Source organism: Cnephaeus nilssonii (assembly GCF_951640355.1).
Source record: "Cnephaeus nilssonii genome assembly, chromosome: 13".
In the NCBI taxonomy this organism is placed as follows: Eukaryota; Metazoa; Chordata; class Mammalia; order Chiroptera; family Vespertilionidae; genus Cnephaeus; species Cnephaeus nilssonii.
This window is the reverse complement of record NC_137084.1, coordinates 8878311-8950046: the sequence shown is the minus strand read 5'-3', so window position 1 is coordinate 8950046 and position 71736 is coordinate 8878311. Positions and strand designations below refer to the sequence as shown.

Here is a 71736-nt window from a genome sequence, read left to right as displayed (position 1 = left end):
TGCACTGAGTACTTTCAGCTGAGTCCTGTCCCTTGCTGGCTCTTTTATTTTATTTTGTTTGTTTTTTTAATCCTCACCTGAGGATATCTTTCCATTGATTTTTAGAGAGAGGGTGGAGAGACACACAGAGAGAAACAACGATGTGAGAAAGACGCATGGATTGGTTGCCTCCCATTGGTTGCTTTTAGCCAGGTCTGGGAGCCTGCAACCAACGGAGGTACATGCCCTAGACCGGAATCCAACCTGGGACCCTTCAATCTGTGGGCCAACTCTCTATCCACTGAGCCAAACCGGGTAGGGCCCTAGCTGGCTCTTACCTGGCCTTAGTCAAGGAAACCTTTCTGAGCCTCAGTTTTCTGTCTATTAAACAGGAAGCATTCAGTGACTCTCATTCGGTATTGTGATGCTAATGAGATTGCCCGCAGGGAGGGCCTTGGTGAATGGAAAAGCTCGGCACAAATACAAGGGCTGGTTGTCGATGGCTTTCCCACCTGGCAGTCACAGTGGGCTGGTTTCAAACACTAAGTGAATCAGTTCCCCGAGGAAAACTCTTCTAGTGCTTCCCTACTGCACATGGAACCCAAGCCTCTTACCCTGGCCCCTGGGACCGGGCCACCCACCCACCTTTGTTTACCACCTTCCAGCACAGGGGCTTCTAACCCACCAACGGCAAAGCCATTCCTACTACCTCAGTGCCTTTGTACTCTAGTATGTGTGGACGAAAGGGGCCACATGCTGACCTGACAAGCTCAGGGGAGGCCTGCATGGCGGTCTTGCCAACTCAGAGACCTAAAGTAACCACAAGGGATGGTCTGAAATGAAATGAAACTTTCACTAAAAGCAGTTATGGTGGGTAGTCACCTCCTAGGCCGGTATCTTCACTGACAAGGTCAACCTTTACCTTAACTGAGCCTATCTGTCTTTTTGCATCTATAACAACATACCCTTGAAATGTCTGGGTAATTTGTAACTTCCCCTTTTCTGGACCCCTTGGGGCACAATCTAATGTGCCTGGGCACCAGGACCGATACCACAAATTCCTTCATTGTTATCATGTTAATTGTTCCTGCTCCCATCTAAGTATGTGTCTATCATTTTACTTTTTATCCAATCCCAGGGGTTCCCCCCTCCCAACCCACTTTGCTTTCTCCCACCTTTCTAGTCTATCACCAATGGATTTTATGTAACCCACCTTCATCCCTCCTTTGATTGCAATGTATAAATATAGATGTAACCCGCCATCCTCAATTCGAATTATCTCAATTCGTTGAGGTTCTGCTTCCCGGTAACTGTCGACAGATTGGCTCAAATAAACTCACAAAAATTCTTTACAGGTTTGAATGTTTGTTTGTTTTTACGTTAACATTACGTGGCAGAAACTCCCGGCTGGCTCCCTGCTTTCATTCAGGTCTTGTCTCTGAAGCCATCTTCTCAAAGAGGCTGCTCTAGGCCACTCAATCTAAGGTATTTTCCTAGGCCCGTGGTTGGCAAACTGCAGCTCTCGAGCCACATGCGGCTCTGTGGCCCCTTGAGTGTGGCTCTTCCACAAAATACCACGGCCTGGGCGAGTCTGTTTTGAAGAAGTGGCATTAGAAGAACTTTAAGTTTAAAAAATTTGGCTCTCAAAAGAAATTTGAATCGTTGTACTGTTGATATTTGGCTCTGTTGACTAAGGAGTTTGCAGTGTCCTAGGCCACTCAATCTAAGGTATTTTCTACTCCCACCGCACTCCCCACTCTCCAGCTACTCCCTCTCACCTTGTTTTATTTTCCCTGTGTTGTTTCTCACTATCCAAATGTACCATGATCATTTATTATTTACTTGTTTGTCGGCTGTTCTCCACCCTCCCCCATGTAAGTTCCTTCCAGAAAGAACAGCTCTACCAGTGCCTCGAGTAGAGCCTGACACGGAGAAGTGCTCAGCAAAAATTTATTGGCCAAGTTGAACTATAGTCCCCCACCCCCAACACTTTTCAATAAACAAGTCCCATTCATGGGGGGAATATTTACAATTCACCACAGACTTCTAAACCGGGAGAGTTCTGAATCATGTGGCACTCACTTAACTCTTGCTACATGTAAGACTCGTGAGCACTGAGTCAGAATATTACCAAAAAGAAGGCAAAACAAGAAGTTCGGTCTGTCTACTTCAACACCAATCAAGGGAAAGTGCATCAAACTCACAGTTGTGTGGTTAGACAAAGACAGGGGCAACGGGCACTTAAAAGGAAACGGGTGGGCGGCCAGTGGGACTGGGCAGCAAAGCCAAGGGGGACCAAGAAGGCCTTTGCTGGAATGGGCAGGCAGTGGCTGCTTGGTGAGGTAGTTTGTGCCTGGCTAGCCCTGCCCACAGAGATGTCTGTCCGAGGGAGGTGTTGACAGATCTGTGATGCCCCATGGTGTTCTGCAAACTGCTGCTGCTGCTTAATGAGCCAGCCAGCCATTGAGTGCCTCCCACACAACGGCAGCGTTGGCAAACGGAGCAGCTGAAGGAACATACTGAGCTGAGTCTTGACCAAAGACCTCCATATCCTGTCCACTCCACATATCTCTTTGACCTTAACTCCTAACGCTCTCCCTTTGTTCACTTTGCTGCACCTACACTGGCCTTCTAGCCTTTCCTCCAACTCACCAAGTCCATGCCTTCCTCGGGGGCCTGATTTTGTTCACCATTTTAGCCCAATGCCTACCACAGTGCCTGCCTCACAATTGGAACTCAGAAACAAGTTGTTGAATGAATGCATGATGGATGGATGGATGGATGGATGGATGGATGGATGGATGAATGGTTTCTAAGTGGCCAGATGCATGTGAAATAATAGAAAACATGTATCGGTCTCTGTTGCTGGTTTCTGACACACACAGAGGTCCTAAAATTTATGTAATTTCTTAAGTGATAAGAGCAGTAGGCGCATCTTTTGTTCTAATATTTTTTTTCTTTGACCCCAGCTGCTGACACAGAGCTCCTAAATTCCTTGGACTGTCTGGGGTGATAGGAGTGTCTTTTGTTCTAATCAGGTGATTCTTGATGGGCTCCAGGATGGGGGCTGGTCACCAGAAAGACCTAGCCATGATTAGAAGCTTGAAACTTCCATCCCTATCTCCCATCCTCCAGGAAGAGGAGAGGGACTGGAGATTGAGCTACTAATCGATTATGCCTAGGGGATGAAGCTTCCATAAAAGCCCCCAAAGTACAAGGCTCAAAGAAAGAGCTTCCAGGGTAGTGAGCACATCCATATATGGGGGGAGGGGAGATGTGTTTGTGGAGCACCCCAATTCCACAGGGACAGAAGCTCCTGTGCTCAGGACCCTTCCAGACCTCACCTTATGTATCTCTTCATCCGGCTGTTCATCTCTATCCTTTATCATGTTCCTTATTATATAACAAACGGGTAAATGTGTTACCCTGTGAGCTGTTCTGACAAAGTATCAAACCTGAGGAAGGGATTGTGGGAACCCCATTTTATAGCCAGTTAGTCAGAAGCAACAGCAACAACCTAGAACTTGCGATTGGCATCTGAAGTGGGGACAGTCTTATGGAACCAAGCCCTTAACTTGTGGGATTTGACCCTAACTCCAAGTAGATATTGTCAGAACTGAAGTGAATTGTAGGACACTGGCTGGTACCGGAGAACTGGTTAGTGTGGGAATAAACCCATCCATCTGCTGTCAGAAGTGCTGTGAGCGTGGCATTAGGGTGAGAGTAAAGGAAAACAGTGTTTTTCCTGGGCAAGGCAAAACACCAGACAAAGTAATTTAGGGCTCACATGTATGAGATAGTAACAATTGTTCAATATGACATTAAACCAAAGGATTTGGGTGGAAATCCTCATTAGGTAGCAACTAAAAGTCAAAGTCGGCCATCCCTTTTGAAGTAGCTGTGAGACTGAATATTATCTTCCGAAGCAGCCAACTGTTGTAGCAGAGGAAGGAGAGGGAGGGCCCCTGAGCCCAAATCAAGTGCATCAAAGACTGTAGTGTCCCTTCCCTAGATCCCAGATGCTCACACAACATGGCCCGAGAGATTAGGGCTGACCTTTCTGTGGTTCCCCGATGCCACTATCTAGTTATCTGGCCCAACCTGCTGCCTGGCCTTCAGGAGGCTGAGCCACAGCCTGACTTCCCAGGGGCCCTGTCCCTTTTGCATTAAAGCTACTGCCAGTACTTCAGGAAATGTCCCACCAGCCACAGGACATTGGAGTGTGCTTGGTATCCAGAACCAGCACCCATCAGAACCAGCACCCATCCATCAGCAGCCTCCAACTGTTTTGGTGCCATAACAAAAGATTGCAATCTGTTTCCAGTGACAGAATGAGTCTTCTGGCTCCTTTGGTCTCCCCCTCCCACTAGAGAGAAAGTGAGGATCGGAGGATAGGTCCCAAAGAGAGTGGTCAGCCACATACGAGACTCTCAAGCTCTTTGAACACAGAGATCTCAAAAGGGGTTTGCCAACTCTCTTCAGTGTCTGAACCTTCCACATGGAACGAAGAGCACACTTAAATTCCCCGTGATTCTGGAGAGCACAGCAAGAACCACGTGGTGGTCCCACAGAGACAGCCTTTGAATCAGTGAAAGGAAGAAATGTCCATCAACTGGAACTTTCTAAAAATGAAATGGGCCACCTCGTCAGGGAGGGAGTCTTCAGTCCCTGGAGGAGTTGAAGACTGCCCTGGGAATGGGTCATAGAGTCCATTCTACCATACATGTAAGGAAGAACATTTCCTGGGCCCGATGTTCCTGAGATAGGTCTGGATGCTGGGAGTGAAGGAGAGGGATAATCTAATATGACAAGAAAACGAAAAGCCATCAGTAGCTCAACATGTAGGTTTTGAGCACTTATACCCTCCAAGCACTGTATTAACTGCTTTGTATGCATGATACCATTTAATCCTCACAACAATCTTGAGCATTGAATCCTATAATTATCATTAGAGACAGACTGAGAGACATTAAGTAACTTGCTCAAGGTTGCACAGCTAGGAAGTGCATAGCTGGGACTCAAATCCTAAGAGTCAAACTATGACCCATTCTGCTCTAGTAGCCTCCTCACCACTGCCTTCTCTCTCTCTACCTCCTGCCTCCCTCCTATCGGAGCATAAAGACTATTAGAGCATAAAGAAGAGATTTCTCCCAAGAAAGTTCATAAGAATGGGCCCCAACACAGAATAGCAACTCTAATAACACAAAATGCCTAAATCGGGGAAATGACTACATTTGAGTACCACTTGCAAATCACCCCCAGAGAGAGGCTTCCCACAAAGTGATAACCAGTTTGAAAACACCCACATCCTCTGGCTTTGCGCCCTCCTCCCCAAAGGTTCTTCTGCCCTGGCTCAGGCAAAAATCCCTTTGCCTTCATTTGCATTGTTCTTGGGAGAAGGAAAGTAAGCAAGCTGTGAAGTCATTCCCCTGAGAAGAGTCAGACTCACACCTTCAACTCGACCAGCTGACCAGCCCAGCGTGACTTCGTGGGAATTTGGCTTACAGGTCCAAAACGAGTCAGACTATTTCGTCAACTTTCCCCCCAGGGAATGTAGATGCTTGATCCTTTGCAAGAAAATGACTGTGCCTCACCCAGTGACAGAAAACTGGGAAGGGCGCTGGGTTTTTTGTGGGGTTTTTTTTTTGAAGGTATAGTTGACATAAAATATTATATTAGTTTCAGGTATAAAACATAATGATTTGATATTTGTATATATTGCAAAATGATCACCACAACTCATCTATAATAATAAAAGCGTACTATGCTAATTAGACCAGACAGCCGAACAACCTTCTGTACGTCATTCCGGACATTCTTCCTGATAAAGCTGTGGCGGCAGGGGCCAAGGTAGAAGCAGTTAGGGGCGATCAGGCAGGCAGGCAGAGGGGTTAGGAGCCCGTAGTCCCAGATTGTGAGAGGGATGTCCGACTGCCGGTTTAGGCCCGATCCTGCAGGTATCGCCCCTAACTGCTCACCTGCCTGCCTGATCGCCCCTAACCACTCTGCCTGCCTGCCTGCCCAAGGGTTTCCGGTTGGGAGAGGGTGCAAGCTGGGCTGAGGGAACCCTATCCCTGTGCATAAATTTCGTGCACCGGGCCTCTAGTCACTATAAAAGTCTAGTTAACCTCCATCACCATGTATAGTTACAAATTTTTTTCTTGTGATGAGAACTTTGAAGATCTACTTTCTTAGCCACTTTCAAACATACAATAGGGTATTGTTAACTATAGTCCCCAAGCTGAATATGATGTCCCTAGGACTTGTTTATTTGATAACTGGAAGTTTGTACCTTTTGACCACCTTCAACCATTTTGCCCCTCCCCATCCCTGCCTCTGGCAACCATCAATCCTTTCTACAAGCTGTTCCATGAGTTTGAGTGGCTTTCCTCCCCCACATAAAAGTGAGATCACGCAGTATTTGTCTTTCTCTGACTTATTTCACTTAGCATAAAGCCCTCAAGGTCCATCCACATCGTTGTAAATGGCAATATTTCTATTTTATGGGTGAATGATATTCATTGTATATATGTACCACATTTTAAAAACCATTCATTCATCAATAGACAGCTTGCTTCCATGTCTTGGCCTATCGTAAATAAGGCTGCAATGAACCTGGGGGTGCACGTATCTTTTCGAGTTAGTGTTTTCATTTCCTTTGGATACATACCCAGAAGGGGAATTGCTGGAGTGTATGGTCGTGCTATTTTTAATTTTTGAGGAACCTCCATAGTGGCTGTATCAATTTACATTCCTGATGTGTGTGTTGCTGTTTTTTTTATAATATGTTTTTATTGATTTCAGAGAGAGGAAGGGAGAGGGAGAGAGAGATAGAAACACCAATTATGAGAATCCTTGATCAGCTGCCTCCTGCACTCCCCACACTGGGGGGGGGGTGGGGGGGTGGAGCCCACAACACGGGAATGTAGCCCAGCTGCATTCCTGGTGTTTTAATGTGCTTCCACCCCATTTGACCCCAAGCTCTGGGTAGCAGTCATGAGGACCTCTGGGCCGCCATCATTTGTCAAATCAATTTCATCCCAAGATTCAAGGAGACCCTGGAACTATGAAATGTTGCCTCCCAACTGCACCCAGAGAACCACAGAGGACTGACATGGGGCTAGGCCATTTCCTCACGCATTTCTGTATGCCCTGCAAAGGAGTTCATCATACGGATCTGAGGCTCGTCAACTCCCAGAGGCCCAATATGACTCAGAGATCACACCGTATCATTTGTTTCTCCCTGTGTCTTCCCTTTAACCACCTCCCGAGGTGCCGACCTGTCTGTGGGTCCTGGTTCTAGTCTACAGGGCTCCTGCTCAATCCCAGGTCATCATTCTCCACCAGGGCCCTGGGGTGGCCTGAATAGTCATGACTTTCGTTTAGCGGGCGGATGATAATCGTTTTCTTCTTGATGAAAGATGGAGACCAAGCAGAATGTGTGTGGCTCTTCCCAGGGACCCCAGGCTGCTGTGGCTCTGAGCTGCCAGGGAGGAGAGAGAATGACTTGCAGCATGAGGGCTGTCCGTCATTAGAACAACAAGGCCAGCAGCAGTGCTGCCCGGCCCTTATCGGAGCGGGAGGCCTAGCTGGCTTCTATTAATTGCTGAATGCTGTTGGGTTTGGCAGATACAGGAAGCAGTTTACATGGCTACACAGTGCCCTGGCTCACAGTCTCTCTGAAATGGTATTGTTGTAGCGGGATAATTGTGATTAGGGACAGTTCCCCGAGGAAGACCAGGCCTTTGATGATTGAGTCATTTCCTCCCCACTCAGCTTCAGTGCGATAGTGCGGCTCACCCCACAGACACACACCCTTTGCTGGCCAGAGAGTCCTGTGCCCCAGAGTGAAGTTCCCAAGCAGGGGCAACCCTCCCCCCCCCCACACACATACTCTCCCTGTCAGAACTGGGACGCTGGGAGAAATGGGAGCAGGTGGAGACCACCCCGCCCCCCATCCTTTTGTAGGTAATGGTGACAGGCAACCTTGCTGATGATCCCAGTTGTAAGGGTGTCTCCAATTCCTGCAACCGCATGTGCTTTGGAATTGGGGGGACCAGGGTGCATGTTTACGGGCTTGCGTGACTTTGGGAAGTCCCCTCTGTGGGCCTCAGTTTCCACATTTGTAAAGTAGTGGTAAGAGAATCTACCCCCAATGACTGTTGTGAGGATTGAATGTGATTACTTGGATGTTTAATAAATGTTTAGTGTTTGATGAGTAGTAGCTGTTATTATTATTGTGGTTGTTTCTGTTGTTGAGGATGCTGCCTCCTCTCCCTCCAACCCGCAGCAGCAACGGTGTACTGAGGGCCGGGTGACATTGCCCTCACTTGGCGAAGGCAGCCCCCTCAGCGGGGGAGGCTGCAGAGGCTGAGCCTGGCTGGATGTGGAGGCCTGGAGCGGGTAGATGAGTCTCCACTTCCTCCTGGGTCCAGAGCTCCCCAGGACACAGAGCCCATCTCTCTCACCCTGCCCTGGGCCCGCCACTCTGCCAAGGATTTTTAACAGCCTCTCACAAACTGCCCTGAATCATGCTTATCTCAGCCTCCGTGCACATGGGCGGGAACAGCATTGGCCCTAACAGGGGACTCCGCCCTATTACTGGAACCCATGAGTGGGCCCTGCAACTGCCTTCAGATGTGAGTGGGGGTGGGAGAGGTGTGCTGGGGGCGGCCCAGCTTTGCACAGGGGAACAAAAGCTGAGAGCCGACAGCATGGGTGGGTTTCAGGGTCAGACGCCTTGGGTTCCCATGCACCACTTACTAATTGTGTGCTCTCAGGAAAGTCACTTTTCCTCTCAGAGCCTCAGTTTGTTCATCTGGTAAATGGGGATAAAAATATCTCTCTTAGAGTGCTGTGGTCAGGATGAAATTAGATCTGTATGCAAAACACTTAGTATCATCCCTAACACGAAGAACATGCTTAATACATGGTAGCCAAAGGAAGTCAGCCAGATAGGCCAAGGAGAGCACCAAGCGCCACCGACAGGCTCTAGGCTCCACAAAGGGCAGAAATGCTCCCACTGCCCCAGCAATGCTTCCGGGACCTAGTGTGCTTCAGGGACTGCTGGCCGGACAGTGTCCCCACACATTGGCAAGACCCAGCAAGTTCCTAAGGGCAGACACCATGTTTGTTTGTTTCCCACTATCTATTCAGTACCAGTGTGTTTGTTCCCTGTGGCTGCTGTAACAAATGACCACAAATTGGATGGCTTAAAACAATGCCACCTTATTATCTTACCATTCTGGAGGTCAGCAGCCCGAACTGGGTCTCGTGGGGCCAACGTGAAGGTGTTAGAGGGCTGTATTCCTTCTGGAAAGCTCCGCGAGGGAATCTAGAGGCGACCCACATCCCTTAGCTGGAGGCCCCTTCCTCCGTCCTCAAAGCCAGCATCGTAGCATCTTCCAACTTGACTCTGAGTCTCACTTGTAAAGACCTTGTGAGCACATTGGGCCCACCTGGATAAACCAGGATGCTCTCCCCATCTGCTTAGCAACCTTAAATCACCTATAAACTGGTGATATAAACTGGTGGATTTAACTTAATCCGCCCTTGCTATCTAACATAACAAACCCACAGGTTCTGGGGATTGGAATATAGGCATTTTGAGGGAGCCATGGCTTTGCCTACCACACCTGGTCGGAAGCAAAGTGGATAGAAGTCCAATAATAACACCAACTAGGCACCTGTTTTGGATTGAACTTCCTGTTAAGGAAGTCCAGAGGATCTTGCAATCCACCCCAGGATACAAAATACTCACTTGTGAGAACAGTCATGAGCACATTACAAGTGATTACAACCTGGGGAGTGGTAATGGGGTATAAAGCCCGTAGGAGATGAAGAGCCTCTGGTCAATGCTCAATAAATCGTAATATTTATTTAGCAAATATTTTGAACACGAAATAGGTGCTAAGTGCCAGGGAGGCAATGCTATTCCTGTCCTCTAGGAACCTGAAGGCTCAGGAGAACCTGTTGAAAGAGGTAAGAATGGAGCGGGGTTGGATATAGGAGAAGGCCAAGGCCCTGGGGAGAGGAGGGTGGTTTTGAGAGGGAGTTCCCATAGTGGTCACAAGCACAGAATCTGCAGCCAGGGCGGCCTAGATCCCAAGCCTGGCCCTTCCATGTACTAGCTGTGTGACCTTTGGAAAGTTTTAACTCTTCTGTGTCTCAATTGTCTCATTTTAAAATGGGAATAATAATAGTACCTATGTCATAGGGTCATTGGGAGAATTATATGACTAAATATATTTAAAGTGCTTAGAGCAGTATCTGGCACATTGCAAGTGTTAACTAATATTATTGTCCACTTCGCCCTAACTAGTTTGGCTCAGTGGATAGAGCATCAGCCTGTGGACTGAAGGGTCCCGGGTTTGATTCTGGTCAGGGGCACATGCCTGGGTTGTGGGCTTGATCCCCAGTAGGGGACATGCAGGAGGCAGCCAATCAATGATTCTCTCTCATCATTGATGTTTCAATATCTCTCTTTCCCTCTCTCTTCCTCTCTGAAATCAATAAAGATATATTAAAACAAATATACAAAATATATATATATCGTATTATTGTCCACTTCTTACCTTTCTCTCAGCCTTAAAATAGCAAGCAAGGAATGAGATATATTCCAGCAGATATTAGACAGTTAAGACAACCTATGGTCTCTGGTATGAATGTTCACTTAGGGGTGGAATTCTCAGTTTTCAAAAAATTTTCAAAATATATTTTTATTGTTTTCAGAGAGGCAGGGCAAGGGAAAAAGAGACAGAAACATCAATGATGAGAAAGAATCATTGATCAGTTGTTTCCCGCATGCTCCCTACTGGGGATCGAGCCTGTAACCCAGGCATGTATCCTTGACTGGAATTGAATCCGGGACCTTTCAGTCTGCAGGCCTATGCTCTATCCACTGATCCAAACCAGCCGGGGCTTAGTTTTCAAATTCTCTCAAGCTGGAAGGAAAAGGGAGGGTTTTTTTGGGGTGCTTTATTTATTTATTTTTTAAAATATATATATATACTAGAGGCCCGATGCATGAAATTCATGCAAGAGTAGGCCTTCCTTCCCCCGGCTGCCGGCACCAGCTTCCCTCTGGCACCCAGGACCCAGGTTTCCCTCGCAGCCCCAGATTCATTTGGAAGGTCATCTGGAAGGACGTCCAGAAGGACAGCCAGTCTAATTAGGATATTACACTTTTATTATTATAGATATTTTTATTTATTTCAGAGAGGAAGGGAGAGGGAGAGAGAGAGATAGAAACATCAGTGATGAGAGAGAATCATTGATTGGCTGCCTCCCGCACACCCCTACTGGGGATTGAGCCCAACAACTGGGCATGTACCCTTGACCAGAATCGAACCCAGGACCCTTCCATCCACTGAGCCAAACCAGCTAGGGTGGAAAAGGTAGTTTTTACTGATGGCTGATAGGTGATCATTTGTCTTCAAGTGGATTTCCGCATGACCCCCAATAAAAACAGACCAGGGCACCCAGTTTGATCTGAGCAGCTTGGACTTGGCCTGAGGTGACCCAACCTTGGCATTGCTCTTCATCAGCCCCTGACCGCTGGCTCCAGATACTGGAGAGTGGGGAGCCAGCAAGCCAGCAGTCCCAGGTCCAGGCTGGAATAGGTATGGGGGCCCAGAGTCACTGAAGAAAGGTCCCCTTTGGCCACTGGAATCTTCTATCAAATAGATCTAAACATATTTTGGTGACTGGGCATCCTAAGTGCCCACTCTTCCTAAAACTCAGGGCTAATGGTTGATTAGTGAGCAAACATCTCCATTATCATGGAGGGCTAAAACTAGATTTGTTTAAAGCGTCTTCTCTTTGGAGGTGCAGTAATTGCTCTTCGATCCGACAGGAAGTCCTATTGCTCGAAAGGAGCCAGTGTTATCAAGAGAAAACACATCAGCGCCTGTCCTCTCGGGAAGGGAATTGTGAGTAATCAACAAGGCTCCTCTCCAGCTGGCCGCGGGGCCTTTGTGCAGAGCATACAGGTCAGGGAAAGTTTGAGCAAGCAGTGCTCTAAGGGGAGGTGCAACGCCAACTCTTTTTTTCCATATTTTCCTCTCCGGAGGACAGGCATTCCCCAGGGAAGGAGGCTAACCTGGGTAAATTGTTCTGAAGCCATCAGACAGATCTGATTACACCACTCTCCTATGTGGAACCCATCATGGGCACCCCCGTTGCCTTCAGGATCAAATCCAATTCCTCAGTGTGGGGTACGAGGCCCTTCAGCAGCTGGCCTTGCCCCATCCTGCTTGGTCTGTCATCACTCCCACCCAGCACCCTTCTTCCCAGGTCTTTCAGAGCCTGGGAGGTACACTCATCAGGCCAGGAGCACCATCTCTGCACATCATTATGAGTTGGGTATAAGGCATTGTCCGTGAGCCCAGCCAGTATGGCTCAGTGGTTGGGCGTCAATGATGAACCAGGAGGTCATGGTTCGATTCCAGGTCAGGGCATATGCCTGGGTTGCAGGCTCGATCCCCAGTAGGGAGCATGCAGGAGGCAGCCAATCAATGATACTCTCTTACCATTGATGTTTCTATTTCTCTCTTCCTCTCTCTTCTTCTCTGAAAATAAATAAAAAAATAAAAAAGACATTGCCCAGGAGACCAGATATACAGACAGGAGAGGGAAATCCTATAAAATTAATGAAATGAATGAGACAGCCCTGAATGTGACAAACTTCCCCAAACCAGTCCCACATTCAAGCAGCTGATCTCATGTGGCTTTCTGTGTTCTTGTCCTCTATAAGCTTCTTGAGGACAGGAGAAATTTCCAGGACCCGAGAGTCTCTCACCAGAAGATAATATTGAGGCAATACTGACCGTGGGTATTTAGTAAGTGTCAGCACTCATAGGCCTCATTTACTGAGCACATACACGTGCCAAGCTGTGCTATGTGCATTATCTTATTAATCCTCACAAGGACTCTAAGAGGTAGGCATTATTATTCCCCCTTTACAGATGAGAATGTCAAGGCTCATCGAGGTGGCCATTTGCCCAGGGTTACACAGCAGGAAGTGGTGGAACAACCTCAAATCCAGGTTTTTCTGAGCCCAGATCCCCCCAGAAGTCAAAGGCATACAGCTCCCTATGTGTGGACGTGCGGGCATGTGCACAGAGGGTCCAGGCCGCAGAGCTGCTCCAGGGCCGGGGGTGAGGGGAGGGTCCAGCAAAGGCAGGACAGACGTGATCAGGATAGGGCCTCTTTTGTTTGGCTTCACTTCAAACAAAGAGAACAGCAGGGAAACTGAAGCCCCCCACTTCCCTTCCCTGAAGACCAAAGCAAGGCTAAAAATAGGAGTCAGGAAGCATTTGATCCCGATGTGTCAAATGAACATAAACATCCTGCCTGCTTTGCCATCAGGGAGTGCCTGAGAACAGCTGCGACAGGGGCCAGTCAGGAGGTCAGCCCGCTGGCAGTGCCCAGCAGACCCCTCAGGCTGGCATGGGCCTGGGTCTGCCGGCACATCTCCAGGGTTCTTAGAACATTGGACATCAGCGCCTACAGGGTGCTTAGAGATTATTGTGGCCAAAAAAAAAAAATGCACCTTGCAGACCTCCAACTACAGGAGGCCCCAGCGGCTAGCTCTGACATCCATCCCTCGCTGCGTTTACTCCCAGGCCACACTTCCCACGGCTGCTTCCAGATGACAGTGCACAGCAAAGATGCGAAGGCAGGCCTGGGGGACAGCGGGCTCCTCCGACAGCCGTCTTTCGCTCAAGGCCTCCCAGATGGCCTTGCTGACCTTTCCTTAGACTTAGGGCAGCCTCAGATGCTTCGACTGAACCTTCTTCCCCTCTCTTCTTGGCTCAGAGTCAGACTTGCATCGTGGTCTGGGGGCTCCCCCAGCCCTTCTCAGCTTCTTCCTCACTTGCGCTCTCAGACATTTCTCCTCATAACATCTTTGCACGATCAGCCCCCTCTTGGCATCTGCTTCTTGGAGGACCTGGACTAACTCAGAGGTTATCTACTAATTGCCTCATCTTAGAGTGTTATGGTTGAGAAAACTCAAAACTCAGAGAGGCAAAGGGATTTTTCTGAGCTTACACAGTAAACGCATGTGGAGGAGAAAATGGTTCCCCCAGCTTTCAGGCTATATCCACTTCCTTTATATCAGATGTGTTTGGAATTGGAGGGGAGAGAAGTGATGAGACTTGTATGAGTTTCTTCAAAATAAGTTCCCTCACTCATAGTTCCCTCTAGCTCCAGAGCACGGAGGGAAAGACAGTATCTATCTTATTCACGTATTTGTCCCAGACACTGCAGTCTCCAAATCTGGGCCCTTAACCACACTGCCTGCCCGACAGAATCAATGTGAGAGCGCCATTCAAATGAGAGGCGTCATTACTGCTTTGGCATTTGGGGCAGGGAGAGTGGATGAATGCCCACCAGCAAACATGTGTGCAGAGAGCAGATTGGAAGATAACTAGAAGGGGTGTGTGTGTGTGGGGGGATCTTCCCAAGCAGAGAAAGGGGAGCATCGGCCTTTGCCCAGGGCCCTCTCCCTGTTGGGGCCTATGCTGACCTGTCGGGAGGCTCCCTATTAATTTCTTCTGCACCTGGTCAGGAGCTGGGCTGCCTCATGGCTTCCGTCAGGCTAATTGCCACCGTCTTTCCAGTGACACTGAGCTCAGCTCCTGATAAGGTGCTTCCTTAATCGTCTCCCATTTCCCTGCTGACACCGGAAAATAGACCCAACTTGGCAGTATATTACTGCCCTGAGTGAGGCAGAGCTGTCACACCCAGCCTCCCAGCCTGAACCATTAGTGGACCTAGGATCAATAGTGTTCAGGCAACCCTTGTTCCCCTGAAAGCATTCATTTGGCACGTTTGCTGTTTGCCAGGCAGTTCCTTTCTCTAACGTCCCGTGGTCCGTGGCCCTGGCGCCTGAGTCTCTCCTCCTCCTCCAGAGTCTGCAAGTTCCAGACAGCATCAGCTTGCTCTCTTCGGAAGGAAAGAATGATAAGACTGCACCAGGTTGTAATTAACGACAATTTTTGTTACAATCCTTTGGTTGCAAGCAACAGAAATCAAACTGTGGTGAATGTAGGCAAAGGAGGACCTAGCAGGAAGTCATTGCAGAACTTAGCAGTAGTAAGGCTAGACAAGCACCAGCCAAGATGCTTTAGATTCAAATTCAAGGGAGAAAAATGTCAGTTTGGTCTAGTTTGAGTCACTTGCTTACCCTTTGACCCAAGGAGGGTGGCGCAACTCGATGGTCTGGGTCTAACAAAGGTGAGTGATGTTATCAGAAGAGGAGAGGATGGATGTGGGTTGAGGCAAAAATACAGGAAGTTCACTAGGCAGACAGACATCTGGGGATGTGGGCCCAAAGGCGGTGCTAATAATGATCCAGGGTATAATCCAGACCCCTGTTAGCCTTCGCATCTCTCTATCAGGCCCGTGAAAAGTGCCTTGCACTGGGTACATGTTCAGTAAGTGGTAGTGCTTGAATTGTTGTTTTTGTAGCATAATCTAAACTCTAGGCAAAGTTTAAGCACTTTATAGAATGCTGGAGGCATGACCTAATTAATATCTTGACGTATATGAAGAATCCGGCTGAGTGTTCCGACCAGCTCTTTTTAAAAGATTGTTGCTAAGTCTAATAGTAATGGGAACAACCTGAGACTTGGAAAGACTTGGGTGAACCGTAAAGGAAGAACTTGCAGCCTCTGGAAAGGGCTATAAAAGAGCATGAGGGGCCCTGCTTCTCAATAGATGTTGCTAAACAGAACAGAATTTTATCCACATGGGATACCTTAGTGCCTCCCAGCACCATCACACAGAGTTTGTATTGTAATTACTTATCTGCTTGCCTAGATCACCTTCTAGATGGCCAGCTGCTTGAAGATGGAGGGCGGGGACTCGGATCTGTTCATTGCTGTATCCTTGGGACTCAGCATGGGGTGTTGGCGCACAGTATGCGCTCAGAAAATAGTTGTTGAATGAATGAATGAATGAATGAACAAATGACAGGGGGCTGACGACTTTTAAAGGTCACTGGTTGGCTAATTGCAAAAGGTTACAGCCACGATGCTATACACTGAATGGCCAGATTATTATGATCTCTGAACACGTAATAATCTGGCCACTCAGTGTATAGTATATACATATAGAACCAGAATAAAGTCTCCTGGAGCCACTTTTGGGGCTGTGGAACTCATCTCATAAGGTGTCCGTTATCGGAAGCCCTGTAATGCTTGCTGAATGTAGGGGAAAGAGGGGATGGAAGAGCTAACAGGGGAATTCATGATTCAGAGATGAGGCCTGGAGGAGAGGAAATGGAAGGCAGAGAGCAGGGGTGTTGACAGGAAATTTCTGTGGCGATTCAGGGATAGGTCCATTGCCAGGAACTTCATTTAGTTCTGACCTAGAAACTGCTGACCAGCGGTCTCCTCCTGACTCAACTTCCCATAGGTTGGAGGCAGGGAGGCTGACCCGAGGCTATACTTTCTCTCCAAATAGAGAATGTCCCATAGCAATACAGGACATGTCAAAGGCAGTTCTCGACTGAAGGCCACATGCAAGTTGCGGGGACAAATGCTACAGGAGTTCAGAGGCATAGGAGACCACAGTAACCAGAAGGGGTCAGACATGGCTTCATGGGCAAGAAGAAGGGTTCAGGTTGGTGTCACATGATGGGAAAGATTTGGATACATGGAGACAAAGGAGCACAGTGCAGGGGACAGAGTCTCAACAAAGCACAGGGTGTGCTTCTGAGGCAGAGATCCTGGCAAACAGGAAAATGACTAGTCAGAGAAAAGGTGAGACAGGGATGCTGACATTCAGCCAAGGAGGGCTGTTCATTTCAAGCTAACTTACTATTTTGGGGTCATAGTATTTGTAAGTATTACCCGCATATGAACGAATGAACACTTGAGTGAATGAACAAACGAATGAATGAGTGTTAACAGGAAGGAAGGAGATGGCTCTTCTGCTGTTTGAACGGCCCTGTCCAACCCAGGAATGACTGAAGGCCTTTAACAGCCTCCCAGGTGAGTGGTGCACCTGGATGCCTGAGGGCTGGGAGGCTGCCCCTGACCTGCCATCCAGAACTCTGGCAGAGGAGGTGGCCAGACTAAGACAGACTGTGCTGGAGCTTCTGGGGCAATGCCTACAAGTGGAATGAAGGTCCCCAAAGATCTTCTCTCTCCTGTCAGCCAACCGAGGGGGTCAGCCAAGTAGGTTAACCTGGTAAGTGAAGTAAAATAGGCTGTTTCTCATGGGGTGGAATTTTAAGGACACTGGGAAGGCTCCTTGCCTTCAAACTGCTCACCCCATCCCTTAACTCAGTTGGAGAAGGCCTGAAATTCCACTCTCAAAGTCCCATTTAAAGCTGTTGCTATCAGTCCATTACACCTTCCTGCAAATGAAGGATCTGAAAGCCGGCTTTGACAGGGAGGCTGGAGAGGGGAAGGAAGGTGTAACCTGAAGACTAGAGGTGGAAGGTCACCAGGGACACAGGTGCCAAGTGCTGGCGGGAGCGCGGAGAGGAGGAATCCTGACCACCTTCCCCAAGGGCAGTTTTTGCAGAGTTCGAGCAACGAATCCCGACACCAGGTAGACTGTCCAGTTACTAACAGAAACAATTCGTGCACTCCGTCGGATGACGGCATCAGCCAGATGATTTAAATGACTACATCAGGCAGCCTCTAACACATAGGGGAGCTGGTCTAATCTTAACATTAGCAGGTTGCAGTGCCTGGTGACAGCTGCCTGCTACACAGCGTGAGCGATGCTGTTCTCAAGATCCCGAGGAGGCCCAGGGAGTGCAGGAGGATGGAAGTGTTCATTCTTAATATAAAACCCCCTGGGAACCACAGGCTGTTTAAAGGATCAGCGTGTGGGCCATTTTTCTTCGGAGGAACTTGCCTTACAGTCTCATGCTACATATTTCCTGGTCATAATAGTTTGGAGAAAAATATTGCTAAATGGCTGCATAAACAATTTTAATTGGCCTGAGCTCCCAAAATGTGCTATTTTTGTTCTGCTGCCAAGCTTGCTTTTTTTTTTTTTTTACTAGCTAATTATGCCCAGCATTTAACTTTAGGCTAAAAAACAGGAAACAGGGCATTCATTACTCGAGTGACAACTTTTCAACAAGCCCACATTTCAACATCCATTGTGTAATTTCCTCTCCCCAGCTTACAGTTAGTTGTTCCATCGGACCTTGGGAAACAAACAGCTCCTTCAGCGAGGGCTGGGAGGGCCTTTGTTCAGTGTAAATGCTTTTCCTATCTCCAACACAGGCAGGAGGGCTCCCATGAGTCACCCATGTCCAGGAGGTGGGTCTCCCACTCTGTCTGGGCTCCTCGCAGAAATCCCTGCACTGTGGTTTCTGCTGGTCTGAGTTTGCTGCCACATCGGGCTCTCCCATCAGGAGCTGAGCTGTGTCTGTTGTTGATGCATCATCCCAAGGCTCCTGGGGGGTTCAGGCCACTCTCCGAAAGACCCTTTCTTATTCCCGGAGGAATCAGTAAAGACATGACTTTCGCAATTTGCCTTTGCAGCTCCTCCCTGCGAGATGTGAAGATGTTTCTCTAACCCCTTGGACATGAGCTGATCTTGTGACTTGCCTTGGCCAATCAAGAAGATGATAGATGTGATGATACGCTAGTCCAAGCCTAGGCCGCAAGAGTCCTTACTTGGTTTTGTTTTTCCTCTTATTCCTCTGCCCTTCATCATGGGAACAAGTCTGGCTAGCTTGATGGAGGTTGAGACATGGGGAGCAAAGCCAGGTCAAGGCTCTAGATACGTGAGAGAGGTCGGCCCAGCCAAGTGCAGCCAAGCCTCCTGAGCCAACCTACTGTTGAGGGTAGGTGCATGACGGATCTTTACGAAGCCCAGTGAAATCACCCAGCTGACCCACAAACTCATCAACAGAAGGTTGATTGCTGTGTGCCACTGAAATTTTGTGGTTTGTTTTGCACATGATTGTGGTGATAGATAGTACATGCCATGGGGCTATGTCTAATGGATGGATCACTAGCTAGTAAGTCAGGAAATGCTGGATATCCTCAGGCACAACTTGGCCTTAGCACAGCAAAATGCCAAGCTGCCACCTAAGAAAGGTATCTGTTCCCTGAGGCACGTGAAAACCGTGCTACAGGAGAATGTGAGAAGGTGTCAGGATGGCACACCATTCATTCCAACAGCAGCCTTGTACCGCTGGGCCACTCTGGGATGGCGTGATGCCAAAACTCTCTACTGTATAAAGTTTAAAGGGACTGAGAGAAGTTGAGTTGCATTTCTGATCATAAGTTACATGTCAGATTGTTCATGTGCTAGTTGTACTCGCTGACTTGGATTTCTGTCCCTTGCACCCCAGAGTCCAGGTTCCACAGATTGGAGCATTTGAAAGGCTACAATGCCTTCGTGGTCCTTCCGCAATGACACGTGGCCGAGAGGGTAAACTACAGCCTCTGAAACACATGCAAAGGGCCACTGGGCTGGCCCCTATGTCAGGCTCCTCATCTGACAGGAGGGCCTCCTCCCAGCGCTGGCACAGGCCTCGACCAAAGGAGGCAGTGCTTCTCTGAAATGACCCTCCTTTGCCAACACCTGTCCCTTCCCTAAAGCCCCCAACCTCCAGTCTCTTCAGATTGATACGGCATTCTGTGGGGTGCGGCTACAGTGTTTGGATAGGTTCAAGCCTTGGACTGACGAGAGGGCACTGTCCTCTCGTGGCCACGTGCAAGTCCCAGCTTGGAGGGCAGAGTCCTCCCCACACAATGATAGCCAACAGCTGTAGTTGTCAGCGTGAACCTATGGTCCGAACACATGGCCCCACGTGCCTCAGTGATACAGGCTGCAAGTAAACAAAGCTTGACCAGGTGCATGTAATTGAGTCGGATCTCAACCCATGAGAAGGTTGTAAACATCTCGACCACGCCCTTACTTTGCCTCATGGCATCTGGCTATAAAATAAAGACATGGCTTGTAGTCTGTGGCGCTGTCTCTCCATGAGGGAGCAGCGTCCCACCGAGACCCAGCTTTCTTCTCTTGTCTGTCTTTTCTAAGCCTTTCAGCCGCCCCAACTAAGGGCCACTGAACCTGGCGGAGCTGGCTTGGCACATAAGGCGCCCTGGGGCTGAGTATGCCATGGCCGTGCCAGCCCGCCACAGCATTCCATGGTCCCACTCTGTACACACCAGCTAAAAGATGCTCCATATTCTTGGCTTTTTTTCTTATTCCTTTACATACTTCTGTTTCAGTTATATATTGCCATGTAACAAACTACCCCGAATGTAATGACATAAAATAACCACCAGTTTTTCTCTCTTCATGTATTCTGCAGGTCAGGAACTGACAGAAGACATGGGGAGATGGCTTGGCATTGCTCCCGCATATCTGGGCCTTCAAACGGGAAGACTTGAGTGGCAAAGGTTGGAGTCATCTGGAAGCTTCTTGGGTCACATACGGCTGGTGCCTGTGCAGGGTTGGGCTCAGCTCTGACTGTCAACATCAACATGTGGCCTGTCCACAGTATGATGGCTTCATAGCAATCAGACTTTTAATGTGGTGGCTCATAATGGGATGAAAGTTGCATGGCCTGCCCTAGCCGGTTTTGCTCAGTGGATAGAGCGTCCGCCTGTGGACTCAGGGGTCCCAGGTTCGATTCCGGTCAGGGGCATGTGCCTTGGTTGCGGGCACATCCCCAGTGGGGGGTGTGCAGGAGGCAGGTGATTGATGTTTCTCTCTCATCCATGTTTCTAACTCTCTCTCCCTCTCTCTTCCTCTCTGTAAAAAATCAATAAAATATATATTAAAAAAAAGAAAGTCGCATGGCCTTTTATGATTTACCATTGGAACACATGTTTACCTTCACATCTCTCATCTTTCATTCTCTATTGATTACAACAGTCACAATCCTGCCCAGGTTCAAGAAGTGGGGACATAAACCTCATTTCTTGATGGGACAATTGTCAAAGAATTTGTGGCCATATTTTAAGACGGCCATACCTTAAATTTATCTATCCATTATCCCTGTTACTAATATTCTTTACTTTGTATAAGAATTTTTTGGTTACAAGGAACACAAGGTAATTGATGCTAACTTAGAAAAAAAAAAGGGACATGGATAATCCTATATAATAAAGATGTAATATGCAAATGGTCTTTACGCCATGAATCGTAACAACCAGATCACAGATCAGCAGGAGGGTGGGGCAGCGAGCTACAAGTGGGTGGCAGAGAGCTACAGGAGGGGGCAGGGCAGCAAGCTATGATGGAGGAACAGAGGGAGGGGGACGGGGGGAGCTACAGGAGGGCGGGGCAGCAGGCGGAGAGCTACTGGAGGGTGGCAGTGAGCTACTGGCGAGCTACTGGCGCATGGATTCGTGCGCAGGGCTACTAGTTTATTATAAGGATGCAATGCTATCTCACAGAATACCTGGGCAGTGATGTCTTAACCCTGAAGGTCTTCATGGAATGCCACTAAGGGAGAGCCTGCAGCACTGTGGCATGCCTGTCACACACAACAGAGAGGAGGTCTAAGTATGGGCCTAGTTATATCTCTCCCAGGTACGAGCTGGAAAACTGAGGGACTAGGAAGGGCTGCTTAAACACACAACTTATTCTAGGGTGTGATCTTCTTAGATCTTTCTTCACCACTCTAACCCTCAGGCTGACTCTGGCTAACCCTAGCTTAGCAGATTCAATCATTCATTAATTCAACCAATATTGGAGTCTCATAGTTGTGACTTGGCATAAGACATTCAGGAGCCCGATAAGATGAAAAAAACACTCTGACTTGGGCCTCAGGAGCCCTGATTCTGCCAGTTACTCTCTAAGTGACTTCGGACTTGTAGTCAATCCTCCCTGGTCAGCCTCAATTTCCCCATCAGTCTTATGAGAGCCTTGACCTTGAATATCACTAAGATCCCTTCCGAACCTCCAGAAGCAAGATGATTCTGGCACAGCAGGCACTCCTAAAATTTCAATCCTCAACCTCAAGTTTATTTTCTGTCTTTTGCCTTTATTGCTGGCTGGCTTACTCTCGGTGTAATTTATTTAACCGAGCTGTACTGAGCAGTTTGGAACTGAGTTTGCATGAATCACTGTCCATAAAATCAAGTTAAGTGGATTTCATTCCACTCAGCGCACCTGTGTATATACTGGGGGAAAAGAAGCTGGATTTTCTTGGCTCCCTCAGACCACTGTTAGAATTGCTTCTTTGCAGATATAGCATTCCTCCTATATTTATAGTCCATTGTTATAACAGCCTCCTTCAGAGACCTGAAAGTAAAGTGTTGGATGCAATTTTTCCTTCAGATCATTTTATATCGCTGTCCTGTTTCTCCATCCAGCAGGAAAAGCTGACATTGATTTCCTCTGTTTTATCAGAGTTGGCAAATAACAGATTCAACGTAATCCAATCATTCAACAAATATTTATTGAGTGTTATGTGAAGTCATCCTGAGCTAGGTATAGGGGTAGGGGGGGTCAAAGGCCCTGCAAGCTATGTGAAGTGCTAACTAATAACAATGCGAGAGAATGTTTTGTTTCCAGGCAGAACATGGGAAATCGGATGTGTTGTGTAGAAGAAGAAGCCAAGCAAGGTGAGTGATTTGGGGAGGATTATGGAGAGTCTGGGGTTGGGGGGCAGCGATATTGAGCTTGGGAGGGGGGTTTCTGTTAGGACCACCACCCACATTCGCCTCTTCCCCGTCCCCATCTGACATAACCAGCACCAGCATCATATCATTTCATTTCACCATTTTGTAAAAGGATGTGATCAGAAAAAAAAAGAAAAAAAAAGAAAAGAGGTTTTGAGTGGAGATGAGCATTCATAGAAAAAAAATGCCCAAAGGGTCTGCTCTGGTGCTTGTGAAAATACATCGTTGGAGCCAATGGGAGGGATTGCAAAGAGATTTATTTTGTTTTGTAACACAGCCAAAAAGCACAGGCAGACTGCAACTAAAATGGCGGTGGGAGGGACCGGCGATTTGGGTCTTTGTTCTTATTTCCTATCATAATAGAAAATGTGCAATTTTTACTCCGTCCCAGAATAAACATTTTACCATTTCCCCGGCCGATTTCAGGTGCTTTTGGAAAATTCCATTCCATTAGCCCTCCAGGACTCTGGAAGACAGATAGGGATGTTAGGGAAGGGCGGGGCCTCCCTACCCCTGACACTGTGTTTATGGCTGGACAGTTCTCTGGAGAAAAAGGAGTTGCTTTAAAGGACTTTAAGTTCTGGAGGCACCTGTGCTTGTATCCAGGCAGAAAGCAAAACTTGCTTAATGGTTCTGCTTCTTGTGATGTCTTGGGATAAGACATGCCCACATTTCCGCCAAGCCACCATCTGGGGAACTTGAATGTCCAGATGGTGCTCGAGGCTGGACAGCGCCACCTCTGTCCTGGAAGAGGACTACAGTGCTCTACGGAGCAGTGCTGTCCGAAGGAAACAGAATTCGAGCCATCTGTAATTTTAAAATCCCGAGTAGCCACATAAAAAAGCACAAAGAAACTGCCTCGCTTATTTTTAGTAATATACTTATTTGATCCAATATATTTAAAATATCATTTCGGCAAAGAATCACGATCTTTTCATGTTAATCATGAAAATGATTAATGAGACACTGTACTTCTTTTTTTTTTCATGCTAAGTCTTCAAAACCTGGTGTGTATTTTATACCTTAGCACATATCAATTGAGAATAGCTACATTTCAAGTACTCAGTAGCTACATGTGGCTAGTGACCACTATATTGAAGAGTATAGTCTAGAGTTCTCTACCGCCCCTTCCACAGACCCTTAGACTATGGGAGATCGTTTCTTTCGAACTTTGTAGGCAATAAAGAGACCAACCCTTTGACTACGAATAGCTCCCTACTTAGTGGAGCCCTCTTTTTCTGACTCCTGGTCCTATTCTTTTCCAACTATGCCACCCTGTCAATAAAGACAATGACCATGTATTAAATGATTACGCTGTGGCAGGTGCTGTGGTGAGCACTGTCAAGCAATCCTTTCATAATAACTCACGAGTTTTGTGCCATCAAAGGTACATCTTACACTTAGAAGCCTTCGTCATGAAGGCCCCTCTTCAACCTCATGCCTGCCCCTCTTCACTCCATCACTCGCCTCCAGCCGCACGATGTTCCTGCTATTCTGTGTGAAGGTCAGCATGTTCTAACCTCCAGGCCTGCAATCCTGCCCCCCTTAGCGATAAACTCTTACATTATATTGTTTTCATAGATCTTTCAATGGGTTTTCTCAAAAGCTCCTGTAATAGGCATTGATACCTCCTTTTGAAATTAAAAAACAGCTAAGTAAGTCTTAATGAATCAAAATCAATTGCTCAAGGTCACATACATTTCCATAGTCATATATATGCTCATTCATTTTTTTTCAGAAAAAAAAAGTTTTTAAATCTCTATTTTGTGCCCGACACTAGGATAGGTGTTATGTGAGATAAAAAGATAAAACAGGAAGGGGGGGGGGGAACAACACCTTGATTTCAAGAAACTTACAGATTAGTAGAAGATATGAGATAGGAACACAAATATCTATACTACAAGGTAAAAATTTGAAGTGTCATATGCAATAATCATACACATGTGCAAAAATTTCATTAGAACTAGTTTCATCTGTATATACAATGGAAAGTCCCCAAATAACAATGATTTAAATAAGATAGTCCTAGCTTGTCACATAAAGGAGGTCTGGACGTTAACAGGCCTCTAACCCTGGGGTCGTTAGAGATCCAGGCTCCTCGTATCCTGCTCTCCCACCTTAGAATGTGGCTTCCATTTTTTATGGTTCAAGTTGGTGCTGGACCACTAGGCACTCTACCAGGCAGTAGGAAGGGCAAGGGGAGGAGGGCAAAATAGAGCACTTCCTGGCTGAGTCAATGTCCTCCACGCAGCCTTCCCAGAGATTCCACTTTCATTTCTAGTTGTATCTCGCTGGCTGACATGTGTTCTCTTGGCCTCAGTGAATTGCAAGAAAAGGTTGGAAGTGACATTTTTTTTTTTAGGCTTATATTTTATCACACCAAGTAAAAATGGCGTTCTATTCTAAAGAATAAGGGGAGGCCCAGCTGGCGTGGCTCAGTGGTTGAGCGTTGACCTATGAACCAGGAGGTCACGGTTCAATTCTCGGTCAGGGCACATGCCCAGACTGCGGGCTCGATCCAAAGTGGGGTATGCAGGAGGCAGCTGATCAATGATTCTCTCTCATCATTGATGTTTCTATCTCTCCATCCCCTCTTTCTTCTTCTCTGAAATCAATTAAAAAAAAAAAAATAAGGGGAGAAGGGATATTTGGAGAGACCTAGAGTCAACCATATATGTTTATTGGAAATGTTTACTTCTCAATAGTAAAAATTTGGAAAGAATGTAAATATCTAAATACATGATTGGTTCAATAAATAAATTGATTCATTAATACTATACATGCTTATATATTATATTTTAGAAGAATATTTAATGATATGGTAAAATGTTTATGATACTATATTGAGTGGAAAAAAAAAAAAAGGTAACTTAAACCCACCAGAAAAGTTCCATAATGGAAACATGTTTTTGCCAGCGCAGCTTTGCCATTTCCTTCTTCAGTTACTCCATCTTGGTATTCCTTTGGGAACTAGCCCTCCCTCCCCACTTCCTGTCTTGGTGGGACTGCCCATCAGGGTGCCCCATCCTCCCAGGCCAAGGGAGGGCCATGTGACCCAGGGAGGCTGCTCAGATGCTCTCTTGGAATGTGATTCCTGAATCAGAAGACATGAAGACAGAAAGCAGCACAGGCACATCCCCAAACAGCACCTTCAAGAGATCGACCCCGGCTTCTAGTATTTCAGAGACCCAGTTATTTAGCCTTTTCCTTCAATTCTACCTCATAGTGTGCTAATACTTTTATTTCCTGAACTTTCTCAAGTCTGTTTTTGTTGCCTGCAACCAAGAAAACCCTTCCTTACACAGGGTTCAATAGTGACTGAGAGTGCTTTATTCTTAACAGCTTTTAATCCTAAAAGACAGACTCATTTTTTTTCCTGGCCCAGCTCCCCCCAACCCCAGAACCTAAGTCCTTTCTCTTCCATTTCCTTCCAGAGCTTCCTGGGCCTTTGTCAATGTGCTAAGCTTTACCTTGAGGGATGAGTGAGGACACCCTTTAAATTACCTATAAAACCCTTTGATTCACTCAGCAGAGGTTGCCATGGGCAATTTGCTAAGCTTATTGATTATTTTCTGTTTAAATTAAAGTTTGATGTCCTGGAACAGGCTGTGCAGTGCATGGAGCTAATGGAAAAGTTGAGATCCAGGGGAGAGACACTCGCTGGGGAAATGGAGGGTATTCAAGGGGAAAACAGGGAGTCTATGAAGAGGAGATTGTCAGCGCCAAGTTGTAGTAAATATGATGGCGATAAAAAAAAAAGATAGAGAATGGAATTCTTTGATAGAGAAGGGCAGCTTCCTGGACAGTTAAAGCCTCAGGGAGACAGTAGGAGAAAATGTATTCATTCCACAGTTTTTTGTTGCGTGCCTGTTATATGCCAGGCATTGTGGGCAAGAGGGAGAAAGAGTGCAGAAGGGCATGATTCTGGCCTCTGTACTTTCAATCAGTGATTCTCCAAGTGTGGCCCCTGCCATAGCCACATCCCCATTGCCGGGTACTGTGTTAGACAGGCAGCTTCTCGGGCACCACCCTAGACCTGCTGAGTCAGAAACTGGGGCGGGGCGCAGTCCCTCCCAGTGCAATCCCATGCATGCTACAGCTTGAGAACCACTGCTCTACATTCTCAGGCCTCTGCCAACCATGGAACTTGGTGTGTGCCCGTGTTATTATTGCCAACATCTACTGAGCATTTATCACTGCCAGGTGCCGTACTAGGCATGACATGCGGGTCATTTCATTTCGTCTTCACATCAACCCTTTTCATAGAAGATGGAGTGGAGGCACACTGGAAGTAAGTGGGGTAGGTTAGAACGCAAATGCAAGGGCTTAACCCCTTTGCTCTGCTGTCTCCCGAACACCAAATTCCCACAAGAATGTGACTCATTCTGCCCGGGGTCAAAGTTGATCTTCAGATAGAGACAGAACCATGGTTTCCCCCAGATGAGCTCTATTGTGCAACTGGGTTTCAGTTGCTTGAGGAAGAAGAGGAGGTCAAAGAAGGGCAGCAAGCGTGCAATGGACTGGGAAGGAGGAAGAGGACATGTTGGGCTGCAAGGAAAAGCCAGGCCAACAGCCCCACATGCACAGTTATCCTCATCTTAGGGGGAGCTTAGAATTCAAAATCACCGTGCATCCATCAGGTATGAGAAAACCTTGTCAATCGGGTACAAATAAAACTTCACGTAATGATGCCTAAATTCAAGCCCTCTGACTCTTCCACTAGTAGTGTGTATTAGTTTCATATTGTTGCTGTAACAAATTACCATAAACTTAGTGGTTTACAACAGCGTGAATCTATCCTCTTACATTTCCGGAGGTCCGAAGTCTAAAACTCAAGGTGTTGTCAGGGCTGTGTTCATTCTGGAGGCTTCGGAGGAGAATCTGTTTCCAGTTTCTGGAGGCTGCTTGCATTCCTTGGCTTGTGGGCTCTTCCTCCGGCTTCTCTCCTGCCTGATCTCTGCTGCTGTTCTTACATTTTCTCTCTATGACTTCGAACCTCCCTCTTCTAAGGCCCCTTGTGATTATGTTGGGCCCACCCAGATTATCCAGGATAATCTTCTCATCTCCATATCCTAACTTAATGACACCAGCAAAGTCATTTTGTCATGTAAGTTAACATATTCACAGATGGTGGGAATTAGGATGTGAACATCTGTTTTGGGAGGAGGTGAGGGTCCTGCCTATCATACTTTGTAACCTTAGGAAATTTTATTTTTCTCTGAAAGCCTCCAATTCTCCAAAAAATGGGGATTATAAGAATTCTTGGTCCATTCTTATAGGGCTGTGAGAGAAACGAGTGTGTATGTCATTTCAATCACAGAAGCAAATATTACTATTGCCTCAGTTTCCTCACCTGACAAAGTATGTGTTGCGTCCTTACCCTGAGCCAAGCTGTGTTCCTGTTCATGTTGCCTTGGAAAGGGATTGCCACAGTGTCTGCCCTGAAAACAACCACACTCAGTGCAAGGTAGCTGCGGTCGTTGTGTAAGTTGGTTCAGTTTTAGAGCCTTCAACACGTGTCAGCAACAGACAGAGACGAGGCCAGTTCTCTCGAGGAGCCGACCATTTGATGACTCATATCATCACGCAATGTTTAGAAGAGAAGCAATAAGCTCGGCTCCCAAGATGCCCTGGTGATCAGGAACTTAAGAGTCTGTCCCTGCGCTAACTGAGGGTCCAAGGAGCCTCCACAGCCCCCTGGGTGGGTGGCGGGGTTAGGACTGCGTGTGCCCACCGGAGGCTGTTCCTGCCACTCCCCTGGACCTGCGTTTGTTGGTGATCGAGGGAACAAAAAGCAGCAGCGGGTCCATCAGAAGAGAGACATTAAAGTTGATTAAGTGAGTGGGCCAATTAGCGTCTGGCTTCATGCAGTGTGGAGTTAATTAGCCTCCACAAAACAACAACAGCTGCTTTCCTGGAGGAGCAGGAGGCCCAGCAGAGAGGGGCCCTGGGAGGAGAAGTGATAGGACTAGTGCTTAATAACTTGGCTGCAGTGCGCCCTGCCCCACTAAAAATGTAGCACAAAGCCCTGGGCCAACGTCCCCGCGCGCCTCCAGACAGTGCAGGGGCGGAGCAAAGACCCCTCCAGTGCCCTCCCCTCAGGGAGAGGCCGAACTCGGACCCCCAGCTGGAGTTTCTTTTTGAGACTGTTGAGCACAACTTAGTTTGCATCCTAACAAAAATCACCCCTCTTGCACATTTCGTCTTGGTCCTCAACTTCATAATCCACCTGGTTTCCTATTGGTGGTATTTTTTTCCTTATTACAAAAGTCATACATATTTTTTTTTTGAGGGGGGGGCATTGGCAAAGTATAACAACGTACAGAGGAGAAAATAGCCCCTTCACCCTAAAACAGATTCTTTCATTCATTAACCGATTATCGTTCGCCTCCTAAATGCCAAGGCTGTTCAGGGTGTTCAAAGCACACGTCAGTTTTGTCTTTTCTCCATGCAAACACATGTGCTGTTTTATAAATTGGACATGCTCTGCATGGTCTTTAATAACCTACTGTTTTTAGCAATATGTCGTGAGCATTTCTCCCATCTCATTAAATATATTTTTAAACCACTCGGCCTCCATGGTCCCACTAATTAAGCCATATTTTAGTTGTCCATTTATGTATGCCTCCTGCCTCCTCTTCTAACAAAGTTCTTAGGGCAGAGACTTTTTTTTTTTTTTTTTTAACCACTAGATCCCCCATGCCTAGATCAGAGGCAGGCATGTGGGAGGCACTCATTAAAAACGTGATGAAGCCGAAACCGGTTTGGCTCAGTGGATAGAGCGTCGGCCTGCGGACTCAAGGGTCCCAGGTTCGATTCCGGTCAAGGGCATGTACCTTGGTTGCGGGCACAACCCCAGTAGGGGGTGTGCAAGAGGCAGCTGATCGATGTTTCTCTCTCATCAATGTTTCTAACTCTCTATCCCTCTCTCTTCCTCTCTGTAAAAAATCAATAAAATATATTTAAAAACAAAAACAAAACGTGATGAAGAGTAAGCACATGAGGGAACCGTCCCTTCTATGGGCCACTGAGGTTGCTCCCACTTCGTTAGCATCATGAAAAAGGCTATCACTTAAGATCTGGGTTCAACTGCAAGGGACAGAAAATGCCCCAAAGCAGTGGCTTAAAGAAGATAGAGGTTTATGTCTCTTTTTGAAGTTACTCCAGGGCTGGTATGGCATTTCGCTCTCTAGCAACATGGACTCCATTTCCAAAGTCACCTCCTTGTGCAAAAGGGCTGCTAATGCTTCAGCCAGGTTCTAGCCAAAATCTGGAAAAGGAAGGAAAGAGGACTTGCACTCACTCTTTAAGGACCCTTCCGGGAAGTTCCTTATATTCCCTCTGTTTGGTTCTCATTATTCAGAATTTGGGCACACGATCATAAATGCGATCTTCATTATGCAGCTCATATGCAGGGGTGCTGTTCCTGAGGAAGAAGGGGAAGAAAACTGGGGGACCATTAGTTGGCATGGTGCTTGGGCTCCTGGATGGACCCCAGCCTCTCAAGCTAGCTCTTTCCTAGTGTGACCCTTAGTTTCTCCCCAATGGGGATGTGGTTATCTGTCAGGCCAGTCTGGTTTCTTGGACTCAGGCCTGGGACCAGTGCACTGGTGGGGTGGGGGTGGGGTTCTGAGCCTTCACCTCCTTGCCGCCAACCTTATCTTACCAGTTGATATAGTCATCACCAAAGATTCACTCAATGAGGATGCCCCCTTCCCCGGAGGATGTTTGTCCAATTAGTGCGAAGAGGAAGCTCCAGCTGTGAGGACAGGAATTGGGGTTTTTCTGAAAGGCAATGATTATTAGTAACAATCCATCAAACAGCCGTGTAGGACAAGGGAGAGAACGTCAGCTCTCAAAGATGCTGTATGGGATGAGGATGATGAGCTGCCGGGAACAGGAGGCAGGGTGGCTCAACCGCGATGCGGCCAAGCCCCGCAGACAGCGAGGGGCTTGGTCACAAGGTTTTACTGCCTGCAGTAAAAACCCTGCCAAAACGCACTCGGGAACGTGTGGGGAGACGTGTACTCATTATTATGCCCCTAGCAGCTATCACAGGAAACCATCTGGGCTCAGACGGCCTATAAATTTGCAACTTGCAGTTGGGTGGGCTACAGGGAATCGACCGAGCGGGAAGTCAAGGTGTGAAGTGGATCTGGCAGGTTCCACACACGGGGCTGGCTCAGGGAGGCGCCGTTCCTGGCAGTTCCTCTTCTTTGTCATTTTTTATTGTGAGGTATATCACACAGGAAAAGTGCACCAAACATAAATGTGCACGTGAACAAATTGTCATAAAGTGAATACATGTGTAACCAATACCCAAGTCGAGAAACAGGACGTTGCCAGCCCTCAGAAGCCTCCCAGGTACCCCTTTCTAAACACAAGGCCCTCTTTCCCCCCAAAGATCGTGATCCTGACTCTAATGAGTGCCGTTTCCCTGTCTCACTTTACCGTTTGTCACCTTAAGCATTTCCCCCCAAAGTGGTTTAATTTACTCTGTCAAGTGTTGAACTTTATATTGTTGTACAGAATCAGAGCGTCTATCGTCTTTCGTGTCTGGATTTGTTCTGTTGTGCTCAGTGTTATCTTTTTAACATTTATCCTTATTGAGTAAGATTCTAATATGTATTCCTGAATATTCTCCCACTTACCTGCTTGACGGCTGTTGGACATTCCTAGGCATTTGGGTTGTTTTCAGGGTGAGGTTATTATAGATAATGCTGTTATGGACATTCTCATACACAGATTCTTGCGCACATATCTACGAGTTTCTCCACAGCTGTGAGTCTCAAACTTTAGCGTGTGTGGAAATAGTCGGGAGCTTGTCAAAGTGCAGATTCCTGGCCCTCCTCCCTAAAGGTTCTGATTCAGTAAGTCTAGGGTGGTGCCCACATATTTTCATTTGCAACAAATTATTAGGTGATAACGAGGCTGGGACACCCCTTTTGTAGCACTGGAGAGCAGCAGTTGGCACCCTATGGCCCACAGGCCAAACCTGGCCTACCATCTGCTTTTCCATGGCCCGGGAGCCATTTTTAAATGGCTGAAAAACTGCAAAAAAAAAAAAAGAATATTTCATGCTACATAGAAAGTATATGAAGTTCAAATGTCCAGGAATAAAGTTTTATGGGCACACAGCCACGTCAATTTCCTTAAGTAGCGTCAGGCAATGCTTTACTGCTCAGGAGAGCTGAGTAGCTGTGACAGAGACCATTTTACTTTTTGGTCACAGAATAAGTTTGTTCAGACCTGATCTAGAATATATATGCTTTTGGGTGGAATTACTGTGTTGAAGAGTATGCACTATAACACTTTTACCAGAAAATGCCAGTGTCTAAGGTGGCTGTACCCCTTTATGTTCCTGTCAGCAGTGGATGGAAGTTCCTGTTGCTCCACATTCTTACCAACACTTCATTTTGTCAGATTTAAAATTTTAACCAGTCTATTGGTTGTGCCGTGGTATCACATTGTGGTTCCCGTCTGAATTTCCTGATTATTAATAGACAATAAGCACGTTTTCAAGTGTTTAGTGCCTGTTTGGATTTCCATTTTAGGAAATGCCTGTGCAAATGTTTTGCCCTATTGGGGTTGTCTGCCCTTTTCTCTACACATTCTGGACACAATTCCTTTGCCGTTGATGTGTCTTGTAAGTAAGTATCTTCCTCTCCTCTGGGGCTTGCCTTCTCACTGTAGGATGTTGTTATTAAATGAGCAGAAGTTTTTATTTTAACATCGTCAAACTCATCAAACTTTTTTTTGTATGTTAGGAAACCTTCCCCTACCTTGGGAGTATGAAGATATTGTCTTGTGTTCTCTTTTAAAAGCTTTATGATTTTACTTTTCACATTTATGTTTTAGTTTATCTGGAATTGACTTTCTGTGCCTGTTCTGAGGGAGGGGCCTTATTCCATTTAACGGATGCTTAATTTTTCCAATACCACTTATTGGAACACCACCATTTCCCCACTGTTCTTTGGGACTACTTTTGTCATCGAGCAAATATCCATATATATGTCTGTTTCTGTTCTCTTTTGCTGGCCTTTTTGTCTATCCTTGTGCTAATGCCACATACACTTCATTACTACAGCATTATAGTAAATCTGGAGAAGGGGGTTTTTCTACCTTGTTCTTCTCTTCACTAGTATTTCAGTTGTTTTTGGCTCTGGATATTTTCCCCCCTTTAATTTGTTCACAAAAAACATGAAGTTGATGGACAGTAAAAATTCACTACTGACTGGTAGCAGGGCCTATTAGGACAACCTTTTTGAAAAAACAATTTGGTAAAACTCTGATTATTGAACCCTTCTCTCCCCTCCTCCCTGAAAAAAAAAAGAAAGAAAGAAAGAAAAAAGGACATATAACGCACTAATTTCATTCCCAGAAATACATCCTAAAGAAATAAAAATTCAAATTGGGGAATGTTTTTGACCCAAAACTTCTGACTCAGTGTCAGATCTACAAGCTGAAGATACAATAATGAGGAAACTCCTGCCTTCCAGAACCTTCAAGTCTTCTTAAAGGAGGCAGCCGTGTAAGCGGATCATTGCCATCCAGTGTGGCAAATGTTCAGGTAGAGGTACAGTCTGTACAAACATTGTGTCCACCAAAATGTTTACCTCAGCATTACTGAAAACAAAGGTCAGGCAGCGGAGGAACAGATAAGCAAATTATGGCACATCTATATGATGGATTATCATAGTGATAGCCCGGGCCAGGTGGCCCCGTTGGTTGGAGAATAGTCCTGTACACCAAAAGGTTATGGGTTTGATCCCCAGTCAGGGTGCATATGAGAGGCAACTGATGGATATTTCTCTCTCACATAGATGTTTCTCTCTTTTTTTCCTCTCTCTAAAATCAATAAAGGAAACACACATCCTCGGGTGAGGATTTAAAAAAGTAAATAAATAAAATAAAGACTGTAGCAAGATGGATAAATGATTTTAATACATGCTAAGTGGAAAAAAAATCACATAATATTGCAAAGAAAATATAATCATATCTGAGGGAAAAATAAATGCATTGGAAAAATAATGAAAGGAATATGTTATAAGGATAACTAGAGGCCCGGTGCACAAATTCGTGCAGGTCCCTCAGCCTGGTCGGTGGTTGGGGCCATCGGGGCCGTCTTGCCCAGTCCTGATGGGGGCTGGCCAGCCGGATGGAGGGAGGGACCACAGGAGGTTGGCCAGCCACAGGAGGTTGGCTGTGGGAGTGCACTGACCACCAGGGGCAGCTCCTGCATTGAGTGTCTGCCCCCCTGGTCATCAGTGCGCATCATAGTGATCGGTCGACTGGTCGTTTGGTCGTTCAATCACTTAGGCTTTTATATATATAGATAGTAGTTACGAATAGGGGTGATTCCCTCCCTTTTTTTCTATTTTCCAAATCTTTGGCAATGTGGTTGTATAAACTTATAATAAAAATATAAGTAAAAAAAAGTTACTTCCTATTACCAACTGACTTCTTATTTTCAGTACTTGTCTCGTGCCAGGCAGTATGCTAAATGCTTTACACACGTGATCTCATGTAAGCCTCAGAGCCCTTACAGGATGAATAGTTTAGGTTATTACCTCCTCATGAATCAGGGGAGGAGAAGGAGGCTGAGACAGGTGGAGGAACTTGTCCCAAGTCACACAGAGAGGCGGGGCTGACTCATGGACATGTAGCTGCTGATCTGTAGTCCTAATCACTGCACCAGCCCACCTCCACTTGCTACAGAACGGTGGCATCTTTCAGAGAGAAATGGGTTCAAGGATAGTTCAAGTGCAGTCCTGCCTAAAAGAAAGTAGGTCATTAGCCTCTAGACCCCTCTGGCCCGGTGATTCTGGTTCTCACCTCCATGTCACAATAACTAGCTAGGTGACCTCAGATAGTGACTGAATCCTGCTGAGCCCCAGAATATTCTTCCATCAGATGCAATAAACGGAGCCCTCCTCATAGATTGTTGCATTGATTAATGAGATAATATACACTGAGTGGCCAGATTATTATGATCTCTGAACGCATAATCTGGACATTATATATATATATATATATATTTTAGAGGCCCGGTGCATGAATTCGTGCATGGGTGGGGTCCAGCCAGCCTGGCCAGGGGGAGGGGACATGGGCGGTTGGCCGGCATGCCTGCTGGTCGAACTCCTGGTCAAGGGGACAATTTGCATATTAGCCTTTTATTATATAGGATATACACCAAATGGCCAGATTATTATGCATTCAGAGATCATAATAATCTGGCCACTCAGCGTATACCCCATGTCCTACGAAAGGGAGGCACTTGTTAATTTCATTCCCTCCACCCAAGGACACAGGAAACTTTAAAACAGCCCCAGCCTTTTCCTGTCACTTGGCCTCTGGTTATTGTCCTGGGTGTAATGGAGTGGAAAACTCTAGACATGGCTCCCTCTGACAGTGAATTTCTAATCTCGGAAAACTTAATGGTTTTTGTCAACCTGATTGTCCAGCGAGAGCGGATTAGGGGAATGACTTCCCTGTCACTGGAAAGTGGGCTTGCTTCACCGCGGGTTTCCTGCTGCTGGTGGGAGGCATGATCGATCCAACACAGACCTAAAAACTTACCTGTGGTTTTGGAGCGGAGGACAAAGGTTGGGCGTTCCATTTAAGTGCTCCAGCCATTTCCAAGGAGACCCAGGCGTGATGCGCATTAAGCGGTTTAGCTGGTGACCCGGGGCTCCGCGGTCTGAGGGGCAAAGAAATGGAGCAGTTGCTCCCTCCTGACCGGTGATGCAGAGGCGCCTCTGGCGCAGGCTGACTTGGTCCTTTCTGCTCCAGTTTTCCTGTCTGGGGAAGGAGGGCCCATTAATTACTGTCTGCGCCCGGCAGGGAGGACGGCCTTGCTTTTTCTGTATCGGGACTTCCCAGACAGAATGCACTGACGCCCCAATGGACGGTGACTACTAATGGGAACTTGGTCCCAAACCCCCCTACCCACTGCCAGCCTGCGGCCGGCGGCATCTCGTGCCCAGGCTACACACGGCGGCAGACAGAACTGAGAGACAGAGCTCAGCAGGGAGCACCCGCCCGAATTGTCACCTAGCACACCTCCTGCCCTGTCCACCGAAGCTGCCTCAGGCCCGGAGGGCAGAACAAAGCCCTGTTTTATCTGAGGCTCTTAAACTATGTCACTTCCTCAGACGTCATCTCTGACCTTTCAGACTAGGCAGGCCCCCTCTACTTTTCCTTCATGGTATTCATTCTAATTAAAAATAAATCAATAGCTACAGCCGTGAGAATATGAGCTCCACGAAGGCAAGGACGTTTGCCTGCTGTGTTCCTTGCTGGTCCCCATTTCGTGCTTACGAACATTTTTGGCACACAGTAGGTGCTCAGTAAATATCTGTGGAACACATTAATGAATAGATCCATATAATTACGTGTTTCTGATCTGTCTCCTCTATTTGACTAGAAGCTCTATGAGAGAAGGAACTGTGTCTTACTCACCCTGTGTCCTCAGCACCCAGATGAGAATCTGGCACATAGTATGTGCTCAGTAAACACTGAAGGAATAATAAAGTACTTAAAATTTGTTGTTGTTGTTTTGTTAAGCCTCACCCGAGGATATTTTTCCATTGATTTTTAGGGAGAGTGGAAGAGAGAGGAAAAGACAGAGAGAAACGTCGATGTGAGAGAAAGACATTGATTGGTTGCCTCCTGCATGAGCCCTGACCAGGGCCCTGACTGGGGAGGAACCTGCAACCAAGGTACGTGTCCTTGACCGGAATTGAACCCGGGACCCTTTGGTCCGCAGGCCAACACTCTATCCACTGAGCCAAACTGGCTAGGGCAGTACTTAAAAATCATTATGTTAAATTAATGATATTGCTCTTTATTTTTGTAATTTATTAATTGTTAGAGAGAGGAGAGAGAGAGAGAGAGAGAGAGAGAGAGAAAGAGAGAGAGAAAGAGAGAGAGAGAGAGAGAGAGATTTGTTGTTCTACTCCTTTATGCATTCATCAGTTGCTTCTTATATGTGCCCTGACTGGGGATTGAACCCGCAACCTTGCTGTATCAGGATGATGCTCCAACCAACTGAGCTACAGGGCCAGGGTCTAATGAAATTACCCTTAATTATTTAAGTTAGAAATCGCAATCAATTATTTTAGAAAAAGAGTAAAGAAAAAGACACATCTTTTATTAATATCACCACACGTATACAGCTACTGTAATTATTGATGTTTTTCCTTTCAGAGTTTCTTACTTGTGTCTTTTACACATACATTCAATTGGGTTATTTTAAGCACACACACATCAACTGTCCAGGTGGCAGGGCGTTCTATGAATTTAACCTTTTGCACTCGGATGTCGAGTGTGACTCGACACGGTTAGCATTAAATCCCGAGTAGAATAAAGGAATCGAGAAAAAAGTAAGCGAGCGCAAAGGGTTAAGAGCAGGAAGGGAGGCCTGAGCAGACAATGTGTCTCTTATTGTTATAATTAATTGTTGGTCCTACAATGGGGCTGAGAGCATCTAGTGAGGAGCATTGCTCTCTGCAGGCCACCCCTGGGGTCAAGACAAATCTGGAAAAACTCTGCAGGTTAGGAATAATCCACAGGAAAATGGTTTATTTCTATGTTCACAAATCAGGGAAACATGCCGTGGCCACGGCTAAACGTACAGCGGTTAGGTATACATTGCAGTGGGCTGCGTGGCTCAGGGTTCACGTCTCAGCCTTTTTTTATTTGGACCGTTTCATGGAAATCAACCCAGTTTCTGTCTTTCAGCCCCTGGTGATGCAGTGCCAACAAGTGACTGCGACTGTAATCATAGCAATGAGAAAAACACTGTGTACGTTAAAAAACAAAACAAATCAAAACCCTGTTCTGTTATATTCAAAATACATTTCTCAACGTTTCTAGGGAAAATGTTCTAATCTCCATAAGAGGCAGCCTGTAGTAGCAGGAAGCTCTTCGTTTACAAGCAGGGAAACTCATGCAAACTTCTTATTGATAAACTAGAGGCTCAGTGCATGAAATTCATGCACCGTGGGCGGGGGGGGGGGGGGGGGGGCGGGGGCGGCGGGTGTCCCTCAGCCCAGCCTGCATCCTCTCCAATCTGGGACCCCTCGGGGGAATGTCCGACTGCTGGTTTAGGCAGTCAGACATCCCTCTCATAATCCAGGACTGCTGGCTCCTAACCACTCGCCTGCCTGCCTGCCTGACTGCCCTTAACCACTCAGCCTGCCAGCCTGATAGCCCCCTAACCACTCCCCTGCCGGCCTGATTGACACCTAACTGCTCCCTTCCGGCATGATCATCCCCAACTGCCCTCCCTTGCCAGCCCGATTGCCCCCAACTGCCTTCCCCTGCGGGGCTGAGGGGACTGGGGGACTGAGGCTGGATGAGGCAGCGCTGAGGGGACTGGGCACTGCCATCTGGTGGCTATAGGCAACTTCATCTTGTGAGGGTGTGGCAGTCAATTAGCATATTCCCTCTTTATTGGCTGTGGGTGCCGCCATCTTGTGAGGGCATTATGGTCAATTAGCATATTCCCTCTTTATTAGATAGGATAAAATAGGCAGGAAGTTGAATGAACAAATTACTCATCTGTTGTTGGGGGACCCCTTTTGGGGTTGATACAGAGCTGGGGGACAGTCCCAGGTGGAAAATGCCAAACCAAAGCTGAAGCAGCACCAGGAGTAAGTATAGGTTCTCGGGCTGGTCCCAGCCCGGAGATCAGGCTCAGCCAATGTCACAAACAGGGGGAAAGCCAGACCAGGAACACCAGTGCTCAGAATCAGGTTGCCACCATCAGATTAACAGGCGCAGGAGGCCCGAGGCGGGGCGGGCAGGGCCGGAGAGAAAGGAGATCTGCCAGGAGGCAATCGACCTGGCTCCTCACAGGCGGTGTTTGCCTCGTTCTGTGTGTTTCTTGGCTCACAGTTCAACCCCTTTGTACTCGTAGAGTCTGGACCTCAAAGCCTTAAGCAGAGAAGTCAGAAAGGGGGTCAGCCGGACCTAAGAGACCACATCAAAGTATGTTCTGGGCTGAGCACCCCGGGGGGGGGGGGGGGGCACATCGTGCCTGGGGCACTCACTGGGAGATCTAACACGTGTGCAGAAGTGGGAGAAAATGGGAAACAAGACCATGAGCATTTGAAGGAGGACAAGGACAGGAAAAGAGAAAACCGAGGTGGGTGTGGTGGGAGGTAGAAATTCAAGTTTGGCAATTACTGGCCTTGCCCCTCAGTGCTGTGCCCCCAGAAACCTGTTGGGGGCACATGGGAGAACAGGCTGTGCCAGACAACCGAGGCTTCCTCCCCCTCCCGTCCCCCCCCCGCCCCCCCCCCCCCCGTCCCCCCGTTTGCCCACTCTTTTTTAACAAGTTTTGAGTACAAAATGTCTCTCCATAGGCAGGAAGAGCTTCGGTAATAAGATGCCCCGAGTCGGTTATGACACGCAAGCCTCTTGCAGAAAGAAAATATTTTTTATGTCATCATAAAACTGCCTGGCTCACCTCGGCCTGCTGTGAAAATGATGGCTCTGAAGACAGAGGGGAGACAAGAGCATCCGACCTGAAGCTGAGGCAGAAAGGAAAGTCTGGGGTACGAGTCCCCTCCCAGCCTTTCTGCTGTGCCCAAGTTAGCAGGAAGCAACACCCAGCAGTTAGGGAGGAAAAGGAGAGGACAAGTTGGGGGTGGGGTGGGGGTGTCTCTGGCCTGTCCCAGCCCTATCCAGAGGAATGAAGCCCGAGAAAGGGTCCCAGGGTCAAGTCTCCCCCCTGGGAGGTGGGGGACGTGAGTGGGGGGAGGAAATGCATCCACGTGCAGCTGCCCAGGACCCTCTGCTTAACGGAGCCCCTCATCCTAGCTCCTGCCTAACAAGCAAAGGCAGGTCTGCCGGGCTAGGTCCTCAGAGCATGCCCTCAAATAAGAGGCACCCCCGCGCCTGGGCTCTGGAGACAGGACGACCTCTGCCCAAATGCCGCTCTGCCATTTCTGGCTGAGTAGTCACCTGGGAGGACTGCCCATCTCTCAGCCTCTGCTCCCTCTTCCGGGAGTTAGGGGAGAGAGTGCCCATCGAGCAGTGCTCTGGGGCCTAGAGGAGGTGAATGCAAAGCGCCACCTGCAAAGCTCAAAGCATTGTATCCAAACACATCACACAGCTGTCCCACCCCGAGCCTCCGTGACTGTGTTCAAGCAATGAACCCTTCCGGAGATGCAGCTTCCTCACCCAGGGCCTTCTCACCCAGGCCCTGGAGACACAGAGGTGAATAAAGCAGGTGCCTGCCCTCCAGGGCACGCAGCTAGCAGGGGACACAAGGCTCACAAACACCCGATGAGAAAGTGTCTCAAAGCACCAATGTACAGCTTTGGGAGCTGGCGGGAGAAAAGAGTGTCCACCTAGGGCCGTGATCGGCAAACTCATTAGTCAACAGAGCCAAATATCAACAGTACAGCGATTGAAATTTCTTTTGAGAGCCGAAAACCGACTTCTGCGCATGGGCCACGAAGTTTCAATCGCACTGTACGTGCGCGCCCGCACGTGGTATTTTGTGGAAGAGCCACACTCAAGGGGCCAAAGAGCCGCATGTGGCTTGCAAGCCGCAGTTTGCTGACCACTGACCTAGCGGGTCTGGGAGTCAGCATAGGAGCTGGGCCTTGAAGAGTGAGCAGGATGTTATTGGGTGGGCGGTTATTGGTTGAGGAAGGACACTTTAGGAAGAGAGGACGGCATGAACAGAAAGTATGGTGATTGGATACGCCCTGGAATATTGGTAACACGATGAACGGTCTGAAGGTCTAGAGAAGATGGTCCATGATGGGGAGTGGAAGAGAAGTGGCTGCTACAACTGAAAGTGGTCAGATAGAGCAGTGCTATCCAAGAGGACTCTCTGTAACACGAAAGTGTTCTATATTTGCACTGTCCAATATGGTAGCCAATGGCCACCTGTGGCTATTGAGCACTTAACAAGAAGTTACTATGATGGAGGCACACAATTTAAAAAATATGTATATATAGTTTTATTGATTTCAGAGAGGAAGGGAGAGGGAGAGAGAGAGAGATAGAAACATCAATGATGAGAGAGAATCATTTATCTGCTGCCTCTTGCACGCCCCCTACTGAGGATCGAGCCCAAAATCTGGGCATGTGCCTTCACCAGAATCGAACCTGGGACCCTTCAGTCCCCAGGCTGATGCTCTATCCACTGAGCCAAACCAGCTAGGGCCAAAATTTTATTTTATTTTATTTAGTTTTAATTAATTTTAATGTAAATCTAAAGAGCTACACGTGGCTAGTGGATACTATATTTGACAGGGCAGCCATCAAACATGATAGTATTGTCAATGAATCGTAATGTAAATATCTGTGTTTTCCGATGATCTTAGGCTCTACAGCAGCGGTTCTCAACCTGTGGGTCATGACCCACAGGTTGAGAACCGCTAGCAGGGTCGCCTAAGACCATCGGAAAACACAGATATTTACATTATGATTCATAACAGTAGCAAAATTACAGTTATGAAGTAGCAACGAAAATAATTTTATGGTTGGGGGTCACCACAACATGAGGAACTGTATTAAAGGGTCGCGGCATTAGAAAGGTTGAGAACCACTGCTCTAAAGGTTTTGTCCTCAGTGGACTGTCTGCAGGTAGAGTCAGGTTTCCTCTCCGCTCTTGCTTCCCAGAGCTGCTGGGCCCGGTGAGCACACCTGGGGCATGGCCCAGGTCGGGGACGCAGGGTGCTGGCTGTTACTCAGCCATGTGCCCATGAGGTGCGGAGGCCAGGTCCTCCGTATGTCTGTTGGTGTAAGGTTCTGTTCTGCTGCCGTAACTGGCAGTTGAAAGTGTGTTCTCCATAAACATCAATAGGCTGGGGAGATATCCCCACAGTGAAACCCTTTTTTTAATATTTAACAATTAAGTCTCAGGATGCTCTTTGGGACAGAAGAGCAATAAATTACATCTTACCAGTACTTTGTGCCCCAAAGTATGCCAATTGTGTATCTCTTTAAGTCCTCCCAACAGCATGGAGGTGAAGGGCAGAGGTGGAGAGAGAAAGCAGCTTGCCTGGATAATGGGCTGAGCCGGAATTCAAATCCAGGTTTTCTTAACTCCAAAGCGAGGGTCCTGAATGCTATCCCTTTGGAGAGATTGTTTTGTTGTTTTTTCTTCTTTAAAGCACTTTAATCACACAATAATAATCACTGGAATCTCATAAAACACCACATTCCCACCATAGTCTGGGCCTCTGAATGGCACGCATACAACTAACCCGGAAAACCTTCTGTTTGAACCGCCCTGGTAGAGAGAAGACCTTGAGAACCCCAAAGCAATAGTCCGGCCATCTGGTCGCCCAGCCCTAGCTCAGCCTAAAAACCTTCTGCAGGGTGTCACCCTAAAGATAACCCGAAAGGTCTCTTAGCTTCCTGGTTGTTAAAACAACAACTACAGTAGCAGGAATTGAGGCCTGAAGATCAGGGGGGTAGAAATGAGGAAGGAAATGGCATGTTAAATGACTATTTCCCCCCTAACTTGCCCTGTTCTTTCTAGATATAGCCTGAACTGGCATAGTTATAGAAGACTGATCTGATCAAATGTTGAAAGTTTTCTATCGATTTCAAGGCTGTTCAAATCTCTATGTACTTTGAAGTCTGGGGTACAATGGAATTCCTAGATTTGATGCTTCTATCTCTGCTAGGCTGGTTTAACACGGATACCCCCTCAGGAGGCCTTTCCCAAGTCTCTGTGAGAACTGTCCTAGCGGGCAGTAAAGATGTGTCAATGTAGCTCTCTGCTCTTGCGAAGATCTAATCCTAATACCCCTCTTTCATTTTGTCCCTTTCTGGTTTCATCAAATCTGTTGTTTATTTGGTTCTTTCTCTGCCCGCCCCCCGCCACCCCCCCCCCCCTCATCCCCACTCGTCTATTTCAGATCAAAGGTGTTCCCCACATCTCCACTTCTGGATTTGCTCCCTGGAGGGCAAAGCAAGGGTAACTCCCCTCTTCCTTTCTCAGGTACACCCGGCACTACTCAGTCGATGAAAATCTCCCTTCCTCGGAGCCCTCAGACTGCAGGCTCTCACGTTGCCGTCAGAGAAAGGGTTTAGTTTGATGTGGTTAAGACTGTCATCACTGCCTTTCAGACTCTCAGCCCCAAACCATGCTCCTGCTCATCGCCCTCACTTTCCATTTCTCTGGAAATCTTTCATCTCTTTACCACAAACCCTCACAGCCTCCATCGAGGCCGAGACGGGCCAGGAGGGCGGCACATTTCCTTTCCTGGTTGAAATACCGGCTGCTGTGGCTCAGTCGTTCCACTCTGGGCTCCTTGCAGAGAACAAGAGAAAGAGAAAGCAAGAGTGAGGGGCGCTGTAAAGACTGTTGTTACATGGTTTCCTTCGCCCCAGAAATAGAAAGCCTGACTTCCGACGGGCAGAGCCCCTATGCAAACCACCAGACCACACTGCCAGATAAGAAAAATGTGAGATTGTGTCATACTTCCTTCATCAGCTCCTGTTTCTGAAAATGACCCTGAATTTCAGACAGCCTCACCATGATCCCAAGATTTAGAGAAGTTGGAAGAAGGAGGACAGAGGGATCAGATATCTCTCTTTTCTGGTATAAATTTATTTTCAACCACAGAAGTAAAGGAAAGGAAAGACTGTGAAAGACTAATTAGGAGCTAGCTTTATTATTTGCATATACAAGAGGAAGAAACGAACTGGATGTCAACCGGCATTGAGAAGGGGAATCTGCTAGCTAAAGAATGGATCCTTAGCCCTAGCTGGTTTGGGTCAGTGGATAGAGTGTCAGCCTGTGGACTGAAGGGTCCCAGGTTCGATTCCAGTCAAGGGCACATACCCAGGTTGCTGGCTCGATCCCCAGTAGGGGGCATGCAGGAGGCAGCCGATCAATGATTCCCTGTCATCATTGATGTTTCTCTCCCTCTCCCTTCCTCTCTAAAAATCATTAAAAATGTATATTAAAATAAATGTGTCCTTGGCCTTTTCCATTCACGTGTGGCCATTTATTGAGTACCTACTATATGCCGAACACTGTGCTTGGCGCTGCACATTCAAAGACAGGACACCTACTTGTAGAATAAGGAGGCTGAACTAGATTCAGATTCACCTAGATTCTAGCTCCTGTGCTCAGCACCACCTCCATCACCGGGGAAATAATTTTGCTTCACTCTCCCAGAGCAGAACTGCGTTGTCAGCCGCTGTAGGAAGAGTGATGGCTGGGGTGTTGACAAGCTCCTAATTGGAAGGTAGGGGGTGCCGCAGAGATCAGCTATAAAAGATATCTTTGGACCAGGGTGGGCTGAGAATGCTTGGAAGAGACTCAGGGGTGAGGTCTGGTGAGCTGTCACCCTCGGATAAAGCCCAGCCCAGCAGACAAACAACATGGGGGGGGGGGGGGGGGACGAGGGGCCGGGGGAGGCAGCTGACAGACGAGGCCCACGTGGGGACGCAGCCATTTCAGGGGGTGGCAGCAGTAGCATGCACACCAGGACTTCAGGAGTCAGTGGGCTCGCTAGGGTATGGGGCACAGGGAAAGGGGAGCCTGGAGTGGCCCCAAAGCCCAGGATCAAAGAGGCAGGGCCAGCGGAGCAGCTAAGAGTTTTGTGGTGAAAACAAGGAAAAGGAGAGACAGGAGTCTATTTTATTCAGCCAATAGAGAACAACTCCGTATGACTGACTTCTGTACACCTAAGTGTCCCAGGCCCTGAGGGGCTCAAAAGAAGAACCAAGTTAGAATTTAACATCTAACGAGGAGGCGACCAAATCCGTACAGTGAAAGTGTTGCTGGGTAAGACAACATTGGCACTTGCGCAAACTCTTTCCTTGACGTATCTCATTTAATCCACTCCACCACCCTGCAGGTGGGTGCCGGGGTCCCTGTGTTAGAAATGAGGGTGCTGAGGTTCTGAGAGGTTGCATACCTTCTCTAAGTTTGTCCAGGGCTGTGTGAGCCTCCGAACTTGCTGTACAGCCTGCAGCAGGGGAAAGTAGTAGATACTTACTCGCTGATGGTGCAGGAGAGACATTAAAAGGGTGGCGCCGTGGGAGGGAGCCATGCGTGAACAGGTGAGAGATGGTTCTTGGAATTGGAGGGCCCACTGGGGCTCGTGCCAAGCTGTGGATCCTCAGTCTTCTCCACGTTCTGAGCCAGAGGCTGAGGGTCTGAGTAGGATTTGGGCCATCCAGGCTTGCTGTCTGGCACAGCACAGAGGACCTCGCCTGGAAATCTGGAGATTCCACGCAGAGCGCATGTAGTATGCGCGCTCACTGCAGGAGCGAAGACTCCACCCATCAGATAGACAACCAGGCCGCACGGGGCCCAGCTCCCCCAACCATGGGTTTGCAACACACTCAACAAACAGCAACTGGCCTTGAGCAGAAGTGGGAAAGATACCCCCCATCAGCCCTAGGCCTTGCTGTCCACAAGGACCTGAGAGGGCCCGGGCAGAGAAAGGAGGTGGGATAGGCGCCAGGACCTAGGGTGCCGGGGCCTCCTGAGAAGCAACAGGTATGAAGAAGGGCAATTAGCTGAGGAGGCAGAGGAGTGACAGTCTCGATCTGATTGGAGAAGCTACGGAGATTACATCATCTGTGGTGAGTAGGCTTGATGAACTCACTGATGAATGGAGACTTGCAGGGAGACTTTTTCTTCTTCTTCAAGGAGCCAGAAAAAGTGGTAATTAGGCTTGTCTTTTAAAATAAAATGATTCTGAGGCTTCCCCCTTGGTGTTCCGGGCACTCTGGCTTCTCTCCCCGAGAGGGAGGAAGAGCGTCTATTCATAGGCCAAGACTTGGAGAGCCTCCCCTGCCCCCACCCCAGTGAGTCAGATGCTCACTGTGTGAGCTGGGTGGTGGCTAATGTCTCTGGGAACTGCTAATTTATCCGTCTAATTTGTTCCTCTACGCCAGCCACGAAGGGAAATCACCCTGTTATTTTGATCGCCCAAACAGGCTAGTGTTTACCATGATCTCACCAGCAACTCTGTGCACACATATGCACATGTGTGTGTGTGTGTGTGTGTGTGTGTGTGTGTGTGTTATAAAGAGGTGGGACTGCTGCCCTTGCTAGCATTTTTTTTTAAAGTTTCTTTTTTTTCTTTTTTTTTAATATATATTTTTATTGATTTTTTACAGAGAGGAAGAGAGAGAGATAGAGAGTCAGAAACATCGATGAGAGAGAAACATCGATCAGCTGCCTCCTACATACCCCCTACTGGGGATGTGCCCGCAACCAAGGTACATGCCCTTGACCAGAATCGAACCCGGGACCCTTGAGTCCGCAAGCCGACGCTCCATCCACTGAGCCACACCGGTTTCGGCAGCATTTTTTAAAAATATATTCTTATTGACTTCAGAGAGGAAGGGAAAGGGGAAGGAGAGATAGAAACATCAATGATGGGAGAAAATCATTGACTGGCTGCCTCCTGCACACCCCACACTGGGGATCAAGCCCACAATCCAGGCATGTGCCCTGACCGGGAATCAAACCGTGACCTCCTGGTTCATAGGTCAACGCTTACCCACTGAGCCATGCCGGCCGGGCCTTGCTAGCATTTTAAAACACATTCCAGTTATGAATTGAGGGCAGGAATCCTAATGCAGTGCTTCAGAGAGGCCTTGGCCCCCAAGGAGGTTACGGCCCAGGACATGCAGCTGTGGGCCCGTGTCTGTGCAGTGGTCGGGCTGTCCAGTGAATAAGTGTCCTGGGTCTCTCGTTTAGGCAGGTTTAAGGTTTGAAATAATTTTGACCCAATTTCCTCTCCGATCCAATGGAAGCCTGGCTACCTGCCCTAACGTGGGGGGTGGTGGTGAGGGGGGTGATTTCTGAGACCCAAAGGAATGTGAGATTTGCAAAGTGTGAGACACAGACAGAACACTCTCCTTCCCAGACCAGCGGGAGCATCCAACTGAGCGGCCACCGCAGCTGCGATTAGGACGGCTCCGGACGCACCGGCTGAACGTTTGGAGAAGTGGGCCACTCCTTCACATATATAAACTAAACTGGTACACAACGGAGAGAAAAAAAAGTTGGGCAGGAAGCAGCCTTTTCAACCAGTGGAGAAACCGTTAGAATCCATCCCTTTGCCTAGATGCCAACGCTCCGCCTGCCCCACCCAGCCACACTATCAAGGACCCTCACACTATCAGAAAGCCCAGGGGTATTTGTCCCTAGTTTATCAAGGACCCGGGGAAACATTTCTCTAACTGAAGATAAAGAACTTTTTTTTTTCCCCCTCTCTCTCTCCATTCTACTTGTAGCTCCTACCAGAGAGTTCCTCTCATTTTCTTTCAGGAACAACAGTTCTGAAAAGAAGCTTTTTTCCATCCTGGACTTGAAGGAACTGGTGGAGAGGCAGGTAAGATGAGTTTCATTCATTCATTTGTCCGTTCATTCATTCCTTCAATAAGTATTGATTGGGCACTTACTACATGCTAGATATGGAGCATGTAGGAGCTTCCAGTCGTTGGGGGAGCCGGATAGTACTTAACAATCACAAAAGGTAGCGTTATACAAATTGTGATCCAACCTGGGAGTGCGACCTTCTAGTGGTGGGTCCTAATCTAGTCACGGGGGTCAGGGGCCCTTCCCTGAAGAAGTAATATTTGTTCTGAGAGAGTGTGTTTAGTACTTGGCTGGATTTCGCTCTTGTCCTCCAAGTGGGTGTTTTCGGGATGAAAAGGAGGACTCAGGGCCGGAAGGACTTGCTGCCATTCCCTGCCGGGCCTGTTTCTGATACCAAGTCACGATTACTCGGCCCTCGTGAAGGTTAGGATGGAAATGACTTATTGGAGTGATAGAGGAGCCAGCATAAACCTGCCAGGACCTCCTTCCAGATTCAGTTCGCTTTGCAAAAGTGGCCAGATAAAAGATATTTCCAGATGGAGGGCCATGCAGGAAATACAAATGGAATGCTTTTTAATAGTTCTTCCTTTGCAAGATATGGCCCCAGGCAGCCTTCTTCAGTGTGGTGGGAAGCAGTGTCGCCTGAGAGCCTGAGAGTGTGAGAGAAGCTGAGCTGGCCCTGGGCCTGTGGAAAGGGGCTGTGGCCCGAAGGGGCATTAAAGATGCTCTGTTTACAGGAGACCCCCCTTCTCCCACCCCCACCCCCCAAAACAGAACCTGTGCCGGCTACTCTAACTCCCAATTCTGAGAGGGCAGATAGATATCTATAAGAGCATGGAGTTCCTTTAAGGTTGTGGCTTTATATGGTAACAAACTGCACCTCTTCCCCTGTCCTTGGAGCCAAGTGAGCTCGGCAAAGAAGGTCATCTGGAAGTCAGGGACCAACCCCGCTCACCAAGGCCGAAGTGGGCAAGGGTTGCCATTAGGGGACCGGAAGAACATCTTTGAGCTCATGGGACCAGCGTCCCCGTAGCACTGGGGTTGTTAAATGGGTCGATAGATGAACCTGAGCAGGTTGTGAGCTTCCTGAAATGATAGGTAAACTTCTGTATGCTGGCACCAATGTGTACGTAGGGAATGGTCTTTAACCAGTTTTGTTGTTTTTTTTTAATTGTGGTAAAATACACGTAACATAAAATTTACCATTTTCACCAGGCCCAAGTTCAGGGGCACTAAGCACATTGACATTGTTGTACAACCACCACTGCCATTCATGTCCAGAACTCTTTCAAAAAAATCTCTCATTTGTTTATTTTTTTAATTTTTCAATTACAGTTGACATTCAATATTATGTTAGTTTCAGGTACAGCATAGTGGTTAGACATTTCTATATCTCCAGGATTTTTTTTTTATTCTCCCAAACTGAAACACTGTACCCCTGTACCCACTGAACAATAACTCTGCCTCCCCCCTACCTCACCCCTACGTCACCCCCAGTCCCTGGCAACCACCATTCTACTTTCTGTCTCTAGGACTTTGACTACTCTAGTTACCGTATATGAGTGGAATTATACAGTCTTTGTCCTTTTGTGACTGGTTTATTTCACTTTGTATAATGTTTTTAAGGTCCATCCATGTGGTAGCATGTGTCAGAATTTCCTTCCTTTTAAAAGGTGAAATAATATTTGATTGTAGGCATATACCACTTTTTAAAAGATCCATTCATCTATTCATGACACTTGGTTTGCTTCCATCTTTTAGCTATTGTGAATAATGCTGCTATAAACATGTATGTACAAATATCTGTTTGAGTCCCTGCTTTTAATTCTTTTGAGTATATACCCAAAAAATGGAATTGCTGGGTCATATTTTTAATTTTTGAGGAATGTACATACTGTGTTCTGTGTAGCTGTACCATTTTCACCAGCAGTACACAAGGGTCCCAATTTCTCTACATCTCCTCCAACACTTATTTTTCTTTCATTTCTTTTCCTTTTTTTTTTTTTAAATAATAACCATCCTCTAATGGGTATGAAGTGGTATCTCGTTGTGGTTTTGATCTGCATTTCTCTAGTGATTAGTGATGTTAAACATCTTTCCATGTGCTTATGGACCGTTTGTATATCTTCTTTGGAGAAATGTCTATTCAGGTTCTTTGTCCATTATTTAATTGGGTTGTTTGGTTTTCCTGCTGAATTGAAGGAGGTCTTTATTATATTAACCTCTTCTCAGGTATATGGTTGGCAAATATTTTCCCCCATTCCATGGGCTGCTTTTTCACTCTGTTGATAGCGTCCTTTGATATTGAAGCATTTTTAACTTTTATGTAATCCAATTTACCTATTTTGTTGCCGTGCTTTTGGTGTCATAGTCACAAAGTCATTGCTAAATCCAATGTCATGTGGATTTCCCCCGTGTTTTCTTCTGAGAGTTTTAGAACTTTAGCACCCAGGTTTTTAAGAGGTCTGTGAATGGCAATGCATGGGCCACCCTCAAAGCTGATTCTGGGGAGACCTTCCTCACCAGCGTGAAGGCCCTCGGGTCTTGGTGAATGTCAGTGTGAATCTTGGAACTGGGAAATTGACAACAAGGATGTGATATTTGAAGCCTTTGATTGAAAAGGAATTATCGAGGATCTCCACATTTGTATCAGTACCCTGGGAGCTATTGAAAATGATAATCATGGCCACTCTTCTCCAGGAACGTAAGGCGCTTTTGAGGTAGCAAGATGCTGCTCAGACATGCAATCAGTGCGCTGCAAGACAGAGTCAGTCCGTGAGCACCTACCAATAACCTATAGCCATGAGCTGTGAGAACTCAGGAAAGGATCAGCCACCATGAGCTTCAGGCAACAGGGAAACCTTCAGGCTTGGGCGGGGTCCAAGATGATGGACACAGTTGGGAGCAGCAGAGGGACTGGGGAGGATTTTGAACTAACTGCAGCAATGATTGCCATGTACCGAGCACTTTCTATGTGCCGGCCACTGTGCTTGGCCTGCTGCATACATTATCTCAGTTACTCCTCCTAACCTTGCATTTATCACTGTCTCTATTTTATCGTCTCAAGCACTGAAGCTCAGAGATTTGCCTAAGATTAATTACCCAGATAGTAAGTTGGGAAGCAGAGACTCGAAACCAGGTTTATTCATCTCCAAAGCCTCTACTCTTAACCAGTCTACCATTTGGGCACCAAAGGTTTGAAACACAGGCCATGCAGACATCCCAGAGAGAGAGAGAGAGAGAGAGAGAGAGAGAGAGAAAACAGAGTAAGACAATGAATCAAGATGGACACGAGCAGGGTGTCTGAGATGAAGGAGAAGCAACCTGCCTGGCTGGATGAGAAGGTTCAGGCTCTAGGGTTGAGGGGTATAAAGCTGAACTGATGGGATGGGCAGGATCACAGGGCGCCTTTAATGGGAGTACAGGGGATTGGGTCTTAATCTGCCAGGAAGACAGGGTCACACATCCAGCTTCAGCTCTACCCTTCCAGTCTATCTCTTCCCTTTATGAAAAATGAGAACGTTGAGGTCCCAATAGGTTAAGCAGCTCACCAATGGCCACAAGCAATAGGGAGCCATGGCAAGTTCTTGAGCAGAGTAGTGACAGTGAAGAAAACAATATTCCAGAGAGGTTAGCTTGGCAATAAGATACATGAGAGGCAACTGCAACTGAAGGGAAGCAGAAAAAAAGCACACAGCTCTTTCCCTGGTTTTTGCTAAAGGGTATTTCTAGGGAGCATCATAGACAAGACTCCTTCCCGCTGAGGTTTGAAGCTTTAAAAGGGAGGTGTCCTTAGAAGGGTCAGAATCGCCTTCCCCACCAGGCTCAGTCCTCTCAGCCGGCTTCCCAGAGAACAAGCGTCCCCAGAAGCAGCCTGGCCCCTTCCTTCAATGGAAGGCCTGTCCTCAGAGTCTCAGACCAGAGGACCCCTCCCCCACAACTCTGAAGAGCCAGTGGCCAGGACAGCCTCCTGATGCCCTCTCTTTATCACCTTCTTGAGCATGAGGCCGGGCCAGGTGTCTGTAAGCCTAACCCACCTGACCATGGGAGTCACAGAGCAGCTAAGATCAGGCGAGAGTCCCCCTGGAAAGGAGGCTGAGCCCTCATTGCAGCAGAATTCCATTATCTACCCATGTCCAGCCAAGAGAGGCCTGCCCTGGTTGACTGTCCTCCTCTGAGGTTCTCTGCTTAATTAATTCTAATAATAGCTGCCATCCATTGAGCATTGTATTAAGCATTTGACATGCATGATCTCATTTTATTCCTACCACCCTGTGATGAAGATATAATTATCCCCATTTTACATGTGACAGAACTGAGGCTCAGAATAGTCAAATAATTTGCCTAAAACCATGTAGCTAAGAGAGCCAGGACTAAAACATAAGTCTGTCTATTTCCAAAGCCTACGCCTTTACCCCTGTGGTTGAGTGTGTTCTATACACTGGCTCACTGCAGCCATGTCTCCTGTAGGCATGGGGGCCCTACAGCAGAGAGTCAAGCTTCAAAGAGTGGCCTCATTGCTCCTCGACACCCCCTGACCTGAATGTTCCTAAGAGCCAAGAGCCTGATCTTTTTCCCAAACCGAACTCTTGGACCCAAATCTGAGTGCTATCTGGGCCCTTATCTTCTCCCAAAAGTGATATTTGAGAAAGACAAGGGATCTTCCAGGTCCTTTGTAACTATTACCCAGAGAATGTAGTGCTTTGGCCATGGCGAACGGGGCTGCCATTTGTTCATTCATTCATTCATTCATTCATGCTAGGGCCTGGCATGCTAGGCACATTCCAGGTACGAAAGATGCAACTGAAAACAAGACATAAAGAATTTTGAGCCTCATGGAGTTTATATTCTAGCCAAGAAGAAAGGCCAACACACACACACCCACAACAACAACAACAACAACAACGACAACATATATGTAGTAAAGTGGAAGTAATGATGATACTAGGAAGAAAAATAAAGCAGGATAAAAGATTTTTTAAAACTCTTATGAGGATAAAACATTTGAACAGAGAACTGAATGAAGTACGTGGGAACCTTAGGATGCTCTAGAGCAGTGGTTCTCAACCTTCCTAATGCCGCGACCCTTTAATACAGTTCCTCATGTTGTGGTGACCCCCAACCATAAAATTATTTTCGTTGCTACTTCATAACTGCAATTTTGCTACTGTTATGAATCATAATGTAAATATCTGTGTTTTCCGATGGTCTTAGGCTCTACAGCAGCGGTTCTCGACCCTGCTAGCGACCCACAGGTTGAGAACCGCTGCTGTAGAGCCTAAGACCATCGGAAAACACAGATATTTACATTACGATTCATAACAGTAGCAAAATTGCAGTTATGAAGTAGCAACGAGAATAATTTTATGGTTGGGGGTCACCACAACATGAGGAACTGTATTAAAGGGTCGCGGCATTAGGACGGTTGAGAACCACTGACTAGAGGAAGAGCATCTCAAATAGAGGAAAGAGCAAGTGAGAAAGGTCTCCAGTAGGAGCGGTCTTGGTTTGTTTTCAATAAACAGGAAAAGGGTCACTGTGGTTCCAACAGAGAGAAGGAGGGGGCTGTGCTGGAGAAAGTATGAGGCCTTCTACGCCACAACACGGAGCGTGGATTTCTGAGGAACTGGGGTGTGTCCCTCAGGTGGGGCTCTCTGAGTGGCTAAAGAAAGGAGATAGTTTGCATAAACAAAAGGCACAGGGGCAGCTCAGTGAGTCAGCTCACCCAGCTCTGACTCCCCCTTGACCTCGGAGCATCAAATAAATCCAGGGTGCAGTGCCCAAGAGAGAGACTGGGGAGGGTTTGATGGTGGCAGAGCTGGAAGAGAAGCTGTTGACCCTATGCCTCCCTTGCCTTGTCCAGCAAAGGGTGTCTGAATTATGGGTGAGTGTTCAAATATTTTAAAGCTGGAATATGCAAAATCTCCCCCCAGAAGCTTACTACGCGCCAGTCTCCCTTAGGGCACCGGATTTGTTTCACTTCACAGAAACGTCATAACAGCTCCATGAGACAGGGACTCGGATATGCCCACTTTACAGAAGCAGAAGCTAAAGTCCAGAGAGGCTGAGTAACGTGTCCAAGGTCAAGTATGAAGCTGCTGAGGTTAGAGCAGGGGCCGGGGAAGCCCACTAGAGCAAGCTGGGAAATCCCATTCCTGAGCCCCGCTCCACTAGGACGTGCTATGAGCTTAACTCTGCTAAGACCTCGCTGTGAAATTGTGACATCTGTGTCAGTTACTCCAGCACTGGATGTTGCCTCCTGTCTTAGTTGTAGAAGGTGATTTAGGACTCACTGGGAGAGGGAAATCAGATGAATAAAACCAGGGATGTGTCAGAAGCAGGCAATGTGTGTGGGGGAAGCCATGAAGCTGTCAGCAGCCTAAAATGGGCACAATCCAGCATTTCTGGTTGAAAACCGTGGGCTCGCCAAGCCGGGGGCTGGCTGCTCTTTCTAAAGCGCCTCCGTCTCAGCTTGCTTTGGCGGATGCCCTGACTAGCTGAGGGATTGCTGCTTCCTGATCCAGCGGTGATGACTTCTGAAAGATGGGGTCGTGACAACAGCTCTCATTTCTGAGCATATGCCACCCCTGTGCCAAGCATTTTCCACACATCGAATCCTCTCAAAATTCCTGTGCGGTGAGCTGGCATCCCAGTGGCCTTGCCCTAGTTCTAGCCCTGCTGAGCGTTATGGTTGCTTTCATGAACAGATAGAGAAACTGAGATTCAGAGAGGTGAAGTAACTTCCCCCAAGTCACACAGCCCGTCAACAGGTGAGCCATGTCTGTCTGACACCTAGGCTTATTTTTCCTAAACTCAGTTGATAATGGATTTTCTTTAGATTTGGGGGAGGGAGGGGGTCTCTTTTCTACTATATAGGAAACCTGATGGATTTATCAGTAAGTTGCTAAGAGGTTGAACAATCTGTGAAAACATTTCCATCCACCGGCCCTGAAATACATTTGGGAGCCAGATGCCTGTGACACTTGATGAGTTTAAGAATTTTGCACGGGAACTGAAGCCATATCTAAACAAAGCTTTATTTTTGTTCCTACGTGAGAATGTCACAGCTAACAGGTATGTGAGGCAACTTGGCTTCTAACGTTTAGGGAAAAAAAAAATAAAAGAAGTGAATTGTCATACTTGGCATTTTCCCAATGACATTTGCATTTTTATTTCTATTAGAAGTCCATTTTCGCAAAGAAATGTAGCCTTAGTCGCTTGAAGCTGCGCTTCCCTGGAAAACAATTGTAAATGTAACAAGTAAGAAGAATAGAAAATGCCAGCAGGAAAGAAGGGAGCCACCTGGGGTCAGATTCATCATGTAGACTGATTTGGTTTCCTTCTGACATTCGTGTTCAGGAAGGAAAACTTGGAAGATTTCTAAATTTAGGGTATTTAAGATTGGCAAGGAGTGAGGGGAGGGGAAGAAGGAATTAAATTGCAACCCCACTGGGTAGGCATCAAGCTCGGATTTCCCCAACTTTGAAGAACTGTTTAACATGTTCCAGTCGCCTCGGAGTTACCGAGTCCCTCTTTTGCGTAGGGTATAAGGTTGCTGTGGAAAGATACAATAAGGTCACGATGGCTTTAAAATTATGCATAATAAGAGCGCATTTTGAGACTTGATTCTAAATGTTAAACTTAAATTTGAGCAATTCAATTGCCCGTTGAATAGAAATGAAATCCCACCGGTCGGCAGTTATTTCTTCCAACCACTGTGTGTGAAATTGAAATCTTAAGATACCATTTCAAATATTCGCTTTCTCTAAGGAAGTTCTCCCCGAAGAGTTGTGAAAGATAAGAAACTGACCCAAAGTCACAGGCAGTAATCACTCTTTTCTTTACGCACTCGGGTCAAAACAGGAGCCGATTATTCAAAGGAAACTTTATGCCCCAAAGTTGGTTGTTCAGAGGTTACCTCCTGGAACCCAAGGATATATTTATTTTAACAACTAACTTGAGCCCCATGCAAAACAGTAGCAAGGAGGTCAGCAACTTATCAGATTTAATAAGAGCAAGCAGTTCTAAGCATCTCACCTAGTCACCAAGGTAGTGAACATTAACATGGAAAATGCTTATGTTTTGTTGGGCAGCAATCAGAGGTAAGGTTAAAGGGACCCTGATCTGTTTGCTTTTTTTTTAAATCTTTAATTTCTTTATTGATTAAGGTATTACATATGTGTCCTCAACCCCCCATTAACCCCCCGCCCCACTCATGCCCTCACCCCCCTGGTGTCTGTGTCCATTGGTTCGGCTTATATGCATGCACACAAGTCCTTTGGTTGATCTCTTCCCCCTACCCCCACCCTCCCCTACCTTCCCTCTGAGGTTTGACGGTCTGATCAATGCTTCTCTGTCTCTGGATCTGTTTTTGTTCATCAGTTTATGCTGTTCATTATCTGTTTGCTTTTTAAAACTAGAAAACTGTTTTTAATTTGGGTGGGAAATTCTTGTCTTCAAATTTAATTTCAAGCTTTATTTGTGTATTTATTTTTGACATACATTATGTTAGTTTCAGGCATACAACACGATGATTCAGTGTTTGTAGATATTGTGAAATGGTCACCACAATAAGTCTAGGTAACATGTCATTATATGTAGTTACAATTTTTTTTTTCTTATGATGAAGACTTTTAGGATCTACTCTCTTAGCAATGTTCAAACACACAGTATTAACTACAGTCACTACGCTGTACATTACATACCCAGGACTTATTTATTTAATAGCTGGAAGTTGGTACATTTTGACTCCTTTCGCCCACTTCGCTCACACACACCAACACCACCCACTGGCAACCACAAGTCTGTTCTCTATATCTGTGAGTTAGGTCTTTTTTTTGTTTTTAAGATTCCACATACTGGTATAAGTGAGATCATACAGTATTTGTCTTCCTCTGTCTGACTTATTTCACTTAGCATAAGGCTCAAGTTCCATCCATGTTGTCACAAATGGCAGGATTTCCTGCTTTTTTATGGCTAACTAATATATAACACTAGAGGCCCGGTGCATGAAATCCGTGCACTCGGGGGGAGGGGAGGGGGAAGGCTCCAGGCTCCTCAGCCTGGATTGCGAGAGGGCGCAGGCCAGGATGCAGGAGGGTGGCCAGCTGGGGAGGGACCGCGGGAGGGCTCCAGGGCGGGTCCGGCCTGTCTTACTCAGTCTCAATCAGCCAGACCCCAGCAGCAAGCTAACCTACCGGTCAGAGCATCTGCCCCCTGGTGGTCACATCAGTGCACAGCATAGTGAGCAGTTGATTGGCTTTAGCATATCATTAGCATATTACACTTTGATTGGTTGAATGGCTGACCGGACACTTAGCATATTAGGCTTTTATTATATAGGATTTTCTTTATCCATTCACCTAATGATGAGCATTTAGATTGTTTCCATATCTTGGCTATTGTAAATAAGGCATCATGTTCATTGGGGTGCATATATCTTTTGGACTTGCTGTTTCTGTTTTCTTCAGATAAATACCCAGAAGTGGAATTGCTGGATTCAAGCTCTTTTTAAATTCTCCGATGATGTCTTTGCTCAAACATAGCAGCTGCCAGTTATGAGCACTTCATATCCGCCAAGTGCGTTCTATGCATTTAATCGCATGTTATGCACCACACTTTGCATGCATTCACTCATTTAGTCCTCACAACAACTGAAGCAATAGGTCTGGCACCCCCATTTTATAGATGAGGATCCTGGGAGTTTCAATTCCTGCTGTGAGCCCAGGTTCACACAGGTGAAACGCAGGCAGTCTGACTCTGGAGCCACGGCCCAATACTGGCTCCTCAGACTACGGAACTTTCCTAGGCCACGCTGGCTGTTAAATAAGAGCCTAAATCAAACCCCAGGCAGTCCAATTCCCAAGTCCTGGCATTTTACCATCACACCGACATACAGGTTGTAAGGATGTAAACTGCCAATCACAACCTATATGTTCATTTTCATTTCTGATCATAGAGTGGTAGATTACATGGTTATCACAGAATTTAGGCTTGCCTAAAAAATTCTGGGGGTTTTCCTTTTTTAATGAAAGACAAGGATCTAAAGAAAGATTAACAAAACAAAAACAAAAAACCACAAGAGTCTGATCAGGAGAATGTCTTTTTACATACGAAGGCTTGACTTGGACCCAAAGCTGCTCTTACGGCTTCCTTCCCACACTCACATACTTGGTTAATTGTGCCCATTAGGGGCCCAAGCTTCGGACATGCACACAATAGTGAATTCTGGTTTTACTTGTGAAAAGTCAGTGAGGATTTGGCTCTGAACAGGGAAAACGAAGTGTCCAGGGATTCACTTCTGATGTTGGTCACAACATTTCAAGGCGAACTCATGCAGGCCCTTCACTGCCATCTGTAAAATGGGAGTAAAATGACTACCACTCCAGACTGTTCACTAAAAAAACACCCTACAGAGTCTGAAAGTACTTGGCGGTTCCCTCTTTACAAGGCTGGTGACTGGCGCCAGGCACAAATAGGCCTTTAATAGTAATTTCTGAATGTGGTCCTTTTGCAGGAACGCTGACGTGGCCCAAGGGACCCCAAGTTTTTCTATACCGAAGGGCAGACTATTAGCCTCCTCCTGTCCCCTTCTGTATCTCCTCGCTCTTCCTAGAATTTGCCCTTGAGGTTAGAGGGGAAAGCTGAACTCCAAAATCAAGTCTGGCTTTTTCCTCCTCCCCCGGCCCAGGGCAACATGGTCTCTTGGTCCTTCCTTGCTCTCCATCCTCGGGAAGGCACTTTGTCTTGTGCAGCGTATGGCTGGCATTTTCCAGGGGGCCAGGTTAGCCGCAGGAGTCTGGTTTTTGAAAGATGCTGAGGGAGGGAATTCGGCCGCCAGCAGATGGAGAGGAGAGGAGCCTAGACCAGCGCGGTCCCTCCCAACCACCCTCCCTGAGGGATTAGCAGCCCTGGCAGCGCGCAGGCAGACCCGGCCCGCGCAGTCCCCGCTCGCACAGCTCCGGGCGCCGGTCTGGAGAGCGGACGCCGTCACACTGTGCCCGCGGCCAGCAGAGCCGCGCTGTCCCGGGCACCCGCGCACCACGACCGCGGACCTGGGACCTGGGACCTGGGACCTGGGACCTCGAACCCCGGACGGGCGCGGGAGCCACTCGGGACGCTCGCGTTTCTGTATGTGCTTCTTTCACATTCTTGCCTTTCCTTTCTTCCTGGGCAGCCGGCTGGTGACTTTTAGCCTCAGTTAACCAAAAGGGAAGCGAAGAGGGGAAGCCCTGAGGGTGATTAGAGGCAGCCCAGCCGCCTCTCCAAGGAGAGGGGTTCGCTGAGCGACTCCCTGCCTCCGACGCTGGCCCCTTTAAGAAGCCAAGTCTGTGCTGCTGCTGCTGCTTCTGCTGCGGCTGCTGCTGCTGCTGTTTGTATTGCAAATCCCCAGGAGCCCCATTAAAAAAAAAAGAAAATGGGGGTGGGGGGTACCGGGCAGCTGTCCCTTTAAATGTGATTTCCTTCTATTGTATTTGAATCGTGATCAGGAAAAGGAAATGAAACCAGAGACAGAGGGAAGCTGAGCGAAAATAGACCTTCCCGAGCGAGGGGGGAGCCCAGGGAGAGAGGCACGATCCCCTCCCCGCCCCCAGGCCGCCGCCCCCTCCCGGCCCTCGGCGGCGAGCTGCGCGCCGCGCCCCGGGGGGGAAGGTGCGAGGGGCTCCGGGCGGCCGGGCGGGCGCGCACCATCCCGCGGGCGGCGCAGAGCGTGCGACCGCGCGCGAGCCGAGCCGGACCGGGCGGCGGCGGCGGCGGCGGCGGGACCGCGATGGAAGGTTAAGTCCTGAGCAGCGGCAGCAGCGGCAGCCGCCGGGGCCAGGCTGCGCGCCCCGGTCCCCGCCTCGGCCGCGGCGCGCCCGCAGCCCGGTGACTCGCTCTCTCTCTTTGGCGTTTGAAGGGAGCGCGGTGACTGTCCTTGAGCGCGGAGGGGCGAGCTCGCCGCCCGAGCGCCCCGGCCAGAAGAGGCGCAGGAGCGGCGGCGCCCGAGCACCCGAGGGGGTCCGAGTCCCGGCCGCCGGCCAGCACCGAGCCACAAAGGGAGCGCCCCCGCCGCCTGGCACGCCACCTCCCTCCTCCCCAATGTCCTCGGCCATCGAGAGGAAGAGCCTGGACCCGTCTGAGTAAGTGTGGCGCCCCTGCCACCGGGGAGCGCGGGTGTCCACGACCTGGCGCCCCGGGAGGCGGGGAGCGCGGGCGGCGGGCGCGAAGGCTCCAGGTGCGCGCCCCGCGGCCCCCCTCTGCCTCGCCGGGGGCTCTCCTTGCCCGCGGTGACCCTGGGGGCCCTGGGAAGGAGGCTGGGCGGGGAGGGAGAGGGGGTCAGCCTGGCGCCTGTGCGGGTCGCTCCTCTCGCCCCGGGAGGCTCCCCAAAGCCACCGCGGGCCAGAAAGTTTGCACCGGAGCAGGCACCGGGGGAGGCGGAGGCGCGCAGGTGCAGTCCCGAGAGCGTGGAGGGCTGGGTTCTGCGCCGTCGCCCCTCTCGCTCCTGCTCGGTACCCCTTTCTCTTTGTCTATTTGGTCCTGGAAATGGGGGGCGTTCCAGTGGGGGCTTCCCCAGTGCCCGACAGCCCACCTCCCGGCCTCCTTCCCGGCCCGCAGGTGGAGCAGCCGCCAGCAGAGCCGGGGGGACCGGCGGGGAGGAGGTGTGAGCGTCCACCCCGGGGCTCGCCCTGGCCTCCGGAGGGGCGGGGAGGCCTCCGATGGCGGCCTGGGAACCTCCAAAGTTAGTGGACACTTTGTGTATAGGGGAATTTTTCTGGGGATCGGAGCCTCGCAGCGTTCATCACAGCCTCCGAGGGGCTTGGGGTCAGAGAACTAGAGCTCTCAGGAGCATTTGCCGCGTCTGCTTCCTGGGCCTCTGACGGGCTGGGGGTGTTTCCCGGTCCCCAGCCCCTGTACCTGCGGCCCGTCCCCCAGCGTTAACGTGGGGAGAAAGGGTTGTTTAAAACACCGTTTTCCCGTCAGCGCAGATGCCCTTGTAAGATTCATTAGCTGTCTGGTTTTGAGCATTTTTATTCCTTTGAAGTCCCCCATCTAATCCTTTGAAGGGATTTGTGACACAGACCAAAGGAGCTGGTTAATGACTTGTCCATTTGTGCTTTTAAGAGGCACTTGTTTTGTTTTCTTTCCTTTCCTTTTCCTGCTTTAAAAGAATTGTGCTTTCCTGATTGAAGTCTCCCCTTCCCCCCCCCCCCCTCCCATTTCAGCCTTCTGTGGTGTTTATATACCTGGGTTTTACCCTAGGTTACCAGCATAAAAGCTCAGCATGCTCTCATAAAACACAGGAAGTGCCACGATCCAATGAGAATATAAACATCACCATTCAATCTTGAAGGTTCAGGCACCAGTTCTATATGGAGTAAGGTTTGTTCTAACAAAAAAAACCCCAGCTTCCTTATGTTCTCAGGAGAAAAATAACATTCCTCTTCATACATACGCAGACACTAGGTTTAAAGGGTGGTTTGCTCACTTTTTTTTTCTTCTTTTCTTTTCTTTACAAACCTAGAATTCCAACTTAGCTCTGAGTTCTCAGAAGCTGGGCGAGACCATAGTAATACAATAAGAGTGAATTGGATGAATTGCTGCCGAATGCTTTTCCATCGGCCGAACGTGTAGCCACTAATCCTTTTATTAGAAGATAAATCTGGTGGTTTCAGTTCCCTGAAGGAAGTTTGCCCTTTTTAAAGTTTGTGGTTTTTCACTGAGATTAGGAAATTGAAACATTCTGACCTCATAACACAGCAGGCACCTACTGAAGGATGCTCACTCCATCCTGTGCCTCACCCTCTGCCCCACGAAGATCGGCGCTGATGGAAGATGGACCAGCTTGTTGAGGGATTGCAGCAGCACATCCTCGCTCTCAGAAATTGTCAGGAAATTATCCCAGAAATCCTGGGTGAGGTGCACTCAGGTGTAATATTCAGATAGGTTCTAGGGGATTATAAAATATTAATTTGAAGGTGAATCCCACACAGTTATTGGCTTGGAACACCCACCAAAGATAATATGGTATTGTCATTAATTATAGAAAGATAGATATAGCCAATATCTTACCCTGGCCTTTCCTATCTCGGGCCATCACAATAGCTGTTTTGCTTAATATCTCTACTGCAGACCACTATCCTACCAGCTCCACTGTGTACTGACTCAAAGCCAAGTTGGGTCAGTGTGACCAGCATCGCCAAATGACAGATAAAAACTTGCCTAGGCATATGCAAATGAAACATTTAGACAGAAAGACAGCCAGAATCCATGAACACAGGATTTCTCTTCTGTGCCGTCGGTGGCCCCAGCACCTCCCCGTGAGTAACAAGAGCAGTTCATTTTAATTCCAACAGTTTTTGCACCAGCCAAGTGCACACTCTCCTCTGTCACAGTTGGCTGGCAGCATCAGCACCAAGGCATCCAGCGGCGTTGAGGTTCCCTTAGTGTTTCCGAAAGCCCCAAGTAAGACCAGGGACTGTGGAAAGAGAAGAGATGCAATTCTGAGTTGATGCACATGACAAGGCTGGGGACATTATTTTTTTTCAGAAGGAAGAATGGAAAGCCTTATGTCTCACCCGTGGAAACAAAGAAAAGCAAGTCAGGCTTCAGTGAACTCTTAAAACTATTGTCACGCCTTGAGTTTTTAGAAGAAAACTGGCCTGGGTTTCACATTTCCTTGTCCTCAAAGGAAATAGTCTCATGAAGGATCTTTACACTCAACCTACAGTGTGGGCTTGGTTGTAGTTTTCCCACAGAGTCGCCGGGAGGGGTGCACTTGACAGACAGAGCCCCCTGAAGCTGTCACAGGGTGTCACCAACACTGATGACCTGGGCCTCATACTCCCTAAGTGTAATGGGTGCTGAGCTCTGTGGGCACAGGCCAATCAAGACACAAGGTCACCGGGTAGGATAGTGCCGGTTAGGAGATACAGATTGATACCCTCAAGGTACCCAGGGGTACTTTCCCTTTGGGAATTTCCCAGTTGGAAGCAGATCCATTTTTAAAAACAAAACATAATCGATACTTTAAATGTAGATTCGTGTTTGAGTAAGGTTCAAAGAGCACTTGTTAATTATTACAAATCTACAGGTATTGGGTCTTTCCTGTGTCCCATTTGGTGCTGGGATCATTTCTTCTCCTCTTTATTTTCCTTTGGCAAATAACATCATCTGTTTTAAAATGTAAAAGCAGAAGTATTCAGATTCGAGTTAAGCAAAGTTAGAAGCTGTGTGACTTTTTAATGAAAGAACACGTACCGTGAGCTCGCTGTTAACACCCGCCTCGATGGAGATTTCAGAGTCTAATTGCCTTCCACTCCCTTGAAAATAATTGTTGCCTTCTCCCCATTTTCTTTTCTAAATCAACTTTACCCAAATCAGTTTTGCCAGTTGTAAAGAATTTCACAGGCAGGAAGGTCTATTTGATGTCTTTGTACGTTTAACAATGGCCTTAACACCTGGGATTGTTCTCCAAGGATTCGTTAGGTAAGAAGGACTGGGATAAGGAATTTCTGCAACAAAATAATGAGACTTCGTATTATGTCCTGAGGGAATTTGTATCTTGAAAAGAAAAAGTAAAATGATTTTTGGTTACTTTCTTCCTCACCTCTGCTTTTGTGCAGTTGGGAAGGACTCGAGGTAGGATGGCAGGTAGATTCCATAGGAAATTTGCAGGGTTTTAGCCTGGATCAGTGGTCAGCAAACTGCGGCTCTGTTGACTAATGAGTTTGCCGACCACTGGCCTAGATAGTCAGCTGTCCCGGCAGCAAGCAACTGTTCAGTCCAAGTGCCTCCTCTGGGGTTCAGCAGTGCGCTTGGGTCCTGGTATGAGAGGAGGGGAAAGAAGGAGAAATGTAGAGAGAGGGAAGGAGAATAAGAGGGGAGAGCAGGAAAGAGAAGGGAGACTGGAGGTGCGAGAATGGTGCTGGGCTGGGAGGGGGATAGTACCACCTACAGTTGCCTTGGGTGCCTCTTGGTGCCCTGCATTTACTTCTTCTTTAAAAAATAAAAAAAATTATATATATATATAATTTTTTAAATTGATTTCAGGGAGGAAGGGAGAGGGAGAGAGAGAGAGAGAGAAACATCAATGATGAGAGAGAATCACTGATCAGCTGCCTCCTGCAAACCCCACCTGCATGTGCCCCCAACCGGAAATGGAACTGTGATCTCCTGGTTCATAGGTTGACGCTCAGCCACTGAGCCATGCCGGCTGGCTGCGCTGCATTTACTTCTTAAAGGGTCTAGGAGGTAAGGTCTAGCTCTCTCCTGTCCTAACCCAGGCTGGCAGGGCCCCTCTGCAGTCCAGCCTGAGGGTAGGTTGTCCTGTCCTTTCTCTGTGTCACCGACAGACAATTGAGTGAGGCTCCCTGTTCGTTGGCCCAGGGTGATTCCTGACCTTGGGTGCTTGTCCCACCACAGTGAGTTCGTCCCTCATGCTCGGCCTTCTTTCTAGGGAGCCCGTGGATGAGGTGCTGCAGATCCCCCCGTCCCTGCTGACATGCGGAGGCTGCCAGCAGAACATCGGGGACCGCTACTTCCTGAAGGCCATCGACCAGTACTGGCACGAGGACTGCCTCAGCTGTGACCTCTGCGGGTGCCGGCTGGGCGAGGTGGGGCGGCGCCTCTACTACAAGCTGGGCCGCAAGCTCTGCCGTAGGGACTATCTCAGGTACCCTCCTCGCCACCCCCACCCTCCGGGGCCCTCAGGAGGGAGGCCGGGTGCCCACAGACATCGGGGTCTGAGTCCATCTGCGGGGCTCCTGCCAGAATGAGCTCAGGCTGCAGCGCCTGGCTCAGCGGCCCCATGCAGAGAAGCAGTTGGCATTTCTTCCTGTTTGAGAAGCAGGTTGTCATCCATTCCTACGGGACGGGGGGGGGGGGGGGGGGGGGAAGGGGGGGCGGTAAAATACAAATAGTTTAAAGGCAAGAGAACGATCAACGCAAATTCAGAATACTTCGTAAGTGTGAGGGTGGGCTCTTAGGAGCTCATGTAATGCTTCAAAGCATACCTCTCGGTTATGACTGTTCCTTTGTATGACTCCAATATGATGGGAGGAGAAACTTAAAAACAGAAAGCATGTTCCCACTCTGGTGCTCCAAGAATTTGACTGTCACCATCGGAAGGCCCTGAAGTCAGTTGTAGGTCTGAGCCCTGGCACCACTGCTTTCTAGCTCTGTGACCTGGGGCAAGTTACTTAACTTTCCTAAGCCTCGATTTCCTTATCTGTAAAATGGGGATAATAGTAATACCTACTTCCAAGGAGGAGGTGAGGGTTAGATGGGGTGATACACGTAAGGTGCCTGACTTGGTGCACAAATATCAAATGGATGTTAGCTGCTCTTGTAACTGACCCTCCTGACATTGCCATTAAGACTTCTCCTGCTGCCCTAGCTGGTTTGGCTCAGTGGATAGAGCGTTGGCCTGTGGACTGAAGCGTCCCTGGTTCGATTTCGGTCAAGGGCACATTGCCTGGGTTGTGGGCTTGATCCCCAGTAGGGGGCGTGCAGGAGGTAGCCGATCTCTCTCATCGTTGATGTTTCTATCTCTCTCTCCCCCTCTCCCTTCCTCTCTGAAATCAATAAAAATACATATATTTAAAAAGATACATTATTATAAAAAAAAAAAAAAGACCTCTGTCTAAAGAACAAAGAGATGGGAGAATGGAGGGGCAAATAGGACCTCTACAACACGCAGACAACCACTGAGGACCTCTCTAATGCGCCAGCTCATATATACTATGGGCCATTCGAGTCTTCCAGCACTCAATGAGTGCCTTTGCCCGGAATGTTCTAGAATTTCCAGTTTCACATTAGCTGCTGTGGAGGTAACTCTGAGCCCTCTATTGTCAGACCTGCTCAACTGTGTAGCTGTCAGTTTTCTGCCGTCTTCCTGTGGCAGAGGGTCTGTGGAGCATGCAGCCCTAATACACGAGGGCCACCCAACCCTGCGAAGCTTGTTTAGACTCCAGTGCCCTTGGCTGCCAGGCCAGCTCTTCCTCCCCAGCCCACCCTGCCGAGCATTTTACATTAAAAAAAAAAAAAAATTGCAGGCAATTCCACAGTGAAGAAAGCTTATCTGCTTACCGAGAGACTGATAGAATAAGCTTTTCCCCCCTAAATTCCCTGATAAAGTCCTTGCAAATTTGGTGATTCAAAGAAAATAAGTAGGGTTTCCAATGATCATGATTATCTTTTTGGTCAATTTCTTAGAAGCTACAAAAGGAAATAGACCCGGGATAAAGAGAGACCTGATTTTGCTCGCTACCAGTTTGCCAAGTCGATGCAGAAGGCAGACGAGCAAACGATTCCCATTGGGCCCCCTGACTACATCCCTGTCAAATCATTTGAATCTTATTAAGTGAAGTGCCGGGAGAGTAAGGTCAGGAGAGCCGGGGCTTCTCCTATCTCAACGGTTTTATAGAACATTCAGGAATAAACCCGGTGCTGCCTGGCCTTGTTAATCTTTTCCATTTCTAAAAAGGAGAGAGAAAGAAATAGTCTGGGAGAACCCGATGTTAATTAACTTGTGTCTCGGTGACATGAAATAATGCTTCTCCCTGCTACATTCCTAGGCAACATGTTAATTAACCGTGTGAGTGCAGGCGGTGCCAGCCATCCTGTAATATTTATGTTATTGTTATGAAAATGGGCAGGAGAAGGCTTAAGACGGGACACCTCTTGACAGAGGAGAAAAATATTTTTTATTTTTTATTTTTGCTTCCGGGTGGCCCTTTAGCCACAAACGTGTCCGTGTCTTAACGAGGGCATGCTGGAGTGACTCAGGGAGTCCTATAATGGGGTTCCGTTCTTCCCACTGGGAGAACGTCTCCTGAGGATCTCCAATGGCTGGCTCGCCAGTTACAGTCTTTTCCAGACATTTAGCCTCAAATATTCATGAGACACCACGCAGGGCCGAAAGCCTGCACTGTTGTGTTGTGTGGTGTTGTGTTGTGTTGTGTTGTGTTGTGTTGTGTTGTGTTGTTGGGAGCCTAACCGTAGCTGTTAATGTGAGTGCTGGCCCACATCCCTTCTGGTCCCTTTTTACCAATTTTTGTGTGCAGGGCGCCCACCAACCCAGTGGCTTTACTGTCAACAGGCAGCACCTGCACCTGTTACAGCCAGAAGCACGCCCCCTGCCCCCAGACGCCCAGGTCACCTGAACCAATGACCTGCACTGGGGGAGCACCAACACCCCGCACCCTTGCCTGGAGCCAGGGTGACCTGGAGACATAACTTACACCTCAGAGTCCCCTTGCCAACCGGCCAGAGCTCCCCGCCCCCCCGACCCTCACATCCAGGGACTCAGCCCGAGATGCAGTGGTGCTCGCCTTGCTTGCCTTCTGTCCAGTGTCCTTGCCCCCTATCCGGTTCCCCGAGAACACACCCTCAGGACCCCCTCCCGTCGGGCTCTGCGTCTGGGATCTCCAGCCTGAGGCCCAGTTCTCCGTGCCAGCGCGAATGCTCACGTTAGACACGTTAGACGTCAGGTCCTGGGGTGTTTTTACTCTGAGCAGAATCTCCCCGTACCCGAGCTGGACGGGGCTGCAGGGGCCTTCGCTTCCAGTGCCCTAGCTGTCCAGCTTTAGACGCCGAAGCCGGGAGAGAGGAGTCCTATGCTCCGGGGCACCTGGCTCGTTAGAGGCGATGCTAACTAGCCCTGAACTTGTCTCCCAAATGGTCTTCCTTTGGCCTTCCCTTCATTAGCTGCCTGATGTGTCTTGTAATTTACCCCCGACTTCCCTTTAATAAACGCTGTCCTTCCTTAAGGGTCACACACCCCAGGCGGCTGGCTTCATTTCACGCACACTGTTTGGTGAGTCGTTTATCCTTGCTCAGGCCCGAACTCAACTTACGGAACAGTCAGGAAACCAGAATTGCCTTTCCACTCCGTGACCTCCAAGGTGGCAGCTTCCTGCCGCTCCGCCATCTGCTACGCTGGGATACAATGTTCTCCCCCAGTAATGAGTTTGCTCCCAGGTGGTGCCTTGAAAACGCTCAGAGCTCTTCCAATGGGAAGCGGGATTCGGAGGGAAACGAGCTGGCCCTGGCTCTAGCAGGGAGCTCTCTGCCCTCAGACCAGGTCTGCTTCATCCCGTTAATTTCGTCCAAATGTTTCTTAATTTGCCCATTGCCCTTAACCTGCCCTACAACCTCTCAGACTGTACCGATTGATTCCCTGCTATTCTGAAGTGAATAAGAACTTCCAATAAGAACAAGCACTCACCTAACATTGTCCTAAAGGTTTTATGTGAAAAGGACCTGCTAAAATGCCACGTTATCAGGCACGTGTGAAAGTGACTTCCTGTTGCAAGACTGGTGCAGTTGGGAAGACCCGAGGTGCGTTAAGACACAACCAGTGTTGGCTTAGCCCTTGACCGTTGGTGCTTTGACATACTGCCTTTGATCCTCTCACAGCGGAGTGAGGTAGATGCTATGCTCACTGCCCTTTCACAGCTCACAGGTGGTCTCCCCAGAGTCACAGGTGCTCAGGGGTACTCCTGGACTCACTACCCCTGGGTCTTCTGATTCCAATGCTTGGGATATTCATTCCACTCTTGCAGGCTGCTTCCCTAACTTCCGGAATCACCTGTAAGTGCTCATTGACACGCAGAATGCTGGGCCTCACCCCCACCAAAGAGTATCTCAACCAGGGGAGCCTGAGAATGTGCATTGCTGACGAGTTCCCAGGTGATGCAAATGCTGGTGGTGCCAGGACCACACTTGGAGAACCACTGCACTTGGCTCCACTGTGTGCATCTCCCACATGGTCACTGAATAGTGCTTAAAATATTCAGCGACTGACCTAGTGAAATATTCATTGACTGCTCTATTGAGACTTAGGAGAGTCTTTATTTCAATGTCAGAAGAGAAGTTTCTCCCAAGATTCATGGCAACAGGGCAGCGAGGACCTTGAATTAAGATCTTCCATTCGACGTAGAGAGATGCTATTTGTCCTCTAGATCTCTGAGGCTGGTTAACTGTACCACGTGCTTTCTGTCCAACCCCCCCCTGTCTCCCAGAAGCTGGGGGCCGCGTGGACAGTCATGTGGAGGTGGCCTTGGTAGCTTATGGAATTAGTAGCTGTTGACATGATAGAATCTGAGAGCCTCTGAAAGATGCCCATTTCATTACATTCCTGGTCCGTTCTCTGTCAGCGGGTCCCCCAGGGGTTTACTCCATCTTCTCTTCCAAAATGCAAGTCCCCCTGGGCGGGGACACGGGATACATGCCTAACCTCTTAACTTAGATCACTTCCGGTGAGTCTTTTCCACAGAGGAGGCCCGGGGGCAGCCTAGAGGCGTGGTGGTGGGGGGTGGGTTGCTGCAGGCAGGGAGAGAGCTCAGAAGAGGGACCAGTTATGCCAAACACCAATGCCACAGGTTAAGGTTTCATCCCAGAGTACCTTCTTCCTTGCAGGAAAGGCCATGTGAGTCGGTCATCTGTGTGAGCCCAACTCCTCCTTGCTTCCTGGCATCTTGGAAATTCAGCCTCCTCCTCAAGCCCTTTCTTCCAGTGTCTCTGCCCGTCTCCTCAGATTTTCTTTCGTTCTCTGCCCCCCTCCCCCACAGGCTTTTTGGCCAAGATGGTCTCTGTGCCGCCTGTGACAAGCGGATCCGTGCCTATGAGATGACGATGCGGGTGAAAGACAAGGTGTATCACCTGGAGTGTTTCAAATGCGCCGCCTGTCAGAAGCATTTCTGCGTGGGCGACAGATACCTGCTCATCAACTCCGACATAGTGTGCGAGCAGGACATCTACGAGTGGACTAAGATCAATGGCATGATCTAGGCACCCCGGGCAGGTGCTCCACGGAAGTCACTGTCTCCCGGGGGGGTCTTCACTCTTAGGCACTTTGGGGACTCGAGGGCGGGATGAGGCATTTCGTAGGGGGTGGTAGACCCTAATTGGGCACAAGACACAGCATCGAAGGGACATAATGCAAAAAATGATACCTAAATGCGACAAAATGACCGGCCGTTAGGGAGGACGTATGGACCGTAGCCACAGCCTACCCATAATAACTGACATGATTAGCGAAGGAAAGGAGCGTTCGGGGAGGGGACAGCATTTGGGCCATCATGACGGAACTTTACATCTACAGACAGGGAGTTGTGGGAAGACGTGCTATGACTTTGACCCTTGGCAACTAGAGATGTGCAATTGATTTCTTTACTTCCTGGCTTTCGTGTCAACCCTGTTCCAATCACTGTCCTCCACACACGAGAAGGATAGGAGAGCCCTTTTTGCCTCGGCCACCTTCCCAGGGCCTTAAGCTTTGGACCCAAGGGAAGCAGCAGAAAGACACATTTCATTTGAAAATGCGAACGGCAACGCTCAACCACACAATTATTTAAAGCAACACTGACGCATCCCTGTTTTTAGATACCTTAGTTTTGAGGTGAGGAGTTCCACAGATTGTTTCTATACAAATGTAAATCTAAAAAAAAGAAAAGGTTGTTCAACTATTTTGTTATTTTAGATTATATCAAAGTATTTGTTGTGTGTAGTTAAAACAACAACAACACAACAAAACACCAAACCTCTGCAGACAATAAAAATGACAGACTAAAATGTAGTGTTGTTTATTTGGTAATGACTTAACAACTTGGGATGGCGGGGAGATGGCTTTTTATATTGTAAAGGAGAAGTAAATAAGCAATTTACTTTTAGGTCAAATAAAAAGTTCCATTTATTGCTCGGGTTTATACGAGGCAGGCACATTTCTATATTACTAGCAATTATATAACAGGTCATCGTGTAGCTCCGAGGGATGGGGAATAATTAAATTGTTATTGTAAGACGCACATCTCACTTCAGCATTGTATAAAGGAAACGGAAGATCCTTGCCTTTGGGAAACCTGTAACCTAGAAAGGACACAAATACATAAAACAGATTCCCTTCGGGAGAGAAGGTAATTACCTAGTTTGAAATGTGGCAAAGATGCTGAGCTTGACACTTCGATTTTCCCAGACGTGCGTCTCAGGGTGTTTTATGACAAGTGGTTAAGAGGACCTCACTTTGAGGATTTAAAGCAGGCACCTTCTTGGTGCGGTTTTTTTTTTCCATTCACACTCTTCTGGTCTCCACGAACTGACTCTGAGCGCCACCTGCTGGTCATCACCCCTCAAGACTCCCAATGAAAGACCAACCTAGATGGACATTCTTTTCAATTGTTCAATAAAAATTGGCAAGCAGTCGTAATATGTTTAGTTATTAAGACATCAGAAACATGCATCTATTTCTAAGTTAATTAACTATGATATTTCTTTAGAACTTCCATCATTAAGGGTTATTTGATTTCTTCCAGAGGAGAAATAATTAAGAGATGGCTCTCTGGGCCTATAAAAGTGCTTGGGAAATCTGGCTGCTTAAGGTGACCAATTTAAAACAAATCTAATTATATTGCATTTCAACTCAGGTGGCAGTAGGGTGCTGCCAGTGAGGGGATGTTCTGAATCGCCAAAGGGACCCTAACCAGTGTGGCTCAGTTGGTTGAGCATCACCCCGTGAATCTGAGAGAGGTCACTGGTTCAATCCTGGTCAGGGCACATGGTGGGATTTGGGGCTCAATCCCCAGTAGGGGGTGTGCAGGAGGCAGCAATCAATGTTTCTCCCTCTCCCTCCCTCTCCCTCTAAAGTGAATAAAAACATATTTAAAAAATAAATCAACAAAGGGGATGTAGTTTTCAAATTATCATCAGAATTCAATCCACTATTTTTAATTATACCGACATTAATTGTAATGACAATAGCAATAGATGTTAGCTATGCAACTATTTTATAAGCAGTTTTAGGTGACAATAAAAATGTTTCTCACCTTGGAAATGTAAACTTCATTCTTCATCCCCATGGCAGTATAACACACAGAAGATTGAAGAACTCAGCCAAGCCCTAGCTGGTTTGGCTCGGTGGACAGAGCGTCGGCCTGCGGACTGAGAGGTCCCAGGTTCGATTCCGGTCAAGGGCACATGCCAGGATTGCAGGCTTGGTCCCCAGTAGGTGGCGTGCAGGAGGCAGCAGATCAATGATTCTCTCTCATCATTGACATTTCTATCTCTCTCTCCCAATCCCTTCCTCTCTGAAATCAATAAAAATATATTTAGAAAAAACAAAACAAAAAACTCAGCCAATACCTTTGCCATCCTCAATAAAGCAATGATGAACATTTTGCTTTTGTCAATGGCACCATCTTGCAGGATTGAGAGTCCTCGTGGTAAGTCATCCCATCCACATGGTTAGTCTGGTGTCTCATGTGGTAAGTCTGGGCTCAAATGCCTAACCCACAACTGACTTGAGAGGAAGGACATATAAAGAGAGACTAAGAGACTTCTGGGGGGGGGGGAGAGAGAGAGAGAGAGAGAGAGAGAGAGAGAGAGAGAGAGAGAGACTTCTAGGGGACCAGCTCCAGAGTCTATCCTGGTGATTTTTGCCCGAGTGTGTCACCCAGGTGCCCTAGCCCCAGAGCCAGGAGAACCAGGCGCCTGCCCCCTTCCCTGGCCCATGCCTTAAGTCAGCAGTTTGCCGAAACGTTTGCTCCCTCTCACCCCAGTAATCCTATGCCCAGAACCAGCTTCCTGTCATTGCTGTCTCTAATATCACTACTGCTTCTTGGGGAATCTTAAAATCCCACAGTTAAGACAGAGCCGTGGCTAGGAGCTTCACCATCTGAAGACTTGGAATTGAATTGCCGTGACAGGACTGTTTTACTTAAGGAACATTTATATAACCCTTACCATGTGCCGGGCACTCCCCTAGGTACCTTACAAACATTGACTCCTTTAATCCGCATAACAGCCCTATGGGGCCGCTCCTACTTATTA

General features: G+C 47.9%; 1 protein-coding gene across 1 annotated transcript; it reads left to right on the top strand.

Moving 5' to 3' along the window:
* The first annotated feature begins 58473 nt into the window (after positions 1-58473).
* Positions 58474-70112, top strand: LMO2 (LIM domain only 2). Its single transcript, XM_079787399.1, has 4 exons — positions 58474-58706; positions 58829-59051; positions 63368-63583; positions 68484-70112. The coding sequence occupies exons 1-4, from the start codon at positions 58700-58702 to the stop codon at positions 68701-68703; spliced, it is 666 nt and encodes a 221-aa protein (XP_079643525.1). The 5' UTR covers positions 58474-58699; the 3' UTR covers positions 68704-70112.
* Positions 70113-71736: the final 1624 nt, after the last annotated feature.

Coding starts and splice junctions, on each gene's coding strand:
- LMO2 (XM_079787399.1), top strand. Junction 59,052..63,367: donor AAGAGCCTGGACCCGTCTGA/GTAAGTGTGGCG, acceptor CCTTCTTTCTAG/GGAGCCCGTGGATGAGGTGC. Junction 63,584..68,483: donor TGCCGTAGGGACTATCTCAG/GTACCCTCCTCG, acceptor CCTCCCCCACAG/GCTTTTTGGCCAAGATGGTC.